A 59,489-nucleotide genomic window follows, 5' to 3' on the forward strand; every position below is an offset into this window, starting at 1 on the left:
GTTTTGCCCGTTGAGATGGAAATGGGTTCATTGAGAGTGGCCCTTGAGCAATAGGTTTTTGAGGCAGAGTGGGCTCAGGCTCGATTGGATCAACTTAACCTTTTAAATGAGAGGAGATTGAGAGCAGTGGATCATGTTCAGGCCTATTAGAGAAAGATGGCTCGTGCCTTCAGGAAACAGGTCAGACCTAGGCTGTTACAAAAAAGAGATTTGGTTTTGAGGATTCTCAGAGGTTTGATTGGAGACCCTAGGGGGAAGTTCAGACCTAGTTGGAGTGGACCTTATGTTATTCAAGAGCCGACTCCAGAAAGGGCAGCATGGTTGACTGACCTAGATGGAAACCAATTTTTAGAGCCAACCAACGTGGATCAGCTGAAGAAATATTATGTTTAAGATCATGGTCGAAGGATGGGTGGCCATTGTTTCAGTTAGCCTTATGTCTTATCACACCCATTTCACATACATCCCGTTGCTAGCCCCTTGAGCCTCACGAGTACATTATAGTCTTCTTTTCTTATAGTTATGCTTACTTTTCATCACCTAGGTAGGGGCCTTTAGTTGTGTATGCATGTTTTACTTGGATAGTCTCGTGAGTTTCAACTCTTTGATCTATTTTCATTTTTTTTGTTACCATCCTTTTATTATTCCATCTTTCGTGATATGATTTTCCTTGGTTGCACTAATATGAGTTGGTTATCATCCTTTGCACCATTTCGCTTCTCTCATACGTTTCCCATCATCTCTTTTCATGCTGATTATTCCATATTTATTCCTTTCTTACATTGATACATGTCTTTGATTTATTAGCCTCTCCATATCCATTACATATCGCATTGAAGACTTAACCATTTCCCTTTTCTCTTATATTTCGTCATTAACACTTCCATTGTTTGCTATCAAGTTAGTTGCCTCACGAGATTGTCATGCACATTACATCTTACACACGAGTGTATTGGGTTTGATCATTGGGTACTTGAGCTTAGTTTCCCTTCATTTCTTTCAACCTATTACCCTAAGCCTACATTACGGTTCGTGTCATAAGACCACCCTGAGGCCATGAGATTAGATGTTATCTTTGACATCTCCAGTTAGGCAGGTTTTAACAATTGGTTGAAATATGAGTGTTGTTGTGCTTTCCCTTATGGAAGATGCTTCGGGGGACATTTGGTTCCTCTTCTGCTTAGTCTGATGATGCTTGGTAGAACCTGAGTATGGAGATAGTATTCGGTTGGTGATATCAATTTCGTCTCTTGGACACATCAGGTGTCATACTGGGGCATATTACCCTCATCATGGATTTTTTTCCCCAATTGTCATCAGTTTGTATAACTCCCACATCCATGATTTGTAGAGATGCTTGACTGGTAATGATAAACCTTTGTCATACGCTATGCAACTACTTTGTTACATCTTGGCCCAACACTTTGGGTCATCATTATATGAATGCGTTATTTTTTCCTTGGGATGCTAAGATTTGTGTGATTGTTGGATGCACAAATGGATAATCGATGTTGTTCATTCCTCCTGAGATTTGCACATCAAGTGCCATACTGGGGCATATCCCTCTCTCATTAAGGAGATATAATTAGGGCAGTAGTGCATGGGCGGATGGTTAGTATTGACTACTTACTTCATGTGAAACCATCTGTTACACTAGGACATATTCCTCACTTTGATGAGATGGGTAGTTTTATGCCTTGTATTTATGATTCCCTATTCTACACAGGGGTTGATATCTCCATGATCAGTTATTGCTTTCGTAGCCAGCTCATCTCCTAATTTGAGCACATTCTTCAGTTTTTTCATGATTTATGATATTATGATTGGCTACATATGACTTTTGCTTGGGACTGAGATGGATCACATCAGATTTCACCCAGAGAGCATCGATGGACTCCCTAGTCAAGAGTTTATGAGACAATTTGTTTTTGCCATAGTCGTTATTTTGCCAAACTGTGATGTACATCTATTGAGCTTTATGTTTGAGATCAATTGAGAAGGAATTTATTTGAGATATGAAGAAATTTATGTTTAGACTTATTAAGACTTTCATCATGATGTGTTGTTTCTTTCTCATTATGATATTTGCAGCTGCTTGTTTTTTTCAACATTTTAGTAGCTTGATGCACCTTTGATATTGGGGCATATCCCCAGTGTAGAGATTATCAAATTTTTCTTCACTATTTGCATAGGCATTCAAAGCCATTATTTTCATAAGCATTCAAAGCCATCATTTTCATAGGCGTTTAGAGCCGCCATCATTTTCATAGGCGTTCAGAAAGTTACGGTTTTGAGTAAGACACGAATCCAAGCTTGTGGTCCCAAATAAATGGGATAATTCTAGCCTAGATTAGTGAATATCAATTGGGGAATTGGTGAAACCCTTACATAAGAAAATATTTTCAAAACTTATTTTTGCTACCACCTTTGCTACTTATTGAAATCATGTTTATCTATTTTTTAGGAATTGTATATAAGATGTATGTGATAATTGATAATTTCGTATACTTTGATCATTTTTGCTATGCTAATTAGATAACAAGCATGCTAGGATTTCTTTATTTTATTATTTATTATCTAACCCCTCATGTCTTGTGGAAGCGCATTACAAGTTACCTATGCTATTCAAGTACATGTCTTACCTTCGTATCTTAATTCCATAAATTATGTATTGCTTTGTATGCGATTCTCAACCTGTTCAGCATATCTTTTTTATTGTTTGCTTAGCTTGCTATGTTTGATTAAGAGACAAGGTTAAAATATATGTTGTGTGTTTTATTTTCCAAACTAACCATTGATGTCTTGTGATAGTGCTTGAGAAGCAGTCCAGGTACACACCCTAAATCTTCTTTATGATTGTGATTGGTTTTCTTGCTTGGCATATTAATTCTAAAATCACCTTAGTCTACGTAGATATCTATGATCAACCAATTAATTGCCTCATTGCCCTCAACTTAGTCAGTAGAAACCTTTATAAGGCTTAAAGGGGTGTTACCTTTTAAAGGTGTCTTCCCAATAGGTAACTTGATCCCCAAACCTAGACTCGGATTTTTTCAAAGACATGCTTTTTCAAAAAAATAGGGAGTCACTTCTTTAGGGTTTTCTTTCTTATTTTATTTTCCCTTTAAAATAAAAATAAAATAAGTGGTGACTCAGAATTTTCCAAAATTAATTTTTCACAAATAAAAGTGAATCTCGCCGATCGAGTGAGAGCGCACATGAAAAATGCGGGTCCACAATATCTTTTCTATAGTTTCCTAGATGATATTTTCTTTTTAGATCTCTTTTCGTTTTCTTCCAATTCACAATCATTCCTCTTCCTTTTCAATATTTTTGCCTTTTAAGATTCTCTTAAGGTTTATTTTCTCAATTTCATAAAAACTAGTTTTACTTTGCAATCATCTACCACCTCTTTGTAGTCAAATACACGTTCAATAGATTGCAGCTAATCCAAAAGCTCATTTAGTTGCATTCTTCCTTCAAACCCTAGAATATCAAATTTGGCTTTATAGTCACTCTATAAGTTATGATTTCTTCTAACATGAGTTGTAGAAGATGAACTTTCTCTTAAATGGGAGTTTCGGTTTTGATATAAGGGGTTACTATTTTCCTTTTCATTAGTGGAACTTTCTTCCCCTGAAGCCTAGTGTTAAAGAGATTCAAATTATTCTAAAAGTTGTTGTATTCATTGCATTTGGTTTCTTAGCTCCTCAATCTCAAGGTCACAAAGATCTCTTTCTCGAGTAGGAGTTTATTCAACATTCTAAATGCAACAACAATGATTAGCCATGGCACTTAGCACTTTGATATCAGCTGATGTCAAGATGATGGAAAAAAAAAACTAAATAAATAGCAAGGAAAATACAAGATCATTACCCAAGAAGAAAACCCGAAGGGATATAGATTCAATCACTACCCAAAGCAATCCACAAGGGATACAAAGTAAGGAAGCAATCCTTTGTTCACATAATCTACTTATTCACTCTTTTCTCCAAAGCATCTACCTCTGTTCAAACAACTTTCTTTTCGACTTCCAATTGCCATAACTTGGAATAACCTCCAAGCATGAGCAATTTCCAAAACTATATTTTATAAGTTATATATTCTAATTCATATCACAAATTCCACTATAATATACCTAAGAAATAGAACTTCTCCAATTCTTGAGTAGCACTAGACAACTAAACCTTTCTATGGAAAATTGAATATGACTTCCTCTCTAAAACCCCAAATGAAGTCTCATAAAATGCATTTGAAACTTAAGGACCTTTGATGTGATATATAGTATGCATGGGAATTTTCATTATCCCAATACCAAATTTACCCTAAATATACCCCTACAAAAATAGTTTTTGCCTCCCTTACATTTCATATGATTAAAGTAAGGACTTAGAACTCTTTTTTAACTAGATATTGGGTCATATAATGGGACACTTTTGTGTCAAGCATAGTATAGATTACCTATAGGAAATACCATTAGGGCACATTTCAAAGAAGAGGATGATGAGGTTGTATGATAGTTTAAGAAAACCCATAGTTTTAAAAGGCTCAAGGCGCACCAAGGTGCAAAGTACTCCTGGAGCATGAGGCGCAAGGTGCACCTAAGGCGCGGCCTTTTGTGAAGTAAGGTGCATCCTAACTTACATATATATTTTTATATAATATAATCAAATTTAACAATCATTATTTGTCCTAAACACATAAATCATCAAATATCACCCAAAACTTCAATTTAATCAACAAAAAACATAAAAATAAAGAACTCCAATCATTAAAACAAAGCATCATGATTGCTAATAGCCTAATACATATCCAAATCCAAAGTTTTCAAACCAAAACATGAAATTTGTTCACAATTCAAAAACATCATTAAAAAACACTTGAATAACAAATTTGTCCACAATAATCAATCATCACTTGTCCTCTAAATCAAAAAAATCAACATCATCATTTCCATCGTCACATTTGTAGCCTTACCCATCTTCCTCATCTACTAAATCAACCATTTCTTCATCTTCATATTCATCTATTAGTGAACGAAAAGGCAAAGTTCTAAAGCTTGAAGCTATCCCCTTTGGCGGTGGTATTATACTTGAGTTTGCTCTAGCTCTAGTATCAAACCAAGCCTCCTTAGCTCCAATAGCTTTAGCAACATCACCCCATGTTAAATTATCATCATCAAATACAAAATCATTTTGTGCACCTCCATGAGAATCCCCATCTTCCATTCTTCCTATCAACCTTTCATTGCTATCATTTATATCTTTCAAGGAAATTGGGTCAATGGTGTCATGTTCATTGTATCTTCTCTTCAAGGCTCGATTATACTTAATGTATACCAAGTCATTCAAGTGTTGATGATCTAACTTATTTCTCTTCTTGCTATGAATCTGCAAAAATTTATAAGCTCATAAATATATTTTTAAGTTTTAACTTTTAAGTTACATTCAAGGCTCTATTAGACTATTACTTGTAATTATTTTGGTGACTTACATTTTCAAAGATGCTTCAATTCCGTTCAAAACCCGATGCACTACATGTTAGATTGAGGACTTTCATTGCAAACCTTTGCAAATTTGGAGTTGAAGCTCCATTTGCAGCCCACCATTCCGTTGTAGTATATAGATATTAACAATTTAGTGAAACAATTCACCTATTTTAGAAAAAATACAATCTAATCATTTAAATCAACAAAACTAAATAACTAACCTAGTGCTTTAGTCTTCCTTGTCCTAACAGCTAACTCATTCTCGAATAATCCTTAGGCATTTGTGTACAAATTCACTTCAGCCACAATTTTTTCTTGCTTAGCAAGGTCTCTTGTCCCTTAAGATGTATTTATACAAATCACTCATAATATCTGCATAATACTCTATGTTTGGCTTATCATAGAAGAATTTTGGGTTCAAAAAGTACCTCACTACATGCAAAGACCGATGAAGCTGAATCTCCCATCTCTTATCAATGATTTTGAAGATTTCTTTGTACTTTTCTTCATCTCCATTCAAACTTCTCACAATTGCATCCTTAACTCTATCCATGGCCTCATAGATGTATCCCATAGAAGTTTTTTTTTCACCATCAACCAAACAAAGCACACGAACAAGGGGACTTGAAACCTTTAAGAAAAACACAATAGTGTTCCAAAATGAAGGCATTAAAACTATATTGCCTATAGTTTTCCCCTTCTGCTCTTTTTCCCATTTACTATCTAAACTTGTAAACATCTTCCTCAACTTGTTTTTCTATTCATGAAATCGCGATAATGTGATGAAAGTGGTTGCAAACCGAGTCTTAGTAGGCCTAAGCAATTCCAATAAACCGTCTCATCATGTTAAGTAGCCCTGAGCAATTATAAATATACCCATTTAGTGATATAGCTCTCTCTAATGTCCTTTTGATGTTTGGTAGCTTTCCAATATATTCCAACATCAAGTCAAGGCAATGTGCAGCACATGGTGTCCAATACAAATGTGGGCGCTTTAATTCTAACAACCTCCCTATGCAACACTGTACATAATAAATTTACATAAGTTCTCAAGATAAATAATTCAATTTTTAAAATTAAATAAAAATTCAAGAAATAGTATTTGTTATCTGCCATCACATAACTTGAGTGATTATATGTTATAACTTGAATAACATTCTCCTCACCAACTTGCTCTACCCATTTGTCAAGTAACTCAAATATCTTTTCTCTTGTTTTAATCATCGAAAAAGCATCAATGGATTGCATAAACATGGTTCTCTTTGAATAATTAACCAAAAAATTCATCAAAGTTCTCTCTTTCCCATCTATCCATTCATCCGACATAATTGAACATCTTTCTTTTTTCCATTCCACCATATGATCCTTTATCAAAATCTTTTGTAAAAGCCAATTCTTTCTTAAGGTTAGTAACTCTTACCTCATGAAGAGTTGGTCCCTTCATACCTATGCCATATTGGTCAATAGCCTCAATCATTGGTTGGAAACTCAGATATGTGATTGCATTAAATGGAATATCAGCCTCATACATCCATCTTATGATAAGCATACAAGTTCTTTCCTTTGCTTCCTTTTTATAGGCATCATTGATAGTAGTTTGGTTCATCTTCCCACTCTTTAGATTTTAAACAACCATCTTTGTATTAAGAGTGAAAAAATATCCATGGGACCTTTTTGTCTTGGTTTTTCTGAAGAAAACATTCTACCACTACTTTCTCCTCGGTTACTACCACCATTAGAAATGTTGGTGAAATTCATTCTACTATTAATCTTCTCACCAAAATCTTCATATTCCAAACCAAACAAATCTTCATTAACATTTTCGCTCCCCATATTCATTTGCTCTTTTTGACTTTTTTTGGAACTCATATACTCTTCCATTTCTTCTCTACCATGTTTCGGACATTTTCTACACTTTTTAGCATTTCTATATCCACTAACAAGATGTTGTATGTGTTTATATATGCCTTATTTGGTTACTTTATCACAAAAAATGCATATGATGGTGTTCAAATTTTTTTCATTTGGCAAACGAGCATACTTCCATCCAGGATTTCTTCTTCCACTTGCACTAGAGTCTACTTGAGTTTCACTCTCATTATCCATCTTGCAAACAAATTATCTATACTATAATAAAATAATTATAATTAAATTAAGAAAATAAAAAATAAAAAATAAAAAAAATAAATATGCATATCATATTAACAAAAAAATATGCACATGAGAATGTTTTTTATTTGTTTATTTTTATTTAGTAAATTTTTCATGTCAAAATACAATATTTATTTTTAAAATAAAAAAATGTCAATAAGAGTCATGAGATAAGAACGAAAAAAATGCAGAAAATTGAAGAAAATAGAAAAATACCGAAGTCCCAAAAAGGTACGTCTATTTTTCCTCTATTTTTCTCCTATTTTCCCCTCTTCTTCATCCTCTTCGCTTCTTCATAGCACAGAAGAGGATAGGGCAATTTTTGGGGTGTTGTCCAGTTGAAAACAACCAAAAAAAGGGGGCTGGAATGAAAAACAGGACCAAAACAATGTTGTTTTGGCCTGTTTTTTATTTTTAAAAAAAACAGACTCCAAAACAACATCGTGTTAGCCTATTCTTTTTAAAATAAAAGGGGTCAAAACAACTCCGTTCTATTCCCTGTTCTTTTAAAAGAATAGACCAAACAACATCGTTTTGGTTTAAGACAATAAAAATAAATAAATAAATAAAGTTCTTTTTGCCCTCTACAACTTGTCACCGAAGAAGAAGAAAAAGACTAAAAAAAAAAAAGGAGATAGGAGATGGAGGCACACCTGTGGGCTGCATCGTGCCTTGTTAGAGGCGAGCGCCTTGCAAGCCTAAGCGGCGTTTTCATGAAAGGGTGTCGCCTGTCTTTAGGCGAGGCGCTGGAAGATCGTGTCGCATCGCTTGAGGTGCCGCCTTTCACAACTATAAGAAAACCTAAGCTAACTTATATATCTAGGGTTTTCTTTCATTATCTATGGCCCACAAAGAGGCCTTAGTGAGAAGTTTGAGTCAAATACAAATAAATACCTCCACCTCACCTAAAGAGCTTGTACATATGGTGACTATTGACCAAGCTACATGCATAGTATTTTTAGACAATCATTTCCCTTTGGAGGTTCATATCACACTCGACCACTTTATATTATAGTTGGTTATTTAATGAGGAAAGTTTTGTCAATCTTGTTAAACAATAGGTCAGCATTGAATGTTTATCCATTATCTTCTATTATCACTTTGGGATTCAAGCCTACTAACTTTGGTTTATCTACTCATGCCATGCTCACCTATGATAATACCCATCGGGAGGTGATGCATACTTTGTCATTAGGGATTCAAGTTGTGTATTAGTCACTTTTCTCACTTCATTCTAAGAGTTGAAGGTGCTTACACCCTTTGACTTGTTGTTAGGTTGTCCATGGATTCATAAGGCTCATGTTATTCCATCTTCCTTTCATTAGAAGGTGAAGTTCAAACATGAAGCTTGAGTGATATTGGTGTATTCAAGTAGGGACACTACCCCATCATTAGAGCCTATATTAGAGATGACTATTAATAGGAATGATTTATTGCTTACTAGATTTACATTTGATGAGGTCCAAACTTTAAAGTTAAAAGGGGCCTTACCTAGACCATATTTCATTCTCTTTTTATGAGCATAGCAATGTAGTATTGATAGATGATTGGAGAGATATTCTACCTACATGGATAGGGATTGGGTTACCACCAATAGGGAGTCGCAAAGTTCAACATGACAATCGATTAGAATATACCATTCAACCTAGGATATTCACTAGTCAAGTGTGACTTCATTCAAGTATCACAAATTCAATAAGCTAGAGAGTTGGCATGCCATTGAGATAATAGATTCAATTACCTCATCATGCCTTATGGGAAGACATGGATAGAGTATTTGGCTAGAGTCATTGACATGACACTAAGCAACTTGTGTTGAATCCAATTGCCAATACCATTGACAAGAGTTGATATGAGCTTTAAGAGTTATTATTCAGGCAGCTGCAAATAGATGATGGGTTTAAAGTTTTGATTACACAAAGAGGTGGTCCCATATCACCAACCATACTAGCATGATTTCTCTTCACTTCCCTATTGAAATAGAGGCATATGGAGACCTACTTAAGATAGGAGATGTGACAGATGAGGTTGAGAGGGGTTAGTATTGTAATGAGTTAACCACTATGAACATGAGACATATTCAAGTTTTAGAGAGGATACACATGACACATCAATCGACACCCTTGAATTGATGATGATTCACACATACAATGTAGAGGTACTCTAACCAATTACAAAGCTTTCTCAATCAAAGTCAGTTGGTGTTTGTCATGTTGACGAGTTTGTACTTCGTTATGATGTCGAGTTTGGTTTTATGTCTCAAGTTAATGATGTATCCTTTTTTCCATTTATGATGTGAATTCACTTGAGGGTTTTCTTTTTCCTTTTGTCATGTGATGGCAAGTGCTTTACTTTTGATATAAGGTAGTTATCACCTTGCACCAACATATATGACTTAAAGGACAAGTTTGAATCTCATGACTCTAATGATGACTCCCTTAACTATGATCACATAGACCATAGAGTCAAACCCATCATGGAAGATGTAAAGACTAATGACTTAGGATTAGAGGACTTTCCTAGAGAGCTTAGGATCGCGACTTTATTATCTTGAGACAAGAGCATAAACCTCACTCACCTTTTGAGATCTTACCTTGATATATTTGCATGGTCTTATGAAGACATGCTAGGCCTTGACCCCACCATAGTTTAGCACCATGTACCCCTTCTTCCTCATGCTAAGTCGTTTAAGTAGAAATTAAGGAGACTAAACCCCAAATGGAGCTTGTAGGGTAAAGAGGAGGTTCAAAAGTAGGTTAGTGTTGGATTTCTAATAGTAATGGAGCATCCAAAGTGGCTAGCCAACATAGTTCTTGCAGAAGAATGGTCAAGTAAAGGTTTGCATGGATTTTAGATTTGAATAAGGCTAGCCCCAAGGATGACTTAACTCTACCACATATGGACATGCTAATGGATAGAATTATTTGGCACTCCTTGTTATCATTCATGGATAGTTTTTCACCCATTTATCATTCATGGATTATTTTTCACCCATTTATGGGCATCCTTGCTCTTAATATTGGATTGAAATCGACAACAATATTTCTACACATTCTAGTATTAAATTGGTTTTCTAATGTCGAATTTAATGTCGATTTTCATTTTGACACTAAACCATACCCTTGCCCTTTATCAACATTCCAATATCCTATGGGTTTAGTGTCAAATGGATGACGTTAAAGTGCTTCAATTTGTTTGGTTCATTTTGCATTTCAATACCATAGTGAGGTATCAAATTGTGCCCGTGAATGATTAGATACCCCAATTTGTGGTATCAATTTGGTCTCTTTCCAGATCAAAATTTCGACACCTCATTTGGTGTTGAATTCAATGAGATCTACTATTGTCTTTCTCAACCTTGAATTCATTTTCTAAGTATATTTTGAGCAATTTTCAAACTTAAAAATAATCTTTCAAATGATTTTCGATATAGAATCCCTTTAGATATGATCACATTTAGTATCCATATATGATTCGAGAAAACATTAAAGCTTCCTCTATTCGTTTATTAAAGACCATAGGTAAATGGGGTTAGTAGCCAGTCATAAGGTTTCCCATTAAATAACATGATCCTCAAATCCATCTCGATTTACAAACTTTACCCTTTCCACTTTGAAATCATTTTTAGGGTTTTCTTTCTTAATCTATTCTCCCTTTTAAAAATAAAATAAAATAAAATAAATAGCGACTCCAAACCTAAAAACAATTTTAAAAAATAAAACAATGATTTCTCCACATGGTTCAAATGCCACCATCAAGTGGGGATGCACCAATTCACCTCCATGAAGAACTACAAGTCCTCATATAGCACAAACACATCCATCAAGGATAACTTTTGGAAACCAATTGCACCCATTAACTAATCAATTTGCAGCAAAAACAATCTTTTAGACAGACCTTGTTCAAATTCAAGTTAGACACCAAACTTCCTTTAGTTCAATCCTTTTGGGTTCATTAGCTTCAGGGTCTTCTCCCATCCCTAATTTGTTATGGTTGTGTTGTTCAACTACTTGTTTGCCGTAATTAAACTAAAATCTTTAAGTGACAAAAGACCAGAGCCCACAGGTTTTGCAAAGCAATATTGATGGTTATTGTTAAATAAAATCCAATGTTAAATTTAGAAATGTAGAAGCAGCATTCGACATTTCATTCAGTTTCACAGTAACAAAAGCCAAAACCAGGCAAACCATAATTATTCTAAAACATTCAACATACAATGCAGTTTCTTACTGAAAAAGTCTCACTCAGAGAGACTCAAGGGTGATTCAGTAAGTTTTATGTCCTTGAAATTTAGAGCATGGCATACACAAACACTAAATCATTTTAGACAGAAATTTCTTTCAAGTCGCCGTTGCAATCATGGACTCCAGTTACAGCTTGCTGCCACATTAGAGCAAGTGTCAGATTTATGGGAAAGAATGGGGCAGGAAGTGGAGTTCAGTGTGCAATTCATCACCTGAATGCATGACAATGTATACTGCACATCAGTTCCTGATATTTGGTGGTGGAGCACAACTCTAATCCTGAGATAACAAGTTACCAATATCAGTTTCATGTTCAAGATTTTTTATTAGCTCATAAATCTTGAAGGTTGATCAATAGAAAAATAAAATATCACATTGCATGAACCTGGATTCTGATCCACAGAATATGCTAAATCCAGAACTTTTGGGTGCTTAATTTGGAAGTGAACTCTAAGCTAAAAGGGTGACAAACTCTTTAGCAGCTTTCAGAGGGCACTTTACCCAGCCTGAGAGTTGTCACTGGAAATCCCAATACTAGAAAAAACACCCCAAGTGATCCCCAGAAAAAGGACTTGTGCTGTTGTGGGTGAAAATTGCGTTTGTTCTAGTCATGTGAGCTCATACATTATAAGTTAAGTCAATCACAATCCTAGAAATAATTTCCACAAAAGAACAGTAAGATTATGTATAAGAACCAGAACTACTGATTCACCACAGAAATTCTGCCATATCTTTGTTGATAGAGGTTTGAGATACCCATCAAACAATGGTTATAAGGATGGGTTGCAGAGGATAAAAGGACGCTTGTATTAGTAGCTCTTTTAAATGCCTAATAAAACTTCTTCACATTCTCAAATGCACTGCCTTTCACTCAACCTCACAACTCTGGAAACCAACCATGCAAGAGCTTGCTGGTATGTATGAAGTTCATTGGAAATGAAAATTCCATGGTTTCAAACTTCTGTTAACTAGTCAATACTAGTTGGATAAATTCCATTAGTTTGAAGCGCCTCTTCACTTCAGGGACAGAAAAGACGAAGTAAAGAAAATTCATGAATCTCAGATGATATTTAAGGACTGAGACACACCTCGACGAGCTCTCTGGCATCATAAGCACGCCATGTTCTTGCAAGTACTTGCATAGTTTTTCTGCCGTGATGTTTGAGCCCTCCACTATTTCAAAATATACCTGATTGTAAGAAGCATAAAGTCACTACACTGCTTGCTCAAAGTCTATTTATGAATGAAGCCACAAAGTAAGAACCAGTATGAAATTACAAATAAACCAAGGTAAGACATTAGAATGTTTAGATAACTATAGCCGTTTCTTATGTGCATAATATTGCATAGATCCACAAAATACAATTTCTCACACACACAGGAAACATTACACTGGTGCAGAACACCAAAGCACCACTATCATCACAACACCATGGACACTTGCAATTATAACTATCAAACATGTCGACTGCTTCTAGAGAAGCAGAACAAAATGAAACAGCAGGCTCATTTCCTGCTTGTGAAAACAGGAAAACTGATAACTATACCAAACAAGCCCTTAAATATGCACAACTAATTCAACATCTAAACTAGCAATCCAATATATATTGGGCAGATTATAGCTTTTCTCATCTCCCTACTGCTGGGATCAGTCATTTCCTTGGCTTAAAGAGCAGGGATCAATAAGAACATGATATCCTTCAATTATTTTTTTTTTTTTATTAGTAACACGATACCCTTCAATTAATGAGGAAGTACGAGAAGGTACTCATCCAACAAGAACTCCAAATTTGGAGAAAATAATGCTGACCTATTCAAACCCACTTTAGGAAGCAACCCCAAAAAGTTCAATAGTTTATTCCATAAGTAAAGCAAACCCCCTACAAGTAATCAGTTGTAGACTCTTGTGTATCCATGCAACGAATTTTCAGAAGGGAATCCAGATGAAGAGGAAGCATCTATTTAAGAGAGAGAGAGAGAGAGAGAGAGAGAGAGTCCTCCAAAAAAGGTTCAGCACTTCTAATTGAAGGCTGGCCTGAGAAAACCCCTAGGTAAAATTATGTTTAAATCTTGATTTGAATAACAAATAAGAAACCATTAGGAAGCAATGTTAATCAGCTAACAACTGATACTCACAATATTGGTCTCCACTGAAGTAACATTGACTTTTAGGCCCTTAATTTGATTCAGTCCTTCTGAAACCAAAATCCATAAATTGGCAGAGTGAGTGCAATCCAAATAATGCAGAGGTATGAGAAGAGAAGACAACAATCATTTCTTCCAACCAAAAAAATAGCATTTGAAACCAAATACCCAAAGAAAATAAAAATTACCAGCTAAAATCTTAGCTTTCTTGTGATCACCCTCAAGCTTTGCAATGTTCTCTTGCAGTGCAACTAAAGCAGCAGCACAAATGATACCAACCTGTCTCATCCCACCACCTAAGGTTTTCCTCAGCCTCCTAGCCTTAGAAAGAAGAAAGAGAAGAGCTTGATTCCAGATTCTCTGGGAAAGAAGAGCCTTTGTTAATGATCACTCAAAATATCTCATTATTACCTTAGCAATAAAACTTTTGGAACCAACAATCACACTTCCAATGGGAGCACCCAAACCCTTTGAGAGACATACCTGGCTCACACATAACATGATAAAAGCAAGAACCTAGATGAGATAAATCGATGTAATTATGTGCTTAAATTTTTATGATTCCAAAATAAGTTGTACATTTACTTTAAACAAGGAATAATTTTTGAAATTATAAATAAGGGAACAAATCAATTCTCCAAACTCAAAGAACAAAAATCTAGGGACTCCCATTAGGAATCATACCGAAGCTGAGTCAGCAGCTTGTAAAAGCCTGTGAACTGGTACACCAAGTGCCTGGGGAAACCAATTTTTGAAGTGAGAAACCAAGCCAGTTTATAAGCATTTGAAACTCAAACAAACAGAAAGAGGAAAGGTAAAATATAAAGGAAATTTTGGACAGAACAATATGCTTTGATAGGTTGCAAAAAAGAAACAGAATGAAAAACAGGTCACCAAATTGAAATGATATGATTCATTTTAGCACCCATTGGTATCGCACACACAAAGATCTTTCATGTGAAGAGTCAAATCCAATAAAAATCACCCAAAGGATACTAAAGATAGACATGACTTATATTGTTGCATCCTATAATGACTCTACTTTAAACATCAGTTGAGAAAGAAACTTTTTTAAATGCTATATATATATAGCTTAGAGAATCAGAGGAGAAAGTAGAAAAAGGAGCAAGGGTTTACGGCAAAGATAAGAAAAGTCCCAAAAAGAATTACCAAATGAAAGGAACTCTCAAACAGAGTAATAAATTACACATATGAGATCCCATATAATTGGAAGTTGTGAAGCAGAATTTTGCCTCATGACCAATAGACTTTTGTTTTATTTGCCTACTACCATTCTTGAAGTAGTTGATCAAAAAGGAAAATGTAAAATTTGCTTGTGAGTATTTCCCAGAAATCACATTATTAGAAACTATCTCTCCCTTGAGTTCTTTCCTAGTACTTTGTTATTATCATATTCGAATACCATGTTCAAATATTTGCAATTATTAGAATACTGTTTTTTGAAATAGAAGTTACATTTTCATTTTATTGGAAAGTTTGAAGCAGCTCCTTATTGAGGTGTTATCTGTTGTGTGGTGTGTGATGTATGTAGCTGAAATGGATGTCCTGGCTACTTTTAGCATACAAACATGTGAACTTCCATCAAAACCACTGCAATCAACTTTCCCTAATGTTGTCATTTATTGCAGCAGGTGCCTGATGTCCCTGAACTAATTTTCAGAATCACTTCCCCAGTATTAATTAGTTGCCATTAGTTAGTACTGTGAAACATCTCTGCATAAAGAGTAGCCAGTTTTATCATTTAATAAGCTTATTTTTCTGAAGTCCAATTTGGAGCCACAAGACAGAAATTGAACTCAGAACCCATTTGGATAATTGAGCAATATAAATAGCAATAAACATCTGGATAAAGTAAAGCTTTTACTCACAATTGATGCATTGAAAATACGGGCTCCATCAATATGAAGCTTTAACCCATGTTTCTTGGCTAACTCTCCAACTCTGTCTATATATTCTGCAGGAAGGCATCTACCACCACAGCTGCATTCAATAAAGAAGCACTAGTAAAACACTGTACATAAGCGAGAAAGTGAAGGATAAACAAATAAGAAAGGCAAGAAAGAAATGGGCAAGGAATAATCCAAATATTCCTATAATAGCAATAAAGTTAGGCATTATAGATGTTCCACAAGCTATTGTTATCAGGTACATATTGACTCATTCTGCTTGTTAATGCATTCCTTGGGCGTTAGCTCAAAAATCCACAAAATTCAGCATTGTGATAAACAAAGAAGAAGGTATGTTCCAATGAGTATGACTAATGGGATGAATCATACTCTTTATCTTTTCTTTTCTTTTTTTCTTTTCTCTATGGAAAAAGGTTGGCAATTTTATCCCTTTCCTTTTATTTTTTTTATTTTTTTTCTTTTTTGGGTCCAATTCATGTAACCGACCTGGAAAAAAGGCATTACCATGATGAATAAAATATTTCCATCTTAAATCCAGCTCTAGGCTAGGTCCAAACATGAAATTGGCTGTAGTCACCTCACATATTCCATTTCTAACCAAAATTTGTTCAGTAAATTTTCTCCTAAACTCAATGGACCAGATTGATCTGACCCAGAAAATTGTTTGAACAAAGAATTGTTCTTTGAAGCTGCATAATACAGAAGATGAACCGAAAACAAGATAGACTCAACATAAACCATGGCAGAATGGGGTGGGGAAGATCTATATTAATTGGAATCACATGTTACAACTACAAATATAACAAAGAAAAACAAATACAAGAATGAATCAAAATTTATCATACACATGGAGATGCACATACAGCCTAGAGGGTCTAACACTGAATTTTAAAACTTCGGTGCACTAGCAGTGTATACCTTAAGTAACTCATAAAATTGAATAGAAGAGAATAACTCATAAAATCACCCATTCTTTTTAGAAGATGAAAACATGTGTCCAAACCAATCCACACCAAATTTTATGTGACAACTTATTCATACCCTCCATGGAAATGGAAAAGTGAGAGTGCTACTACACAGAACAGTTACAATTCAAAGTAAAAGAATCCAACTAGAACTCTTAATATGACTTTAAATATGTAATTACTAGGATTGAATGTGGCATAGCTTGGAATTCAGGGCAAAGTGATAAAGCATACCAAATTCACTAAGATGGTTCCAAAGTGACATGCATGGATTTGAAATTTTTATGCTAAAGTTGTAACACTTAATGACCAGGGAAAACAAGCTATCACAATCTCAATGGCCTGAAATGGTTTCTGCCAAACCTCCAATCATGGAGGAGTTGGGTGCCGCAATTTTGGTGGCATTTCAAGTTCCAAAACCTTGTGTTCCCCACCTTTTGCCTTTGTCTCTTTCATTTCCTCTTTTATATTGCACATTCAACATAACAAAGTTGAAAGCCTTTGGCTCACATGGACTAGAAACTAGGGAAAATGATTGATTTGTCAAGATGCTTCTCTAATTTCTTAAAAGTACAGGCTAATCTAATATTTTACAAAATATAAAATATTAGTACACTGAAAAATGTTAAAAGACGGTATTCTATGGAGATTAGCAAATCTACAATTTGAGCCTACAATTGCATCGGGCTTCCAGTTGAACGGCACTTAACTCCACTATGGTAGAAGCATAGAAAAACAAACAAATTTCTCGAAAAAAAACATACCTTAGTATAGACAAAAATTAAAAGTGTAGGAAGAAGTGAAAGTTTGGCCCCCCAATGCTAGTGGAATTTGGAATATACTGACAACAAAAGCAATCAAGTACTATGGCCCAAGGTTGAAAAAGAAAACCCAGGCCCAGTTTGCCGGAAGAATCATCCAGAATGTGGGAATCTACCAAAACATAAAGTCATGTCATGAATGATGTGGTGATAGTTTTATAAAAGAAGGGTCCTTACTTGGCATGCGTGTTCTCCAAGCATATAAGCCTTGTGGTTGGGTACACAAGCTCCCCTCTTGGATCTCTGATGGCTGCTTCAATGAGATTGATATCCATAGTTCCATCTTCATTATTTTTCACTGTCCTCGGATGCACACCTCCAAGGGTTGAAATGCCTCCATTCTCATATATATGTATATGGGAATTGTCTCCTAGAATGACTTCACTTCCCCTCACCTCACAGTGAACAAGCACACTAATGAGGTTGCCCATGGTGCCTGATGGAACGAACAGAGCAGCTTCCTTCCCTGTGATCCTTGCCATTTCCGTTTCAAGGCGAACGGCAGTAGGGTCACAAACCAATACATCATCATCCACCTCAGCAATTGCCATTGCAGCCCTCATTGTTTCAGTGGGTTTGGTGACTGTGTCAGACCGGAGATCCACTGTTCTAGTAACCATTTTCACTGGATTCAAATCAAAACAATAAAATGGAATTAGTTGCTACTCCATGTCTTGAAGAACAACAGTTATTTGTCTGGCAGTCCAGAAAATTAAGAAAAAGAAAAGAAAAAGGAGACTTTGAAATCTATTATTCCCATCCTTTCAGACCTTAAGACAAGCAAAACTCATCTTCTAAATTAATTAGGCTTAGCTGAGTCCATTTTGGCATATTCTTGAGACCAAAACCAAAGTAAATATCATTTTTCAACTTTCTTTCCTTTTTTTTTTTCTTTTCCCCCAATCTATGACTTCAGAGCAAAAAACAGAGCAACCGGCCTCTATGCTTATAATTTGGTTTTTTCCACAACCATTTTTGCATAAACCCCACCAAAATGATCGCAAATCCTTAAGAAAACACCATTTTTAAATCAAATTTGTCCTCTATGAAAGTGGAAAAAGAGAATTAAACATAAAAAAAAAAAAAAAAAAAAATACAGTAGATTTTGTAAGAATTTTTAACACAATCCACAGAAACAAGCCAAAAACTTCAGTTCTAATGAGAAAATAGTTTACGGAGTCCACTTAATCCTCAATTCATGTGGGAGCCATCACATTCAAAGCAAGACTTGCAAGTACTGACCCCATTTCACAAAGAAATATTCTATTCTAATGCCACTTGAACCAGTCTTTGAGGAAATCCAAGAAAAAAGAGGGGTAAAAAGAGGGGTAAAAAGAGGGGTTATCACACATAAACAAACTGTCCGTCTTCTCTGCGCTCAAACCCAGATGAAAGGCGCAATTCGATTCTTTCCCCTTGATTTCAGAGAAAACCCTTTAACCTCTGTCCCTTATTCTCAGCAGAAAAAGCAGACACCATGAAAACTTCCATGGAAATGACAAATTTGACACAAAACAAATACGTAAACCACAAATCTACAACAAAAAAAAAAAAAAAAAAACCGAACAAAATTTTCCACACAACAAAAAAGGGGAAAAGAACAAAAAAATTAAAACCCAAAAGAAAATGAAAAGCCCTGTACCAAAATCAAACCGCTTTACTGAAATCTAAAACGAGCCAAGATTCTGTAATCCAAGCACTTCCCAAGATCCAAAAACCAAAAACTATAGAGCAGACCTTACAGTGACACCCCAGGAGAGCGATACAAGAATATATATAGTGTGGAATTTTACTGTAACATTGAAGGCGTTTCCAACTTTGCTTTGCAGAGGCCAAGAAAGGAAAACAAAAAAAAAAAAAGATATGAGGTGAGACCACGTATCACGACACGGGCCAGCGGCAGCGGCCAACCTCACTTTTTGCATGCAACTGCCGCCAGCCTACCAAACACCCCCATATTCTTGGATTTTTTAACTTTTTTAAAATATTATTTTTGAAAGAACATTATTTACAAAAATTAATTATTCGAAAAAAATAAATACAAAAAATGCAATACTTTTATACTTAAAATATTTTTTTAAAACAAATTAATTTTATACTAATTAAAACATAATTCACCTTTTTAACATTAAAAATTATTTTTTGAAAATATATTCATATTCTTTTTCTTTTTCCACCATTTTATTTGTATGCGTATAGAAAATAAGAGAATAAATGGATAGTTGATTGAATGGGCGGCTGAGGCATCATTTAGTATTCATATGGTGGGAAGACGAAGGAAGGTTGAATTTTGCTTTCCTTTGGTTGGAAATAACGTGGAAGTGTGGTACCTAGCAGCCAGTGGAGTAATATTCTACACGTCTTGACATCTGACGTGGCGGGTTATTTTTGGACCATAGCCTCGAGACGCCTGATTCAAACCTTTTCGACCGTTTAAAAAATTTTAAATATTAAAAAAAATTAAAATATTTTATAAAATCATTATCAAATATACTATTAAAATATATAAAAAAAATGTTGATGTTCTTAAATTCAAATATAATCATGTTATTTATGGTTAATATTTAAATAGTAAAATGATTTTTTTTTACGAATATTTACATGATATATGTATAATTTTTATTTTTTAAGGAAATAGAAATCAAATCTAAAAACATATTTGAATAATATTTTTTTATTTAAAAAAAAAGAATAAAAATTTAAAAAAATTAACGTTTTTAAAATTTTGGTAAGAAATTGAAAAGAAAAGAGAAAATATAACGGTAAAAAAGATGTTGTGGCATCATTTATATTTGAAATAAAATATCATTTTATAAATATTTCAAAAATATTATATTTATTTATCAATCTACATATAAAAAATAGTAAAGAAGAAAAGAAGCATGGTATATAAATGGTGCCCCTTTTGGGGTCAGAATCAATTGGGTACGCAGGATTGTGATGGATAACGAATGAATGATAAGGTGAGTGTTGATAGAATTCCTAACTTTACAACATCTATATGAGTCATACGATTAGGATGATGACTCAAGTCTATGTAGGATACTAGGATGCATACAATCTTTGTCTGTGGGTCCCACAGTATTTTTTTAATTCTTAATCATTTTTTTTTCAATAATCCATTGCAAAGGTTAGAGGTATTTACTAATAATATTTAGCAAATACAAACAACAATTTTCAACCTTCTTCTAATCCTCTGTGTATATGAGCGTATGATATTAGCGTGGGTGAAACCTGCATGATGTGTGCATCGGAAAATAATATTATTCAAATATATTTAGATCCGAAGTCTACTGTTTTAGGATTCTGTCTTCGAATAATGATGAAACTTGAAAGAGAGTGGGGTCTAGGCTTTTTAGGATTCTCCATATGAAGATTCTTTCAACAAGAGACGCTACCCATCACACAAGTCATTTTCCATCAATCGTGGTAAAGGAGGGAGAAAGAGAGAGCTCTCTTGTCTTGTGTAGCTGAAGAAGGTCACAACACTTCATCATACTTTTCAATTTTTGTCACAGAATATCAAGCAAATATTCCAACTACACAATGAGTTCCACAAACTAACAATAATAATAGTAACAAGAATAACTTTTTTTTAAAAAGAAAAAAAGAAAAGATTAAAGTTGTAAGTAATTAGCATCTGATTCACAGTAGGGTCCCAATTGAAATTGAGTATGTAATTGACTACAATATAATGCTGAATACAAACATCAGTACATGGCAAAAACCACCAGCTTTGCTTAGCAGTTAGCACTTACCACTTAGCACACAACATAAGCACTACTACCCTATACAGTGAAGCATTAAAATTTTCTGGTGAATTCCATCAAGTTTCCTTAAAATAAAACTCAGGCACAAACAAATAGCTGAATTATTGTCCAAGTTTCTCACCAAAGCAAAAACCAAAAACCAAAAAGCTAAAGGACAAGACCTGCTCACATGAAGTACATGCTTAGTACAAATCCAAACTCATTTCCGATTCCGTCTCTTTTTCCCCTTTTTTTTTTTTTTTTGTTTTTCAAGTTTCTTAGACCTGCTATATAATCCATAAATATATATATGTATCTTTAGGAGATTAGATTCAACAAATAATGAGGGACAAACCTCGGCCACAGCAAAACTTCCAGACTCCCCATCCCCATCTAGTCCACTGGATACCTAAAACACAATACCAACAATCGATCTTCCAACTTGCAATCCAACATATCCGATCATTTGATATCTCAAGTGCAATACAGAAACTTGGCTCTCCACCTACAATAAACTACGATCCTCCACCATCTTGGGCCTCTGCACCAACATCCCCATCAAGTTTTGTACTTGCATAAGCTTCTGCTTGGACAGCACCCATTTGATCATTTGGAGTTCCATCACGAGATGAGCCAACTGGCATAGATTTTCCAAGCTCATCTGATGGGCATACAGGCTCAGCAGTTTCTGTGTCTGGTACAATTGTTTCATTTTCTGCACCAACATTCACATCAGGATTTGGGGATGCATGAGCTTCCCCTTCAGCAGCATCCGGTTTCTGGCCTGGCATTTCATCATGAGATGGATCAGCTGGAAAGGAATTTCCAAGCACATCTGAGGCGGCTACAGCATCAGGAGTTTCCAAGCCAGCCACAGTAATATGATTAGCTGCATCTGCATCAGCATCAGCATCATGTTTTGGGCTTGTATGATATTCTTCTTGGCTGGAATCCATTTTCTGGTCTGGCAATCCACCATGAGATGGATCAACTTGCACAGAGTTCCCAAGCTCATCTGCAGCTGCAGGCTCAGGATTTTCCACATCCATTTGACACGTTTCAGCCTCAGCCACCTCAAGAGCACGATTCTTTGCCGCAATTTCTTCTTGAATTTTTGCTTGTACTCTGTATTCATCAATGAGAGATTGGATTCTTTCCTGCTCTGCAATAAGATCCCCATAGCGACTCTGTAAAGTCTGTTCAAGCTCCTTCTGCTTCTGAACTTCCTCCCAAAGACCATTGATCCTGTGTGATGCTGCTAGTTGCTCTTGTTTTTGCAAAGCTTGGAAACACTCAAGTTCTGTTCCAGCAGTGTCCATCTGTTTGAAAGTTGCCTCAATTTGTGTCCACAGTTTTCCAGCCCGCATCTGATCATTCAAGTCAAATGGTTCACAAATTATAAATTTATGGTACCAAGCACCAATACTTGCTTGATATTGCATTTAACGCACACCTCAAAAAACAATGGTGCTTTTAGAAACCTCCTAACGTAAAAAAAAAAAAAAACCTGAAAGGGGTTGGCAATTGGATAAGGCATTGGAAAGAATAATAAGATAAGCATGGCAATGTTATCCAAACTGGAGCAAAAATGGGCTGTAAAGAGAGTTGAACCTTAGATTCTTAAGAGATTCTCATGAATGGGAACTTGAACCTGTTACTTCATTTATGATTTATTTTTTCGGAATAGAAATTCCCATTACAGGTGGTATGGGCCCTATAGGGCTGCAATGTTCCTTCCAAGGAAGGTTATTTTTGCACTGGACACTCTTTGAGGAAGATTCTGACTGTTGACCAATTTAAACATAAAGGTAGGATTCCAATCAATTGGTGCTGCATGTGCAAAAAGGAAGAATCAATCAATCACCGTCTCATTCATTGTAGAGTGATCACAGTTTCTGAACCTGTTTTCTAACCTTAGTTTCCTAGGTGCTGCTTGAGCATATGAAAATATGCTTACCAGAGTTGGCAAGGCAGTTTGGTTGGTAAGATGAAGAGTAAAATGTGGAAATCAGCCTCAGTTAGCCTCGTTTTGTTGTAAGAATCTTTGAAGACATAGGGTAATCAGAATTGAACTGAAAATAGGTTCCCCTGTTTGGGTCATCAAGGAAGTCTGTGAGGGAAGGTCTTTTCCAGATGTTATTGATTGGGTGGGTTGGTTAAAGGCATTTGTTTGAAATTTTCTTCTTTTGCTTCAGGTAATCCCTCCATATCCCATGTACCAGAGATGTGCCCCCTTTTATTTGGTGTCACATCTATAAACTTCTTTGCCTATCAAGAGAAAAAGTGCACCTATGGTAGAATGTGTGGTGACATATGAGGAGCTGACAATGATTGCAAAATAGAGAAATAATCTTAAGGAGTCACCAAAATTAGCAGCTTACCTGATAACCATGCGTAAGAAGTTTTATCTTCTGCTCAAGGCGTTGTGCCTTCTTAGTATCATCCTCCATCCTCTTTTTCACATTGTCAAATTCGTTCTGCAGGGCTGCAAGTTTCTCCATGTTTCCAGCAACACTTGACAGACCATAAGCATCACGAGTAGGGAAGTACATCAGGTCATTTAAGCATGTTTTGTGTGCCTCAACAAATTCATCAAGTGATTCGTTATCATGTCCCATTGCCACACGGAGAAACTGAACTTCTTCCTTTATCAAATTGTCAGCCTACCAAAAAGAATTTGGTCATTCAACTGCTTGCATATGCAATGCAAACAAACACGTTTGAAAGAATCATCCACATCAAAAATAAAATCTCGCAACTGTCAAAACAGATAACATGCAGGAAAATATAGTTCATTAATGGTACGAATGTTGAGATCAATTGATCATTCAAGATGAAGCAGCAGAAGAGTCAAATGCATTTGCAATGACATTAGTGGTTTTCATCATTACCAAAAGAAAAGACCATATCACTATAATGGACTCCAAGAAATGGCAATAATACTTGAGAAAGAGTAGGAACAAGTAATAACTTCTATACAAAAAGTAGAAACTCTTATATAAAAAGCATAGGCTTGCTTTATATCCTTAAAAATAACTTTGATAAATTTTAAAATTTGAGGTAGTAAAAATTTTTAATATCTCATTTTCTTTTAACAGTTTTTAAAAACCAATACTTTTTTAATGCAAGCTTCTAAGAGTTTTTGTATTTTGTATATAAGTTAACTACTATTTCCTATTTTTAAAAGTAGGAAATAAGAAGCGCATCTAAATACACACTAAGATCAAATTATAGTTCTTTAAAATAATCTATTTAACTTTGTTTTATAAAAACACAAAACAAGCAAACCGTTTTTGTGTTTTCTCTTTTATTGTTGTGAGTAGAAAACTACTTTTAGGGTATAGAACCAACATGCCCATTGTTTTTGGGAAAGTATTCTTCAAAAACTTAATGAAGAGCTTTAGGAGTAATTGCTGCATAGCTATAGCTAGTTGCTTTTGTCTACAATAGTTCACTTTTGAAGACCATGAATGAGTTTCCAAAACCCTCCCCCTAACCACCCCAAAAAATAAAATAAAACAGTAAAACAACCCACACACACAAACATACCATCTGATCAAGAAAAACGAAAACAAAAAACAAAGAGAATATGCAATCATTATGTGTTATATATTTAAAAACAACATAAAATAAGTAATTATTTTTGCACTATTGCATAGGTATACTTAGTTGCTTTTATTTAGCAACAGTTTATATTTAATACTAACACTTATTGCTGCTCTTTCCAACCACTCTCCTCCACCCCCCAAACGTCTACCTCCAAGCCACCCCTTACCACATACGCACACTCCTTCACACTAACAAAAATATAATCTGATCGGGAGAAACAAAAAAATAAATAAATGAAGAGTATACACGCATTATTCATCATACATCATACTATTAAAAAAAAAAAAAAAACGTTGGAAAACTATTTCAATGAAGAAGTTTTGGCAGTGGCTAACTGATTTAAGAGGGGATAATGCCATGGGGCCAAATGGTTTCACCATGGATTTTTGGCTGAAATGTTGGGGTGTGGTTTGGGCTGAGGTAATGGATTTCCTACATGAACTTCATTATTCAGGCCTTTTGGAAGAAGTTTAAATGCAGCTTTCTTGGTTTTGATTTCAAAGAAGATTGACTAGAAGACACGAAGGATTATAGGTCCATAAGTAGGTGAGATTATTTGCAAATGAGGCCTTAGACTCAAGACTGAAAAGCTCCAAGGGTGGGATTATTTGCAAGGTAGACATTAAAAAGGCTTATGATCATGTGAATTGGGGTTTCTTAATGTCAATCATGGAAAAAATGGGGTTTGGGGCTAAGTGGGTAAGTTGGATGAGGTGGTGTTTTTCTACTGTTCGTTTCTCAATTTTTCTTAATGGTTTCCTCGATCGGCTTTTTCAAAGTTCTAGGGCTTAAGACAGGGAGATCCTCTTTCTCCTTTCCTCTTCATTTTGGAAATGGAGGTACTTTCCTGTATTTTAAAGAGGGCTTTGCAAGGAGGTTTTCTAAAGGGCTTCTTGGCTAGTGGGAGAAGAGAGGAGGGCATTGTGGTGTCTCATCTTTTATTTGCTAATGATACCTTAGTATTTTGTGATGCAGGGAGCATTTGGAGGTTTTGAGTTAGGCTTTCATGTGGTTTGAGGTAGTTTCCAGGTTAAAGATCAATCTTCATAAAAGTGAGTTGATTCCTGAGGGGGAGATTCCTAATTTTGAGGAACTAACTAGGGTGTTGGGTTGTAATGTGGGTTCTCTCCCCTCTTGTTATTTGGGCCTCCCTTCAGGAGCCACTTTCAAGTCCCCTCATGTTTAGGATGTAATGGAGGAGAGATTTTAGAAGCGACTCACTTTATGGAAAAGACAATACTTATCAAAAGGAGGGAGATTGACTTTGGTAAAGAGCACTCTCTCTAACCTCCCAACCTAATTTATGTCCTTGTTTGTCATTCCTCCGTGCTTAAGGTTGGAGAAGAACCAAAGAGATTTTCTTCGAGTGGGAGGTGAGCTCCATAATAGGCCTCATCTGGTCAATTGTATTATTGTTTACATGGAGAAAAAGGATGGGGGCTTGGGCATCAGAAATCTTTCCTTACTGAATAAGACTCTCCTTGAAAAATGGTGTTAGAGGCTTACTTCTAAGAACGAGCCTTTTTGGAAACAAGTAATTGTAGGGAAATATGGAGAGGAAGAGGGAGGTTGGTGTTTTGGTGTTTTGGTGTTTTAGTGTTTTGGTGTTTTGGAAGGCCATCAAGAATGGGTGGATGGTGTTTGGAAAAAGGGTGGCTTTTAAGGTGGGGAATGGTAGAAGAGTGCAGTTCAAGAAGAATAAGTGGTGTGGAGAGAATTCCTTGAAAGAGGATTTTCCAAGCTTGTACTCGTTAGCCTCCTCTAGAAAAGCTTGGGTTGCTTAGTTGCAGGATGGAATAGGAGAAGTAGGTCATTGGAAAACTATTTTCATAAAACACAACAATGATTGGGAAATGAGAGATGTGGAAGCTCTGTTTAGAAGATTAAATGGACAAGTGCTTAGAAGGAATGATGAAGATGTCATGAATTGGTGGATATCAAAGAAAGACCTCTTCATTGTTAAGTCCTTTTACTCCTCCCTAGCTCCTTGCAATGCTAGAGAGTTCCCTTCAAGTATTGTTTGGAATCCATGGGTACCGAAGAAGGTTAGCTTTTTTACTTGGGAAGCTTTTTGGGGGAGAATCCTAAATATGGATTAACTAAAAAGAAGGGGATGGTCTTTACCAAGTAGGTGTGCTTTATATGCAAAGCTGAAGAGGAATCAACAAACCATTTACTTCTTCACTGTCCCAAGGCAACCATGATTTGGTAGCTCATCTTTACTCTTTTTGGTGTTCAGTGGGTCATGTCCTTTTCTATCAAGGACCTCTTACTTAGTTGGCATGGCTCTTTTGTTGGGAAGAAAAGGAAAAAAGCGTGAAATGCAGCCCAATCGTGTTTATTTTGGTCCTTATCGAGGGAGAGAAATAGAAGAGACTTTGAAGACACCAAACTAACAGACCAAGCTATTTCACGATGGTTTTTGTACATGTTTTTTAATTGGGTCAGGGTTAATGTACGCTCTAGCTCATGGTCTATACTTGATTTCATTGATTGGTTGGAATATAAGTAAGGTCATGGTTTTGTGTTTTCCTTCTCTTTTTTAGTCTTTTAACCTTGCATACATCGTGTATACTTTTAGGTGCATTTTTTATTTTATTTTTTTTGCTTTCTTAATTCAATTGCATTTACTTATAAAAAAAAATAATAAGTTGTTGGCAAGGGCATTAGCAAACACACTACAAAAGGTCATTAGAGAGGTGGCTTCTCAATCACAGAATGCTTTCACGAAAGGAAGACAAATTCTGGACATAATCCCCATCGCAAATGAGGCCAGTGGTTCAAGATCTAAGAGTTTGAAGCTTGAGATGATTTGTAAGTTGGATGTTGAGAAAGATTATGACCATGTAAATTGGGATTCTCTACTTTCAATTTTGATGGGTTCTTAAGAAAAAATGGATAGGGTGGATAATATTTTGTATATATACAATTTGCTTTTTTGTGTTGATAAGTAGCACTCCCACCAGCATTTTTTGAGCTCAAGGGGATTGAAACAAGGTAAGCCCCTCTTTCCCTATCTATTTATATTGGTGAAGGTGGTGCAAAGTTGTTTCATGCAAAGGGCAATGAAAATAAGGGTTTTATTTCAGGTTTCAAGGTGGAAGGAAAGGGAAGCGAAAAAGAGAAGATTTCTCATCTTCTCTATGTTGATGACACTTTATTGTTTCTTGAGGTCAACAAAGAGCAATTAGTGTAAATGAGGTGGACACACTATGCTTTGAGGCAATGTCTGCATTGAAGATCAATTTAGAGAAAAGTGAGCTCAGTCTAGTTAGAAAGTAGGGAATACAAAAAGCATAACCCATCATTTGGGTTGTAAGGCAGGGAGTCCTCGCTCTAATATCTAGGCTTACCTCTAGGTGCCTCTTTCAAACCCACCTCAATTTGGTCCTTAGTTGAGGGAAGATTCAAAAGCGAGTTGACCTTTTGGAAAAGGCAGTACCCATCCAAATCATGCAAGCTTATGTTTTTTTTTTGATAAATGAGCGCATATATATATAAAATTAGGCAAAAAGCCCCAAAGCATACAGGGAGTATACATAGAAGCTTACGCCAAAACAAAAGCAAATCTCACCATCCCTTAGGGAGTGGCAAGCCATTCCAAAAAGCCTAAAAGCAAAGAGGACTCCTCTCCCATATACACCCTAGCCCAACTCCACAAATTACAAACAAACGAATTCTTTAATTTCTGAATAGCTAGAGATCCCCCCCTAAATGCTAATCTATTTCTCTCCTTCCAAACCGTCCAAAAAATACACAATGGAATGGAAGTCCAAATCCTTTTCCTCTTTTCCCCACAAAAGGGCCCCTCCAACTTTCTAACATCTCTTTAACTTTCTCTAGGAACACCCAATTGGCCCCAAACAAGGCCAAGGCAATCTCCCAAAGAGCCTTTACAACTGTACAGTGTAAAAGAATATGATTTACAGATTCCTCTTCACAACCACACAAAAAACACCGGTTTGGAAGCTGCCATCCCCGTCTTTGAAGATTATCCAAAGTTAGGACCTTCTCCCAAGAAGCCTCCCAAGCGAAAAAAGCAACTTTGGTTGGAACCTTGTCCACCCAAATACTCTTTTTTCGGGAAGGTAATGTCATTAGGCCCTGTCAACGACTTGTAGGCATCTCTAATCTGAAAGCGACTGTGTCCCTCTCCTTTCCAAATCACAGCGTCCTCTTCACTAGTGATCCTCAAGTCCCTCAACAAATGCAACATCTCTCCCAAGGCGTCCAATTCCCAATCATTGGAATTTCTTGAGAGTCTTATGTTCCACCCTCCTTGACCTAGGCTCGAGTCCCACATCTCATTTACCGAAGCATACCTGTGAACCGCCAGAGCAAACAACTGGGGAAAAGCTTGGGACAACGCCTCGTTGCCGCACCACAGATCAGTCCAGAACCTTACCTTAGTCCCCTTGCCCACTTTGAACTCTATATTCTCCCAACACCAAGATGACTCCTTCAGAATATCCCTCCATACCCCCACCCCAAACGTTCCGCGGGCCTCCTTAGTTTCCACCCAAAGCCCAACTTGCCATACTTCACCCCAATCACCTTCCTCCAGAAGCTATCTCCCTCAAAGGCAAACCGCCAAATCCATTTCCCCAACAGGCCTTATTCAAGAGGTCAATTTTCCGAATGCCAAGACCCCCACTCTCCTTTGGGTGCACACCACCTCCCAATTGATAAGATGGATTTTTCTTTCCGTACTTCCCCCTCCCCAAAGAAAATCCCTCTGGATTTTTTCAAGTCTCTTTACAATTAGCTTAGGCATGCGAAACAGAGACAATTGATATATGGGCATGCTAGCCAAGGTACTTTTGATAAGGGTAATCCTCCCGCCCTTTGACAGATATTGTCTTTTCCACAAGGCAAGCCTTCTTCTCAATCTAACCTCAACCCCATCCCACATAGCCCTAGCCTTGTACTTGGCTCCCAAAGGCAGCCCCAAATAGACAGAAGGAGGGTCCCCACTTTGCACCCTAACTCCACCGCCAACATCTCTATATCTTCCACCTCCCCAACCGGGATTACTTCACTTTATTAAGGTTTATTTTGAGACCAGAGGCTGCCTCAAACCACATCAAAATCCAGCTTAGTGGGTCATGTGACTTGTCTTGCTTCACAAAAAATGATCGTGTCATCAGCAAATAGTAGATGGGATACATTTATTTCCATTCCCCTCTCTCTTGAATATTGCAACCTGAGATGAAACCCCCATCAACAGCCCTTCTTAACATAGCACTTAGGACTTCCATTCCCAACACAAAGAGGTAGGGGGAGAGTGGATCTCCTTGGCGTAACCCCCTAGAATTGGGGAAATACCCAGCTGGCACCCCATTCACCAGAATGAGAAGCTTGCCGATGAAATGCACCACCACATCCATTTCATCCAACGATCCCCAAATCTCATCTTTCGCATGACCTTCATGAGGAAGCTCCAGTTCATGCTATCATAAGCTTTTTCAATGTCCAGCTTACATATCAGCCCTTTCTCCTTACTTTTGAGCCAATGGTCAGTCACCTCATTGGCTATGAGTGATGCATCTAAAATCTGTCTACCCTTCACAAAAGCGTTTTGGTCCGGCAAAACCACCTTGTCTAACACCCCCTTGATTCTATTGGCTAGCACTTTGGCCAAAAGCTTGTACAAACCCCCAATTAAACTGATTGGTCTGAAATCCCCCAAGTCCTCCGCCCCCCCTTTCTTAGGAATGAGGACTAGGAAGGTGGAATTAAGGCACTTGGCAAAAGATTTTTCTTCAAAAAATTCCTGGAAGAACTCCACAATTTCCTCTTTCACAAACTCCCAACAGGATTGCCAAAATGCCACTATGAACCCATCCGGGCCTGGCGCCTTATCACCATTCATCCCCATCAAGGCCGCATGAATCTCTGACTCAGTGAAAGGCTGTTCTATACCATCAGCTTCAGCATGGCTTAATCTTTGCAGCTGCAGCCCTTCAATGTCAGCTCTCCAAGACTGTTCCTCCGTCAACAGCTGCTTGAATGCATGCACAACCCCCTCTCTCACCTCCCCCTCCTCCTCCAGCCACCTCCCATTGATTCTGATCTTATCCATGGAATTATTTCTTCTATGAGCATTAGCCATCCTGTGAAAGAATCCCGTGTTCTTATCGCCTTCCCTCAACCACAATTCCCTAGATAGTTGCCTCCAGTGTGTTTCTTCCAAGATCACCCATTTTTTGAAAGCATCCTTAGCCTCTGTTTTCATCTCTGTCTCTCTTTCAGTTAGAACCCTATCCCTTTCCACCCTATCCCAAAATTCTACTTGTTGCAAGGCAAGGTTTTTTAACTTCAACCCTCCCAAAAACCTCTCTATTCCAGATTTTTATCTTCTCCTTCAGAGACTTCAATTTTGTGGCCAATCTGAAGCTGGCCCTCCCCCTCCCCCCGGCCTCCTGCCACCAACCCCGAAGGAGCTCCTTAAACCCATCCACTTTGAGCCACATATTCGCAAACCTGAAGGGGAAGGCCCTTCCTGACCCCTCCACCATTCAGAAGAATGGGAAATGGTCGGATGTGGGTCTGGGCAGCCTACACTGACTAACCCCACTGAAACAGTCAATCCAGTCCTGAGACACAAGAAATCGGTCCAGTCTAGCCCAAGCTTGGTTATTCCTTCCCCCACTCCACGAAGCCACCCCCCCTTGCATAGGAATGTCCAGAAGCTCTAATTCATCCACTACCTGAGCAAACCTTCTCATGGCGCCAGTCAACCTCCCCTGATTGCTCCTTTCCTCAAGGATAGAGTGACATTGAAGTCTCCCCCTACGCACCAAGATCATCCCAGATTCCCCTTATAGCCCCAAGCTCCCCCCAAAGGTCTCCCTATCATCTTTGTGAATGGACCATACACCCCTGTAAAAGACCAAACCTTCCCATCTTCTACATTCCTCAGTCTGCACGAGATTGAGAACTGACCCCTTTCCATCTCAATGATTTCCAGAGTCCTTTTATCCCAGCAAATCAGGATCCCTCCTGCAGCTCCCTGAGCATCCAAAGCACCCCAACCAAAGAACCTCCCGGAGCCCAAACTCCTCACCAACCCCTCATTCATGGACTGAATTTTCGTTTCCTGTATGCAGAACAAATCCACTTTCTGTTTTCTAATTATAGCTTTGATCATTTTCCTCTTAGAGCTGTCATTAACCCCGCGCACGTTCCAACTCAAGAGCCTATTTTCATTGGACTTCCAAGATTTGGCACCCTCTTCCGTGCCCAGTACACTTTTCTTCCTCCCTCCCTCATAGTTGACTGAGCATTCTAGTCTTCTCAACTCTCTTTCAAATTTCGATTTCTCCAACATGGCTTGTTATGGATTCTTTCTCTCCTTTTCCTGATTTTGCCCCATAAACTCCAAAATGTCTTTCTCCAAGCCCTCCGTCGAGAAGCCAAGGAATTGACTGAACCTGGCCAAGTCACTATCCTCCCATCTCGCTTCCACCCATCCTCTCTCTTCTTGACATAATGGCCGGGCTAGGCACAGTGCCTTACCGTTATCCTCCCTACAATCTTCACTGATCTCTACCAACTCCCACCGCTTCCCTTCATCCTGCTCTGAAATCCCAATTCCATTGCACGGAGTATCCCCTTTGGTTGAATCATCAAAAGCCCCAGTGCGGTCGAAAGACTTCTTCACAGAAGTCTGACCAAAAGGAGAAAGGGAGGAGGAAGAAGGTTCAAAGGCCACCATTCCAAGGGAAGGAGGGACAAAATCATACCTTGCGTCTTCCTCCAGCAGTGCGCAGTCGGTCCTGGAGATCCCCCCCCACTGATTCTCATTTCCATGGATCCCCCACTGACCATCCTTCACCCAGAAGGAGGAGATAGCCGCATCTGGGCCCCTTGACGGCCTTTGAATGCGCTCCGCATCAGAGAGGCCCTTCTCCGCCTGGGCCTTAGCTGGAGAAGCTGGGCTTTGAGGAGCCAGCCCAACCCCTTTAAGCAGGCTTGAGGGCGATGCCATTTCCATGGGCTTCCCAGGCCCGGATTTAACTAGCCCAGCCAAGTTTGTTTCAGGGGACGGGTCCTTAGTCCACCCAGTTAGCCTTGCTTGGCCCAATAAGTCCAGCCCACCCGAAACATGAGACTTATCTGAAGGCCCATCTTTGCTCCGAGATGGGTTCGAATTTTGGCCCGGTCTGCTGCACTGACCACGCGTCCCATCAGCAAATAGCAGAACATCCTCGAGCCTCGGGCCCTCCATCACCCCCTTCACGCGCACCCTCGCGCGTGCGCCCTCGTCACCCCCTGCCTCCGTTCCCATCGCGACAGCCTTCCCTTTCATTACAGTCGCCGGAACCTTCATGACTGGCCTGGTTTCCCACCATAGAGTTATCAAAAAACAATCCCTTCGACCCAAATCTCCACCTCAGTAGGACGAACCTCACCGTTCCGCTTCACCAGGAGACGTGCCCACTGTAATTCTTCCATTTTTACCGTTTGATTATCCATCGCGAGAAATCCCCCACACGCATCCCCAATCCTCCTCAGAATACCCTGCTCCCACAAGGAAACAGGTAGCCTACTACTCTCACCCATGCTTCACTACACCTATCCCTTCCCTCAGACATCCTAACTCCGGCCTCCACTTCTCTAATCGGAGGATTAGCCCCCCGACCGACACACTTCCGCTCTTTGCAGCTTGCTCTGCCTCTGCCGGGAGCTCAAACTCCATTAAAACCTTACCCTTCTCCATTTTGCAAGCCCTAAATTTCCTTTGAGCCTCCAGATTCTCGCTAATTTAGTTCCCCACCCTCTGAGCTCATCCCCCTTTCCTGCATTAGGGTTCCAAGACCCAACAATGCAATGTTCAAGTTTGGACAGATTCCGACCCACTTCCTCCTTAGACGCCTCTACCCTTGCTACTGATCGTTCCTTCCCATTCGCCATTTTGATCGCATCCACATATGTCTTCGCCAAAAAATGCTTCGACCGTGGCTCGTCTTCCTTCTGACTCTTACTGCCTCCTTCTACACAGCCCAGTCTCCGAAGTAATTCCACCATTGAAGCCCAGCCACCCTTTGTTCCTCTGCCTTTGGGAATAAAGACGCTAAATCTCTTTCTCTCCAGATCCGCGACCCCCAGCCGGAGAAAGCATCCCCCTCTATTAAAATCACGCGTCAGAGAATACTCCCTCCCGTTCTCCTTCCACTCTCGACCCACCTCACCATCCTTGCGTTTTCGATACTCAGAGTCAGGCACTCGAATACTATTCCAAGGCTCACCGGACCTAGTCTAACCCACGACGAGATCCCTCCTTTTCTTTCCACAATCGTGGCTTGCAGTCTGTCTCTCCTCTCCTCCACCTCGACCTCGAAAATTTTCGATTCCACGCCGAAACTACCCCTTCTAACCTTCTTCTCGGGCCTCGCATGGCGCTCGCCCCCTGCAGGTTCTGTCGCTCCCCCTTCGTCGCCGTTAACTCTCTCTCTCGCGAACTTTCTCTCTCTAACCCTCTCTCTCTCTCTCTCCTCCATCTCACTTCATGCAAGCTTATGTTGCATAGCACTCCCGTTACTTCTACCAATTTATTTCTTATCCATTTTCTCTATTTCTAAAAAGGTAACGAAGATAATGGAGAAGCTTCAAAGGGAACTTTCTTTGGATGGAGGCCTTGTAGATACTAAGATCAATTTTTTTTATTTTTGATAGGAAACAACAATAATAAATAATGATAGAAAAAGAAGTACAAAAGAAGAATGAGGAATCCTCCCTCCAAAGATAAAACTAAACAACACAATAAAAGAACAAGAAACTACACTATGAAAACTACGAGCAAGCTCTCTTGGCTAGACCATCCCGTTAGAACTACACACTGCTAGTCAATCTAGTTGTAACACGTTAAGGGGAATGCCCTTAAAAACCACGGAACAAAAAGCCCAAAGAGAAGCAAGGAAATGAATGGAATCCCAAAGATTCTCTGAATTCCTAGCTATGTCCTCAAATATCCTAGCATTTCTTTCCCGCCACACAACTCAAATTAAAGCGATGCACGCATTTTGCCACAGAACTATCCCTCTCTTGGAAGTGCCAAAACCTTTATAATTGATGGACATCATGTCTGAAATGCTTCTCAGAGGAACCCAATCCATCTTGGCTAGCTGAAATAATCTGTGCCACAACCCTGTCGTCAAAGAACAATGTAGGAAAAGATGATCTGTTGATTCTCCTTGCTTCATGCACAACTTGCAAATGTCAGGACTAAGAGCTTTGTAAAGTCTTCTCAATTGTAGCAAGTCATTAGTATTTGCCTTCTTGTGTGCCACTAACTAAACAAAGGATTTGACTTTGAAAGGGACTTGAGAATTTCATACAAACTTAGTAGGGAAAAAAGAGAAGATAAATCAAGTATTTGGAACAAGGCTATAAAGAAAAACTTGACTGTAAACAATCCTAAAGAAGATAAAGATCAGGATCTCGTATCTGAAGCCGAAGTGGATAAATGCATACAATCAAGAGATTGCATGAGACATTCTAGATCTTCTATCTTTGAATCGGAAAGGTTATGACGGAAATTAAAGTTCCAAGAAAAAGATCGAGCAGAACCGAGAATTGAAGAAATAAGGATATTTTTATCCGTGACTACTCTAAATAGTCTTGGATATTGTGATCTCAAAGGTTGGTCACCCCACCACAAATCTTCCCAAAAGCGAATTCTTTCCCCATCTCCTACCACAAATCGAGTATACTTCGAAAAATTCTGAAAGACTTGTGCAATAGCCTTCCAAGGACAACAATGTGAAGTGTTGGCATCCCAACCATTTGAATGTATCTCATAAATGCTTAGAATGACCTGATGCCACAGAGTTGTACTCTCCCTAGGATACCTCCACAACCACTTCCCTAAAAGAGCGAGATTTCTTAAAGAAATCTTCCCAAACCCCAATCCCCCTTTTGCCCTCGGTTTACACACTACGTCCCAACTAGCAAGATGATCTCTTTTACCTTCCCCAACCCCTGACCAAAGGAAATCCCTTTGCAATCTCTCAATTTTTGCAGCCATTAAAGCGGGAATCTTAAACAGGGATAGAAAGTAGCTAGGAATGTGAGAAAGGCATGAGTGGATAAGAGTTATCCTACCACCGAAAGATAAGTAAGACTTTTGCCACCTGTCTAATCTCCTAGAGATTCTCTCAATCACTGGATCCCAGAATCCGCAAGCAATTGGATTCCCTCCCAAAGGTAGACCCAGGTAGAGTATAGGCCAATTAAAAGCCTTGCAATCAAGCAACAAGGCTAACCTAGAGAGATGATTCTGATCAAGGTTGATGCCAAAAAGCTTACTCTTGTCGAGATTGACCTTAAGCCCAAAAATTTGTCTAAACACTAACAATAAACTCTTAAGAGTTTGCAGTTCTTCCGCACAAGAATTGGAAAAAAAAATGGTATCATCTGCGAATTGCAAATGGGACACCCTTGTTCTATTCCTACCTACCCTGAAACCCTCCAACATACTCCTTTCCTCATCTCTCAACATCATTCTGCTCAACACATCTGCGACAATAGTGAATAGAAAAAGCGAAAAAGGGTCACCTTGCCTTAGTCCTCTAGATGCCTTGACCCACCTTTTAACATTTCCATTCACTAGAATAGCATAAGAGACCGAAGACAGACAACCTCTCATCCGATTCCTCCATTTAAGACTAAACCCCTTCTTCTCCAACACATGATCCAAAAAATCCCAATTCACATGGTCATAAGCCTTTTCAAAGTCAATTTTGAAGACAATTCCTTCCTCCCTTGATCGTCTTTTCTCATCCACTATCTCATTGGCTATAAGAACTACGTCCAAAATTTGTCTCCCTTGAACAAAAGCACCTTGAGTAGAATGGATAGTTTCATGTAGTACTCCTCTTAATCGCCCTGATAGAACTTTGACTATTGCCTTATCAAGACAAGTGATCAAGCTAATAGGTCTAAAATTTGAAATCTTCTTTGTCTGGCTTTTTTTGGACAAAAGAACTATGAAGGAGGCATTAGTGCTTTGATTAATAATCCCGCTACTGTGAAACTCTGCAAACACCCTCACTAAGTCTTCCTTGATCACATCCCAACAATCATGAAGCACTGCAATGGTAAAACCATCAGGCCCCGACGCCTTATCCCTATCTAACTGAAAAATGGCATTAAAGATCTCTTCTTCGGAGAAAGGGGAATCCAGCCTAGAAGCACTCTCTTCTGAGATAGGGGAGCAATCTATGTCTTCTACTCTCCAAGACTCTCCAGGCAAACTCGAGTAGAGCTTTTTAAAATATAGAAGGATCTCCTCTGTGATGCTCTCGGAAGTATCCAACACCAAACCTCTTTCATTCTCCAAAAACTTGATGAAATTCCTATTTCGTCTGTCATTAGCCACTTTGTGAAAAAACTTTGAATTGCAATCCCCGTCTTTAACCCATTTCACCTTAGCTTTTTGTCTCCAATGAATTTCTTCCCTCAAAATTAGTTCCTCTAACTCCCCTTTTCTTAAAACTCTTTGAGCAGAAAGATCAGAAGAGAGAACCCCTTCTTGCTCAATGGCATCAATGTTAGCTATTTCATCCAAGATGCTTTTTTTCCTTTCCTTTAGCGTTCCAAAAGAATTCTTATTCCAATCTTTCAATTTTGCCTTAACAAATTGTAACTTCCTCATAAACTTATGGCCTTCCCAACCATTTCCATCAAATTCTCTCCACCAACTATTAAAGCACTCTTTGAAACTTGGATGTTGCAGCCACATATTCTCAAACCTAAAAGGTGTTGGGCCCCACTTGAAAGGATTGGTATCCAAAACAATCGGCCAATGATCTGATGTCCATCTAGGAAGAACTTCTTAAAGGCTTTGAGGGAAGAAAAGTTCCCACTCATTTGAATAAAGAAACCGATCCAATCTCTTGCACACCGGTGACTCTTGCATGTTTGACTAAGTGAAAGAGGCGTTCTATAAGGGAGGGTCAAGTAATTCACAATCTCTTATAAAACCATCAAAAACCCTCATGTTAGAAGTAAACCTAGAGCCACCCAATTTTTCTGAACTTCTCCTTATAACATTAAAATCACCACCCACACGCCATAAAGGAAAAGAAAGGCCAAAAATGTCTTAACAACTCCACCCAAAAATCCTTCCTAAGTAAGGGACTATTTGGGCCATAAACTGCAGACAGCCACAAGGGTCCGCAACCATCCAACACAAATTTGATTAAGACAAAAAAAGATCTAATTACCACCTCCTCATTGCTCAATTTCTTTGAGTCTCAAATAATCAAAATCCCTCCTGAAGCCCCGCACGCCGGAAGAGCAGCCCACTCCTTATTCCTAACCAATCAAACACTACCTACAAATTTTCTGTCACACACCTCTCTTTTTGTTTCCTGAAACATCACAACATCCGGATTCTCGAGCAGCAAAAAATCCTTAACCACCCTTTGTTTTTTCCTAGACCCCAAACCCCTAGTATTCCAACTGATGATTTTCATAAAAACACCTCACCGACCCTAAACCTCCAAACCAAACAACAGTTCTCAATTAACTGTAAAAAATCCGTTCTTCCGCCTTGAATACACCTTAATGTCCAGAGAGCTTAAGACCTCACAGACTTTAGCCATTTTGCTGGGGGAAAGGCCTTCTATTTGGAACTCACCCATCGGGGGAGAACTCCGTTTCACCCTGGCTAACCGTAACCAAGTAAGGGGCCCTAAGAGGCGTGCTGGGCTTGGTCTTAAGAGATTTAAAACTCACGAACAATTGGTTCAGACTAACTAACTGGGACTCCACACCATCTCGGTTAGGATTGCCAACAAACCCATGACAAAAAGCCTCATCGTCATTTTTTTTAAAAAAAATTTCAGATATAACTCGAGGTTTCGTAGGATACTGAGACTTAAAGGCTGAATTGGGAAGAACAGGAACAAAAGGACTTAGGTGTGGAAGAGCCAAGCCAGAGGGAGGAGAAAGAAATGATAGAGATGACTGGGAATGTCGATAAGAAGATACCTCAAAGTTTTCCACTACCATCACTCCACAAGACCCCACAGAGTTGAGCCCTTTTTCTCTGGTTACTGGATAAGAAGGAAAAACCGTGACTGATGAGCCACGATGAGGAAAACCCACGAAACCTTTTAAACCTGCTTTGTCTTCACCTTCAGAGAATTTGCGCATTTTCTCCTTCCCCTTTGAAAGAAAAGGAGCCTTAAGATGAGACCTTTGATGATCATCCGCGTCTCCTCTCGTCGGCGAAGTTCCTTCCCCGGAACACCTTTTCGAAACCTTAACGAACGACAAAAATTGATTGGACTCGCACTAAAGCTTCGTTCCAACTGTGTTCCCGCTTGGAAAGCATCTTCCTTTGGAAGAGCATCGCAAAATGACAACAATCTCTCAAGCGTTAGAGGCTCGCTTCGGTTTCGACCCCCTTGTCGGCATCCAGAACTTGGAGGGAACAGAACATTCCACAACTTCTTTGAACCACACTTCAACGTGGAACCCCTCAGTTGAGCTTCAGAAACCTCAGAGCCTACCTTCTCCTTTCCTTTTGCAGAGGGGTCATCTCTGCGTAAAGAGCCCTTCACAAAGCTGGGCTGCTTACCTCCCAATTCTTGGCCCGTCTTCGGAAACGGGCCTTTTAAAGACTCTCCCCTCTTCCAGCCCAAGTCTACTTCAATCTGTGGTTTGGGCTTAAGAGAAGAATGGGCCCTTCTCACTTGTTTGGAGACCTGAAGCCCTTTCTCACCAGTTGATTGGGCTTTGTCCCCTCCAGCCCATACTTCTCCATCCTGCTTTAGCCCGGCAAACCCATTTCTCAGGTTATTTGAATTCAAACTGAAAGACGAGGAAGGTTGGGACCAATTGTTCCCCACTGTAGGTCCTCTCTTGCCACGTGTCCCCACAGGAGCAATTTCAACCATTTGACTAACTCTTCCTTTCTTCATTCTGCCAACCGCCCCCTCAATAGACCTACCTACAGCCGTTGAACTAGCCTCCTCAACCCTCTTTCTGCCACCTATCCACGAGTGAGGCTCAAACTCCTGCCGAGTTGACTCACCCATTTCTCTGCCTCGTCTAACGTCTTCCTCTCCAACCATTGCAACTGAAATTGTGAACTCTCATCCCCCATCTAACACCTCGATCAAAGCTGAGAGAACTGACAGTTCCTTCATGACAACTCTCACCCTTGCCTTGCAAAGATCGAACAGTTTCAACGTTTGCCAATCGATCTCTGTCACCGTCCCTCACTGCTCCATTATTTTCTTCAAATGTACCTCAGACCATAAATGAAATGGCAAACCCCGTAATTCTATCCAACCTCCTTTGAATTTCCCCACTACTTCTAAATTTTCCTTTGGCGACCATCTTCTCAACAAGACTGTAAGCCCACTCTTAATCCTGATAAACCTTAAATCGTGGAGTGATAAAGCTTCCTCTATGGCTTCTACAAAAAATAATCATTTTCCACCGGAGAAGGGGACGATAGTCACCAGACCTTTATGCCCTAATCTTTTCGCCAGAGCCCGGCCGATCTCAACTCAGTTAACAAAACCAACATGGCATTCGCACACCACAGCTCTCATCCATCTCCCGACTGGAACAAGGCCTCCTCTCCTGGGTCCTTCTCTAACTACATTCGCGAAGGACCGGTACAAAGGACCCACATGTTTGTGAAAAGTCCCTTCTTCCCTGCTCTACCTTCCCTTTTAAACAATACTCGAGGAGGGGACCACCAACATTGAAGACAACGCAATCGTTAGATGTCCCCATCCCCAACCATTCTCTCCCTCAGGTATTACCAGAAAAGTTGACTTTCTGTTGGAAGAAAACTCTGAGAGCCTTATAAACCTACCATGATTGTCGAAGCAAACCTCCATTAAATGGACTCTGGTTTTTCCTCTGAATTTTCTGTTGAAACCCATGTGGTTCTTCATCTCCATGGCCTTCGTCAAATGTTCTATCAACCAACCAACCTCTTCCTTCTCAAAGCCTAAGGCAAAAACCGAGCCTCTACTGTGCTCTGTAAGCGAGCACCATTTTCCACCGGCCTCACCTTCGAACTTAACCAAGAAGGTCTTCCTCTCCATAGAGACCTTCAACGTCCTTACCATTCTCTTTGTATTTTCTTGTACATACTCAAAATTTAATACTAAGATCCATTTAGTAAGGTGGGGTATTATGTGTTCAAATTAGGAGTCTTGGGCCGTTCAACAAGGCCTTGCTGTGAAGTGGTCTAAAGATTTGCGAATGAGAGAGATAATTTTTGGAGAGAAAAGTGATTGTGGGTAAGCATGGGGGAAGTCAAAGGAGGTTGGCATTTTAGAGAGAGTAGAGCTATCTATGGGTTGAGTTTGTGGAAAGCCATAAGGAAGGTGAAGATTTTTTTGCAAGGATGAGCTACTTGATTGGAAATTGTAACAAGATGAGATTTGGTATGACCTTTGGTGTGAAAGTAGACCGATGAAAGATTGCTTCCCCAAAGCATATAGCATAGCAGCTCAAAAAGAAGCCCCAGTTACTAAATGTTGGGATTGGAGTATAGAAGGAACTTCTTTAACTGGGATGAGATTTTAGTGGACTCTTTGTTACAGCTGCTGAGTCCCTGTCAGCAGCAAATGAATTGGAGGATAAGCTTGTGTGGAATTTAACCAAGAATGGCTCTTTCTCTATTGGATCCTACTACAATTTTTTTACAAGGGAGTCTTCTTTATTTCCAGCTAAAGCAGTTTGGCATTCCAAGGTCACTTCTAAGATAAGTTTCTATATTTGCAAGTGGATGGTCTTTAGTTAATGGCTGCTACCTTCGCAAGCAAGATGATGACTTGGCTGACCACTTTTTTTTTTTTTTTTTGTGGTAAAGGAATATATTGAAAAGAAAGAAACACCTAAAAAGCGCCCCAGAGTACACAGGTAGTATACAATGGACACCTAAAGATGCCACCCAAAGGAGGGAGAGACAACAAAAAACGACACCCCCTCAATATGAACCCAACCAAATCAACAAAATCTACAGTAGAACAAGGACCTAAAGCTAAAAACAACCTAAACCAAGCCCAAAGATTACAAAGAAAACATTGTTTGAGCCTTCGAACAAAATGCGGCTCAATTTGGACAAATCCAAATTGCCTAAAATAAGCATAAAGGAGCAGCTATCCACACTCTTTTCCTTTTTTTACCCACAAAAGAGCCTTGGTATAGCAAAAGTGTTTCTCTAACTAAAGAGAAAGCATCCATGAGCCACCAAACAAGGAAAACAATAAATTCCATAAAACCCTTGTTTTGACATAGTGAATAAGGATGTGATCAATGGATTCTTCCTCCAAGTGACAAAGGAAACATTTGTTCACCAAAGACCACCCTCTCCTCTGAAGATGATTCGAGGCCTCTCCTTTAAAAATGATTCAAAATTAAAACCTTATTCCAAATAGCTTCCCAAGCCAAAAAAAAAACCCACCTTCAGTGGCATTCAAGAGTTCCAAGTAACACCTGTTGGAAAAGAAACAAGACTTCCTAGCTCTAAGGTGATTGTAAGGCTTTAACTGAAAATCAATTGAAATAGGATTCTTGCTTTTAGACTAATTCTCTCCCTCCACAAAGTCTAGAACAAGTATAAAGGAGCAACTTTCCAAACCACAAGTATATAGAAGCAACTTTCCAAGTCTTTTTTTTAAGTATGTATGTATGTATGTACGCTACCTTGCAAATATTTTATTCTTAAGAGTTGAAAATATTATCATACTAAGAAAACCAATGCTTTTGGCATTAATTTTAGAGGCTATGTTGAATCTAAAACAATGAGTTGCACCTTCACATGATACTACAACCAAGTCGAGAGCTTAATCCATTTTAGAAATATTATTTTTTTATTTAAAAAAAAAACATATTCATTAAAATGGATTAAAAGTAAAAGTTAAGGATGAAAAATCCTTTTACAAATGAACAAAATCTAATCAAACTTAGAGGTAGAGAAGCCTTCTCCAAAGGGTACTAGAAGAGACAAAACAAAGAAAAACAACTCAACATTCCTTATACAAAAAGATCGCAAAGCATTCCCCTTTAGAACATTATCAATTGAAGAGAACCGATATTTGGAGGAAATTTCAGCAAAATGAGTTGAAAACTAAAACCAAAAGACACAACTTCAAATGATATTAAGAATGCGTTTAGCAGTGATTTTAAGAAGTGTTTCTAGCATTTCTAATACTTGAAAAATAAACATTTTCCAAGTATTAGAAAGACTAAAAACACTTCCCACAATCATTGTCAAGCACACTCTAAGCCATTTGACAATTTATTTACCTACTCATGCAGGATGCTTGAATAATCATATACAAGTAAAGAACTTTTAATCAAGTTAGACATAGCAATAAATGAAACTTTATTCATTTGTTAAGATTTCGTTTAACAGTCCTGATTTGGGTAGCCTTAAGGTGGATGCTCCATGATCAAATAAGGTGGGTTACACAGTCACTCTTTTATAATGTAAGGAGGGGAATTAAGAAGTAAAGTTTCGAACCCAGGATTTAGGACTCTCCATAGGGACCCAAACCTCGGGATGCTAACCCCGCCCCGTAACAACCAGCATCGGGTAAATTTAAGGTATCATCAGTGGTAGGATTTGAACCCAGAACCATGTACCACTTACTAGGACCACACTTCCCAGTGTTTATCCTAACCAACTAGGCCGCCCTAGCGGGTTATTAAGAAGTAAAGTTGTAGCAGTGGAAAGAAAGTGAAACAAGAAAAAAGGATAGAGAAGAGAAAGAGGAGAGTGATAAAATTAAACCTTAGAGTCTCAGAAAAACAAGAGAAAGAAAGAAGAGAAAGAGAAACCTGAGTCTCACTAATACCTTCTATGAGTCTCACCTAGAAGGGTGCCATGAAACAAAAAACAAACACAAAAACAATTATCATTCATTAAAGACATAATTCCAGGGTCATTAACAAAAGAAAAAAGGTAGATCACCTATTCTATGTTAATATCATTATTAATTTCACCATGATGCTTAGATACTAACCACAACAAGAAAAAATGTGATAAAAGTTATATGATGATAGAAGCAGTAAAGAAACCAACAAAAGACTTAATTTAAATAGAGTTGCAACATAGCATATACCTCTTTTAGTTCAGCTTCTTCAAAATCTTCTATGTCAGAGACAGAACCAGCAGATTTTCCATTTGCAGAGCGCTTGCCTCCTTTCTTTTTCTCCTTCTCTGTTTTTTCATCAAGTGGATACTTTGCATTATCATGCTCAAGTAAGCCAAGCAGCTCCTTTCTTATCATTTCATCAGCCTGCTCAATCAACGTAGGAGGAACAAAGGAACTCTTGTCTTCATCAGCCCTCATCAGAGAATTTCTAATGAGGTCTAATGAAGCAACAGGAGGTCTAGGGAGCTCTCTCTGCAGTACTTTTGATCTCTTCCTAAGTAATGCCTGCTGCCTGGCTTCCTCCTCAGCCCTTTCTCTAGCTAGCCTATCAGACATATCTTCTTCTATCTTCTCCTCTGGTTCTTCATTATCTTCTGGAATAGGTTGGATAACTACTTGGTACTCATTCTTGGGCTGTGGAAGACTGCCTAAACCAGAACGTAAGTTCCTTCTTAGATCAGCCTGCCTCCGGAGCTCAAGTTTTGCACTATCATGCATATCCATATCTTCATTAATGTGGAGCTCATCTCTAATGGGAGTTCCTTTTGGGGTTATACCAAAAGAATGGGCATCCCTTGATGGAGTCATGCTAATTCTAGGAGTCGAGCCCACACCTCCAGGAGTCGAGCCCACACCTCCAGGAGTCGCAGAAGGAGTCAGCATTAGATTTGGCGTTTGGATGTCCCTTCTTTTGGGGGTGACCCCTGAAAAATCTGAAGGGTGCAACTCAGGATTTTCTCCTCCTAATAATGGTGTCTGTGATTCTCTCAATCTAGCTAAGTTTTCTGCTTCCATCATGATAGCATCACCCTTACCAGCTGGTGTTCTTTGTGGGGTTCGTAAAGGAGTCATCCCCTGTCGTGGTGTCTGGGAATAATTTGCAAGAAGAGCACGTGTTGCCCCACTCCCTTCTGTGAGCTCCTCGTTCCCAGCAAGAAGATCGCTAGCATAACCCATCTTTGCAATTTCCTCTAACTCATGGTCTGAAATCTGTGGGGCAGGAAGCATCAGTTTTGACCTTTTCCTAACTGTTTCTGGGTCATTCATCTTATTGGCTTGCAATATAGCTGATGGGGCATCTTGTCTTTGTGCAATTTTATTCTTTGCAACATCCTGCTTTCTTAATTGTGCTTCTACATCAACCCTTCTTTTGCCTTCAAGTTCTTCAATGGTGGTAGGAAACTTGGGCTGCTCAACTAGCCTTTCTTCATCAGTGACATCAAAAAAGCCTGGAGGTGGCTTCTTCTCAAAGGGGATTTCCGCATTGTAATCTATTCCTTTCCTTTTCCTCTTACGATGTCTACCATCAATTCCAGCAGCCTTAAGTTCTCTCCTTTTCTGCAAAGACGCGAGCCTCCTGGCTTCTTCAAGCTGCTTTTCTCTAGCTTTTCTTTTGGCCTTCTTACCTCTCGTGTTGGCTAACCGAGCTCGAGCTTCTGAAAGCATTTCCTTCTCATCCTCATCCATATCAACAGGATCTGGACGGGCAGGCTTTGATTCTGGGTTTGGGTCAATCTCTCCAGGACGCAGTTTACGCGGGTCATCTCCGGGTTCGTAGTTCTCATCCTTGACACAGGCTGCATCAAGGAGCTTTTCATAACGCTCAAGGCACTGAGAAGGAGTACGTCCAACAATGGGAGCAATTGTTCTCCATTGTGTTGGCATGAGCTTGGCAAGATGAAGTAGTTTCTCATCTTCTTCTCTGGTCCATTCAGTCTGCAAAGAATAAAGAGTTAAATCACCACTCCCCAGGTGTAGAAAAGCAAATGAACCAAATGCAAAAATAAGATTTTACAATGAAATCAATTGCACCAATACAACAATAACTGAAAATGCAAATGCAAGCTATAAATGAACAAATTTTCATATACCGAAGGAAGTCATCCATTAAATAAATAATAAACAAATGAACAAATTTTAGAACAAAATTCAATTAAGCTTAGATGTTTTATGCTCCCTTTGATTGCTGAAAAAAAAACAGTCCCCCACCACCAAAAAAAACCTTGCTCCCATGCTTTTTTTGGGAGGATTTAGCTATTTTGCATGGGTTTGAGTATAACCATCAGTTGTAGTGTGCATCTAAGTCTCTGATCCTTCACAACTTCAAATTTTACGATACAGGGACTCGGTTAAAAAGGATCCAAAAACACGTACAGGTGCTGGAATACATCATAATAGAAGAAAAAATTAACTAAAATAAATTGGAAGCTAGCATATCCTTTTTAAAACCTCTCATCGTTTCTCTCTAATCCTTTTTTTCCCTACCCTGCTCCCCACATGCTTTCTTCAGGATTTAGCTATGTTGCACAGGTTTGGATATGCGAGTTGGAAGAGGTATGTGCCTGATCCTTCACAACTCAAATTTTACAATATGGGAACTCGACTAAAAAGGATAAAAATAAAAAATAAAAAATAAAAAATAAAAAATAAATAAATAAAAATGGGTACAGGTGTTGGGATACGGCACAATAAAAGAAAAATCAATTAAAAATAAATTGAAAATATCTCTCCAACCCTTTTTGTCTTCTTATCCAAAAATATTCTTACAAAATTCACTTTTCAACTAACTCTTCTTTTTCTCTTATGTAATTTACTAAGAAAGTTGAAAGAATAACAGACTATTAATGAAAAAACAAACAGCTACACCTAAAGTAAAATAAGAGTGTCCAACAAGGATCCCATACCCACACCCATGTCACATCAACATGAGCAAGTTGGGTGAAATTGAAGGATCAGGGTATCACAGGGATTTAGTAGTTGAAAGAGTTAACACAACTAATAAGCAAAAAGCTTGAAGAAAAGGAAGTTGAATGGAGTTTTTGGTTTTTCCAAAACTCAAATGATAAAAAATTTTAAGATTAAAAATCTAATTTCACATCTTTTTCTAGCTTTTCTCAGCAACCAAAGAGAGAATTAAGTTTAGTTTATATTGCAACAACAAAAAAATTATGGATTTTCCAGTGTAAGGAACCTTTTTTTTTTTTTTTTGAGAAAAAAAACAAGAAAATAAAATAAAGATGGAAATAAATCGTTATTATTGACAAGGAAGAACCTAAAACAGTAAACTCATATATTTAAATCACAAAAAAAACTACAAGGCAATCAAAATAATTAATGCTAGTAGTTTTTTTTCTTTAATTAAAAACATATAATATCATAAGAAACAAGAGCCAAAGTTGCATAAGATGTACAAAGATGTGTAAATCAGGATAAGAAATCCATCAAAAAGAGATATTCTAATATGGTTTTTGACCTTTTAATTTCTCATCTTTCACGAGATGTTCTTGCAACCAACCAGAGCATAATAAACAAAGAGAAGATTTATAGACCCGTGGTGCATTGGTGGAGATTTCAATGTTGTGAGATTTCCAGGGGAGCGTACTGGTGCCTCTAGGTTGTCTTCAGCAATGAGAAGATTTACAAAGGTCATAGATGATCTTCAATTGAGGGATCTTCCTTTGCTTGGGGGATCTTTTACTTGGAGTGAGGGCTTGAATAATAAGGCCCTTTCAAGGTTAGAACGTGTCCTGGTATCTAAGGAATGGGAAGGCCATTTTAGCGGAGTGATGCAGTGTATCTTACCTAGACCTGTGTCAAATCATTCTCTGATTTTGTTGGATGTGGGTGGGTTGCGGAGAGGACCTTCTCCTTTTAGGTCTGAGAATATGTGGCTTAAAGAGGAGGGCTTCAAGGACTTGGTGAAGTCTTGGTGGATGGGGCTCAACTTTAGGGGATCCGCTAGCTTCATTCTAGCAAAAAAGCTAAAAAAACTAAAGGGATTTTTGAATAGTCAAAACAACGAAGTTTTTGGCAATGTGATCGTTAGAAAGAATTTGGTCATGTCATAGGTGGGGACTTTATCTTTTAAGGAGGAGACTGCCAAGGAAGCTTCAAGGGTAGAATTTCCTAATGGGCTCTTATGGAGGAAACAAGCTGGAGACACAAGTTAAGGGAGGTTTGGCTGAAGGAGGGTGATAGAAACACCAGTTTCCTTCACAAAATGGCAAATGCACATAGGAGGAATACTTTGGCTAAGGTCAAGATTAATGGGGTTTCATTAACTGAGGAGGCTAACATTAAGGTGGGTATTTTCCAAGCTTTCCAAATTCTTGACAAATCCAAGGGACTAGAGCCCCAGTATAAGGAACATGAGCTTCGAAGCCTTAGTATTCAAGATGCAACCAAGTTGGAGGAACCTTTTGTAAAGGAAGAGGTGTTCAATGCTTTGTTAGCTCTAAATGGTGGTAAAGCCCCGAGGCTGAATGGATTTTCAATGGCGTTCTAGTAGTGTTGTTGGGATTTCGTTACGGGAGATGTGATGGATTCTTTATGGAATTTCATAAACAGGGCAGATTTGTAAAAAGCCTCAATTCTACGTTTGGTGTTGGTGCCAAAGAAAGGAGGGACTAAAGATCTTAAGGATATCAGGCCTATAAGTTTGGTGGGCGGTCTTTACAAGTTATTGGCTAAAGTATCAGCTAATTGGCTTAAAAAGATGGTGAGTAAAGTAGTCTCCAATTTTTACAATGCCTTTGTAGAAGATAGGCAAATCCTTGATGTTGTGCTTATAGCAAATGGAGCAATTGACTCGATGCTGAAAAGTAATAGGTCCAAGGTGCCCTGTAAGCTTGATATTGAGAAGACATATGATCATGTCAATTAAGACTTTTTACTTGAGGTTTTGGAAAAAATGGGCTTTGGGCAAAGGTGGATCGGTTGGATTAGTTAGTGCATTTCGTCTCCAAGGTTCTCGATTATAATCAATGGTAGCCCTTCAAGGTTTTTTTGGAGCTCTAGGGAATTAAGGCCAGGGGATCCACTTTCTCCATATTTGTTTGTGCTTACCATGGAGGCACTTAGCTATTTCCCTAGAAGGGCAAGGGAAGGTGGTTTTTGGCTAGTTTCAAAGTGAATGGTAGAGATGGAGAGGGTTTGGAGGTTACTCATCTGTTGTTTGTTGATGATATCTTAGTGTTTTGTGAGGTCTCTCGTGCCCAAATGACTTACTTAAGTTGGTTGCTCATGTGGTTTGAAGTCATTTCGAACATGAAGATTAACCTAACCAAGAGTGAGTTCATTCTAATTGGGAGTGTGGAGGACTTGGCTCTTGAAATTGGTTGTAAAGTGGGGGTGCTCCCAACCACTTATTTGGGGCTTCCGCTAGGCACCCCTCATAATTTGTTGGTGGCTTGGGATGGAGTGGAAGAAAAGTTTTGTAAAAGACTAGCATGGTCCAAAGGGGGGAGACTTATATTGATAAGGAGTATATTATCTGGTTTGCCAATCTACTTAATGTCTCTATTCCAAATATCGAGGATTGTATGTTTAAGGTTGGAAAAAATTCAAAGGGACTTTCTTTGGGGAGGTGAGACCTTAGAAAGTAAGCCTCATTCGGTGAAGTGGGCTACCATTTGCTCCGACAAAAGGAATGGGGGTCTAAGAGTTAGGTGTCTTCATTCACTTAACAAGGCCCTCCTTTGTAAGTTGAATTGGTGTTTTGCTTCAACAAGGGAGGCCCTTTGGAGACAAATTATTTGAGATAAATATGGAGAAATGGAAGGGGGTTGGTGCTCTAAGGATGTGAGAGGCAACTATGGCGTTGGGTTATGAAAAACCATAAGGAAGCTGTGGAATTTAGTTAATTGTAGATTGTCCTTCTCGGTGAACAATGAGATAAGGATCAAGTTTTTTAAAGATAAATGGTGTGAAGATGAATCATTAAATGTTTCTTTTCGCTCCTTATTTGCCTTAACTAGCTCCAAAGAGGCTTTGGTAGCAGACCTATGGTAGCATTCGAATAAGAGGGATGTTTGGAATCCTAACTTCCCAAGGCCCCTAAATGATTGGGAGATTAATATTGTGGAGCACTTTTTGGCATGACTACAAGATAAGGTGATAATTGAGGGTAGTGAGGATAAGGTGTGATTGGTGGAAACTAAGAATGAAACCTTCTCTGTTAAATCCCTTCACGCTAGCCTTAAGATAGGAAGTTTAGTTCAGTTTCCAACTGGTGTTGTGTGGAATGTGTGGGTTCCACTTAAGGAGAGCTTTTTTTGCATAGGAAGCGACTTAGAGGAAAGCTTTGACTCTCAACCAACTTCAAAGGAGGAGTTGGTGATTGGCCAATCATTTCTTCCTTTGTTTAGCTCATGAGAAGTCAATTGACCATATTCTATTGCATTGTGGTAAGGCAAGGATGTTGTGGGAGCTCTTATTCTCTCTTTTTAGGGTTTGTTGGGTGATGCAGCCCACTCTTAAAGATACTTTGTTAGGTGGGCATGGTTCTTTTTTTTGGAAGAAAGCAGAAAAAAGTTTGGCACCCTTAAGTCTCTTCTGGACAGTGTGGAAAGAGAGAAATAAAAGATCTTTTGAGAATGTGAAACTCTCTGTCCAAATGCTGAAAATCTTGTTTTTGTGTAACTCATTAACCTGGACCAAACTGTTTACAAGCGAAAACTCACTGTCCATAATTGATTTTATTGATTGGTCTGGTTCGTTTTAAGAGAGGGAGTAATTTTTTTGTTTTCTCTTCCTTTTTTTGGCGCTTTATGGCGACCATTGTATACATCGTGTGTACTTTAGTGCGCCCTTTTTTGGCACTTTTCAATACTATTTTCATTTACTGATCAAAAAATAAAAATAAAAAGAGATTCAAGCAACAATGATAAAACCAACAATAATAAGTAAAAAATACAATAAGACAACACAAACTGCAAATATTCTACAGTAAAGTGTGTGCAATTATGGAAATGTAATCAAGGAACTGCATGCTTTTGCCCAGAAAACATACAAAACGAACAAAAACTAAGAATTTGAATTTTAAGCTTACCATTAATCAGATTTGGAGAAAGCAAAAGCCACCCTTCAGGTTCCTAAGACAACTATTTAACTCGATTCCATGAAGTTTTTCATTCTCTAGAAATTTTAGAAAACAAATATTCAAAATCTCATCTCATTTGCTTTTCCTCCATTTCCTAAGCAACCAAATAAAGGATAATTGAATTATTAACCCTAGTAACAGGATATATCTAGCATATAAATGCTGGATGTGGTTGCTGAGAATACCCAACGTTTTATTTAATTTTCCACCAGTTTCTTGGAAACCAAATAGAGGATAACATAGAGCCTAAAAACAAAGCTTCCTATGATCAAACAATGCACTAAAAAACCCTAAAAACAAATATAGATTAGCAGCAAATAAAACAAAAACCCCATTTGACTTGACCCAAGACCGAGCTGAGTTGTCATTTCCACAAGACTTATCCAGCATTTGCTTTAATTTTCATCTAGTTTCTCGGAAACCAAACAGAGGATGAGAGATTGTAAACCCTACTAACAGGCCATTGTAAAATAAATCAATGTACCCTTGGTTTCTTAGAAAAGGAAGGAAAGAATAGAAATAAAAATCCCGCTTAAATGGGCCTCGGCAGAGCCGGGTATACTAACTTAACAAGATTTAACACAGCATTCAGTTCAAAATTTTCCTGGAGTGTGTTGGGGAAAAAAACAAAAAAAAAAACTAAACTGACCTTCTTGATAGAAGGGTCAAGCCACTCGTACCAGCGAGCCTTGCACTGCTTGGCCGATTTGCGAACGAGAAGAGAAGAGATCCTGGCCCACTGGTTCTTCCCATACTTCATCACCGCCGCTTTCAGAATTTCATCCTCCGTGTTCTTCCACACGCCTCCCTTTATCATTATCCTCATCTTGCCCCTCTCTCTTTGAAGACCTCCTCCGCTCTAGGGTTTTCGATGATTAGGGTTCTACGATTTGGATTTGAATTAGTGACTCAGAAGAAGAAGAAGAAGAAGAAACACCTATATTCAGTGAAGCTCCTTTGCAAGAGATTGAGAGAATGGCAGATTCATTCCTATCACCAAAAACGAAAAAAGAGCAGAGAGAATGAGAGATTCAGAGTTTAGGGTTTCACAGGCTGCTTGCTTGGGTGTGAGCTTCTATATGAAAACTGCAACTCTCTCTCTCTCTCTCTCTCTCTCTCTCTCTCAAATATCTCTCTCTGCCTAATGCTTATTTTTAATTTTTTATGAGCCAATATGGATGACTGGGTTGGGCCTGGGTTACAGTGACAGACCCATCAACCGAACTTTTTTTTTAATTATTAATTTTTAAAATTTTGACATTATATTTTCTTTTATATATATATATATATATATATATATGGCAAGTCTTTGAAGCTTATTTAAAAAATAAATAATTTTTAAGAATATAAAAAAAGTTAATATTTTTATATTTTATATAGAAATTATTATTATTATTATTATTATTATTATTAATTTTTAAAAACAAAACAAAAAATATAAAATATATCCCAACAAAGTATCTAGTAAATTATACCTTCTAATGAAATATAATTTGGAAAACATTTACATCAAAGCAGGTACAAGGCCAAATTTTAATTAATGAAATTAATTCTCAAATCATTTCTCATAAATTCTTGTGGCAAAACATGGACTTTTGAAGATAAGGAGTTTTTAGATATGGAGAAAAATATGTATGTCAAACATGGTTTAATTAGAGCCACCAAAATTTGTATGAATTCAATGCATATGATCTAATTTGATCTTTATTTATGAGTCTGAGTTGGAATGCAACTTATTTTATAAATAAGTTGAGTTAGGGTTTGAAGGTTGGATGGACCCATAGGTTGTGGTTCTATGGTGATTGAAAATTTTATTGACCAATAATAATAATATAGTCTTGGTGGCACATTATATGAAGTTTTATTTTGTTAAAGACTTTTTTTATGCTCGGTCTTAAATTTGGTTTAAAAACATTTTTAAAAAATATTTATTTTTTAACTGAGTGGGTGTTTTGTAAACCAATTAAGTTATTAAGTAAATTAAATATGTTTGATAAAATAATTTAATAGAATGACTTAAAGTAAAAAAAATAACTTTAAGTAACAAATAAAAAGAATTAACTTATTTTTAAGTTTACATGTTTATTTTACTTTTTTACCGTCATTTGCCCCAATTACCTTTATGATCTCTTTTGTTACTTCACGACTTGCATTGCTAATTGACTTTTTTTGTCATATTTATAATTTATGAAGATAAATATATCAATTGATAATTTAGAATAAATTATAAATTAATTTTATCAAACAACTTTAACACTTAAAGTCAATTTAAATCATTAAGTAATAAGTATTAAGTTTTATCAAACACTCATTTAGCCATTTTTTCTAAAACAATCTTTTACTTTTATTTTAATGAAAGAAGAAGTTTTTTTTTTTTTTTCTCTCTCTCTCTTTTCTTTTTCCTCCTTTTTGTTTTCTCTTTCAAACTACAACTTTGTTATATTACTCAAACCCAATTTTCTCATAAAATCTTCAAGACTCTTATCTTAAAAACAAATTAAACTAAGTCTCAAACCTAGTTTGGTGGAAATATTTTAAATTATAGCTATTATTTAATTTGATTAATCAATATCGCAAGATGACTTGAATTTCATTTTCAACCATTGTGAGAGGTGGAGGTGTGGTCCTTTAGAGTATCAAAATTAAAGCACCATTTTGTTTTTTTGTTTTTTTTTTTTTTTAAAATGATGGTTGTAACTTATATGATATCAAAGCCAAGCATGGAGCTATGACTTGAGCATTTGGAAAATTACACTTGTGGTTTGAAGGAGATTTTATGTCAAATGTGATTTGTATGTAAATCATGGCTTTCAAAGAGCTTAATGAACTGTTTAATGAAAGAAAAAAATGTATAAATCATTATACTTAAACATATATTAATGCTAATACCTTTTTTTGGCGATAAATTGATGGAATTGTTAATTTTTATGTAGAAAATCAAGAAAGAAAGTCATATCTTTAATCAAGAAAGGAAGCAAGGGACGGATAAGATGGAAATACAACATAATAAAGTGTGAGAAAGGAAAAATTGCATCTAGTGTTGAAATGCAAGGCTTATTGCAACACTAGAATCAACGCAATAACGTATCATGGAATCAATAATAGAAGGTGTCAAAATTTAATCAATACACATCTTAAGGTATTAATTTATGGTAGAAGGATGGAGTTTTGAAGATTTTCTCCAATTGACATAGGAACATCCATCAAATTTAGTCGATAAATGAATAGATACTAGGATCAATATTGTAGTCATGTGTCAAATACATTTCAACATTGAAGTAAAGTTGTCATTGCAAGCCTACTATCACCTTTTGTCAATTTTATTGAATGTGGCATTGGAGTTTTGATACTAGATGGTGTTTTGTCATTTCACCCTTTTGAACCGCACTTTTGCTCTTTAAGATTGTAATTAACTAATTTTGATTTTGTTATGAGATGCTTTTAAATTCTTTTAAAGGATATAGAACTAGTAGATTTTGTCATTTGATCGCGGTACACTATAAATAGATTAGATGTTAGTTGTTAGGGGGCTTTTTGGCACTTTGGAGATTAGATTAGATTTAAAATGTTGAAATTTTCCCTCTTGTTCTCTCTCTCTCTCTCTCTCTTTCTCTCTTTCTCTCTTTCTCTCTTTCTCTCTTTCTCTCTCTCCATACATACATACATACATATATTGTATCATTTTGATGAAGGTAATTTTCATCATGCTTAGTTGTTAAACTCTTTCTCATTTGGAAGAGGATTGCTTTAGGTGAAGATTAATGCTACAATGCATTGATTCTCATGTAGAGTTCAATTCCTAGTCTAAGATTTGTGATTCTCCCATCCATGAATAAAGATATCTTGATATCTCTCTTGAATTGGACAAAAGTGATGCTTTATAAACACATTGAATGTTTTCTCTCATGTTAGATTCATTATGGGTTATTTAGATTAGTTAAGTGTGCAAATTACTCGAGTAGATCTAGAGATAATCTAGGGTTTTAACTTAGTAAAGATTCATAATTTTGAAAGTACAATTGAGTTTATGTTTGAGACCTATCTTATTCAATGTTTGAATCTAAACTTAAACATGAATATATCCCTATGACTTTCTATCATTTGTTAATTCTCTATTTTTCTTATCCTACAATACAATCCTTGTTCACTTACACATATCTATCATCATAGATGCTTTATCTTCTTTTTAATTAGTCAACCTTTATGTTTTCATTAATTATAATCAAATTCTTAAGATTTAGAGTCTCAATCCCTTTGGAGATGATTGAACATTATACTAGTGGCTTGTTTCTTTTATAAATTCATTTTAGCTTGAGAAGCAAATAGAGACAAACTCAAAATAGTTGTCATTTTTATTTCTTAAAGGTTATGTTTGGTTTTTAGAAAGTATCATGTAAAGAAAATAAAATTTTAAATAAAATGATTTTCTCATATTTCGATTTATTATAAAAATATAAAAAGAAATAAAATATAATTACAATTAATTAGAAACTTATTGCTTTTTGAATCATTTAATATTTATATGAAAAACTTAAAATAAGTGAAATAATTTTGAAATAGTATATATAAAAAAAAAAATTTATCGATTTTAAATTTATTTTTTATTTCACTTCTTTCTTTTTTACTTTTCCTCTCTATTTTCTTTCTATTACATTTTCCCTCAAAATTTTAGAGAACCAAACATAGCCTAAAGTAATTTGTTCAAAATTAGCACAAACAAGAAAATAAAAGCCATAAGGATAGAAATATTTAGAAAGTTCAAATAAGAGTTGATAACAAGTCAAAACTCTTAATAGATTAGCGAAAACGAAATGCCCCTACATTACAATGGTAATTAGTAATAACCTAGTTTATTAGGGACTTTACTACAAAAGACAATGAAGCTTTTTTTTTTTCAACATGCAAATGTGAGCAATATTTCCAAATCCATAATACTCTCATTTCTAACCATATTCCCTTACCTCCTATAAGTTGGAGGTTGATGCCCAACTATGTTTACAAGTTCTAACTTCTCAAATAAGAGATGGTCCATCCATCTTGAGGGGTCTTAAAAACTAAAGAAAGAAAAATTGATTCTAAAATTTGTATTATTTCTTGATTATGAGAATTATAGAAAGAGACTTAAAATATAGAGATTTTAAAATTTGTATTATTTCTTGATCGAGAGCTATACAAATAAGCTTAAAATATAGAGCTATTACTGAATAGATTCCTAACTAACTAATAATAGAACCATTATGGCAATGGCATGTGTAAACTGCATTCCAACACATTCTAATTAATTGTAGTAAATAGATCCTAATCAAGCTAATTGATCATTACTCTTAATAGCTCTCCTCAAACTTAGAGTAGCTAGATCTTCTACTTTAAGTTTGTTTCTCATTAATAAAAATTGTGAGCTTAAGATAGCTTTGGTGAAGGCATCTGCAACTTGATCAACATATGGTGCATGTCAAACTTTTATCTTCTTGTACAAAACTTTTTACTTGGCAACTACACATTAAGCTCTATATGTTTTGTTTTACCATGAATAATTAGATTAACTAGAATCATCATTGTGTTCAAGTTATCATGCTAAGTGATAGAAACCTTTGAGAAACCCTTTTTTAGTCGACCAAGTAAGGAGTGTAACCAAAAGATTTCTACCACTAACTTCGCTAAAATCCTATAATTTAATTTTGTAGAGGATCTAGAAATTGTGTGTTGCTTTTATGAGTATTAAGAGATTAGATTTGGTCGCAAATACATACATGAACCACAAGTAGTTCTCCTATCATTTGGATCTAATACTTAGTTTGCATCACAACAAGAAACTAGATCCAAATCCTGAGTTGAAGATTTCTTGAGATGCAACCCATACTCTAAAGCTCCTTCCAAGTACCTTAAAATTCTCTTTATTTTCTTCCAATCGGCTTCAAGAAGGTCTTATGGAAATTGACAAACTTTTGCCACACTATAGTCAATTTCTAGACAAGAAATTGTCATATATTATAGTACTCCCATAATGCTTCTATATAGCTTAGCACTCTCCACATGATCATTGCCATTAGTTCTAAGTCATTGACCATTGGTCATAAGAGCACTAACACCATAAGCATTCTACATTTTGGCTTTGTGCATAAGATCAATGATGCACTTTGTTTGTGACAAGTGAATCCCATCAAGAATATGTTTCACTTGAATTCTTAGGAAATAATCAATCTCATGAAGACCTTTAAAGCAATCCTATGATTCAATTGTGTTTTGAGTGTCTAAATTATCTCACTATTACTTCCTATAACAAGTATATCATCAACATGTACCAAAACAATGGTACAATGTTGAGAAGTAATTTGAATACAAAGTTATATAAGATTTTGCAAAGTGAAAGCCAAAAGTGACCAAAGCATCGTACAACTTTCTAAACAATGCTTTAGGTGCTAGTTTATCAAAGAAAGACTTTCGAAGCTAGCAAACTAACTTTGGTGCTTTATGATCTTTAAAATCAACAAGTTGCTTCAACAAAACTTTCTCATGATGATCCCCATTGAGAAAGACATTATAAATATTTACATTTTTCTTTTTATGACAAAAATCCTTAAAATTAGACTCTAGATTTAAAAATCAATCAAGAAAACTAGAATTGATTACCTTTTTCTTTTTAATCCATTATAGTAGAGAAAACAGTTATCATGGATTTTCTATAGCCAATCTAGCACAAAATGGTGTATTAGGATAAAGTCCTTAAAAGCATGACATGATGTAACAATAAAATGGAATTCATTAATATTTTTATTATGATTTTGGTTCTCTTTTTACAATCCTATATTTATATATTATGTTAAGCATTCAAACATGACATCTTTTATATTGTTCATAACTTGAGTACATTAAGAGTAGCACAAAAGATCCAAGTTATGAGTTCTTTGCAAGTAAATGATTTGTTGATGGTTGGTTCATAGACTTAGGTAATCAATTTAAGGTTGTAGCACACTATCCCCTAATTGGAGGGATGACTAGTCTTAGTCATCAAGATGAGGTTTTCAGGGTGAGTGCACTAGTGTGTATAATTACATACTAGATAGGACTTATAATGAGTTATAACATTGGCTACTGGGTATTCATGATCCCATCAAGCTACTATATTATATGGACTCTCAACTTTGAGAGGATACCATGCTTCTATTAAAGTTTGCAAGGACTTTAACTTGCAGGTGTGACCCTAAGGTAGTCATAGTTGATGGAGGTTGGTGGCAATAGGTGTTCTTGATGGAGACACCATGATATCTCATGGGTCTGAGACAACATGTCCTCTTGAGTGATCCTAAGGATATGTGATTATGAAATTTGTAGTCATAGTAATTCTTATAGTTAAATTTGGCATATACTTTTTGTGAAGTAGAGTATGTGAGTTGATCACATAATAAGAAGATTTTTAACTCAAGAATTAGAAAGGTGATCTTGAGAGATTGATAACATATACCTTATTGGTTTACGAACACCAGTTCATGAGGGAGTTTGCATGCAGTAAATAACAAGTCACGGTCCTAAGTTCTTATATCTTGTTGTAACATATATGAAATATTAGAGTGCAATTGACTCTTTATAATGGGATGTTAAGTCAACTTTAGAATTGGATTTTGAGAGAGTCAATATTTCTTATGGGTCCCAATGGTCCTATTTGAGCTTAGTTTACATGGTGACATGGTTTATGAGGGTTAATTGAGTTCTTTATTCACTTATGTGCACAAAGATGTTTTAGTAAATATGCAAGGTTGCACAATAACTTATGAATGATCTCTTTAGATTGAGTTAATTGATTAATTGGAGCCCAATTGGGCTGATTAATCGATTGGGACCCAAGTGAGCTAATTTAAGTGAACGAAGCCTATAATAGACTCAAGTCACTTACACTCACGAGAAACTTATATAAAACCCCTTTAAAGATTACAATTTTAGACTTTTGCCATTGAGTCTTTCATTTTCCAAAGAAATGAGAACCCTAGCCACCAACCCTTCTAAAGGATTCCACTCCTTCATGTCAGGATCTAAAAAGAAACCATTGGGTGGAAGGCTATTGTTTTTTTAGATTCATTCCATTTTTGGAACACCTTCACTTAGTATAATTAATATGAAAACATTTAGATCTTAGTCATGATCTTTATTTTCTCTAATTTTTATATTATTGATGATTTTTATTATCATGGTTTTCTATTGAGATTAGATTTAGAGAGCCCTAAGACTAGTGGCATGCACCCTAAGGGATCTAAGGTTGGGAATGAAAATATCTAGTGATTCCCAACATAAGGCTCTTCTTATCATGAAAGAGGTTAAGGCATTTAAGGACACATGAACCTATCTTGTGGGTACAAACTCATAGGCTTAAGCATT

The 59,489-nt window shown here is 37.3% G+C and overlaps 2 protein-coding genes across 3 annotated transcripts; both read right to left on the minus strand.

Annotated features, from left to right (window-relative positions):
- Nucleotides 1-11,750: 11,750 nt before the first annotated feature.
- Nucleotides 11,751-19,513, minus strand: LOC117930917 (probable low-specificity L-threonine aldolase 2). 2 transcript variants are annotated; one of them, XM_034851723.1, is made up of 10 exons: nucleotides 19,385-19,513; nucleotides 17,920-18,367; nucleotides 15,918-16,029; nucleotides 14,713-14,763; nucleotides 14,440-14,511; nucleotides 14,217-14,349; nucleotides 14,020-14,078; nucleotides 12,972-13,072; nucleotides 12,096-12,162; nucleotides 11,751-12,019 (listed from the first exon to the last, which is right to left on the minus strand). In XM_034851723.1, the coding sequence occupies exons 2-10, from the start codon at nucleotides 18,360-18,362 to the stop codon at nucleotides 11,963-11,965; spliced, it is 1,095 nt and encodes a 364-aa protein (XP_034707614.1). In that variant the 5' UTR covers nucleotides 18,363-18,367; nucleotides 19,385-19,513; the 3' UTR covers nucleotides 11,751-11,962. The 2 variants fall into 2 exon arrangements, with proteins under 2 accessions (XP_034707614.1, XP_034707613.1); XM_034851722.1 differs by lacking the exon at nucleotides 19,385-19,513 and adding an exon at nucleotides 19,093-19,226.
- A 1,855-nt stretch (nucleotides 19,514-21,368) lies between these two features.
- LOC117931415 (cell division cycle 5-like protein) lies at nucleotides 21,369-52,234 on the minus strand. The gene is made up of 5 exons (XM_034852408.1): nucleotides 52,110-52,234; nucleotides 51,769-52,002; nucleotides 44,207-45,955; nucleotides 23,873-24,154; nucleotides 21,369-22,858 (listed from the first exon to the last, which is right to left on the minus strand). The coding sequence occupies exons 2-5, from the start codon at nucleotides 51,943-51,945 to the stop codon at nucleotides 22,007-22,009; spliced, it is 3,060 nt and encodes a 1,019-aa protein (XP_034708299.1). The 5' UTR covers nucleotides 51,946-52,002; nucleotides 52,110-52,234; the 3' UTR covers nucleotides 21,369-22,006.
- Nucleotides 52,235-59,489: the final 7,255 nt, after the last annotated feature.

This window comes from Vitis riparia, chromosome 14 (genome assembly GCF_004353265.1).
Source record: "Vitis riparia cultivar Riparia Gloire de Montpellier isolate 1030 chromosome 14, EGFV_Vit.rip_1.0, whole genome shotgun sequence".
Taxonomy (NCBI): Eukaryota; Viridiplantae; Streptophyta; class Magnoliopsida; order Vitales; family Vitaceae; genus Vitis; species Vitis riparia.

Bases quoted from the DNA above. Each gene is read 5' to 3' on its own strand.
- LOC117930917 (XM_034851723.1), bottom strand. From the start codon at position 18,362: ATGGTTACTAGAACAGTGGATCTCCGGTCTGACACAGTCACCAAACCC. The intron at 14,079-14,216 runs GTAATTTTTATT...TTTTGGTTTCAG, and splicing joins GAAAGCTAAGATTTTAGCTG to AAGGACTGAATCAAATTAAG. The intron at 12,020-12,095 runs GTGATGAATTGC...CTAATGTGGCAG, and splicing joins ATACATTGTCATGCATTCAG to CAAGCTGTAACTGGAGTCCA.
- LOC117931415 (XM_034852408.1), bottom strand. From the start codon at position 51,945: ATGAGGATAATGATAAAGGGAGGCGTGTGGAAGAACACGGAGGATGAA. The intron at 24,155-44,206 runs GTATATGCTATG...TCTTTTTGGTAG, and splicing joins AAGAAGCTGAACTAAAAGAG to GCTGACAATTTGATAAAGGA. The intron at 22,859-23,872 runs GTAAGCTGCTAA...TTGAATGATCAG, and splicing joins TTCTTACGCATGGTTATCAG to ATGCGGGCTGGAAAACTGTG.